This window comes from Abrus precatorius, unplaced genomic scaffold (assembly GCF_003935025.1).
Source record: "Abrus precatorius isolate BTA unplaced genomic scaffold, Abrus_2018 Scaffold2, whole genome shotgun sequence".
NCBI lineage: Eukaryota > Viridiplantae > Streptophyta > Magnoliopsida > Fabales > Fabaceae > Abrus > Abrus precatorius.
Window position 1 is genome coordinate 2,808,671 of NW_020874362.1, and position 72,089 is coordinate 2,880,759.

General features: G+C 28.8%; 6 protein-coding genes across 6 annotated transcripts; 5 read left to right on the forward strand and 1 right to left on the reverse strand.

Moving 5' to 3' along the window:
- The first annotated feature begins 226 nt into the window (after positions 1-226).
- Positions 227-697, forward strand: LOC113860167 (precursor of CEP9-like). Its single transcript, XM_027492834.1, has one exon. It carries the CDS (start codon positions 227-229, stop codon positions 695-697), a length of 471 nt encoding a protein of 156 aa, XP_027348635.1.
- Positions 698-10,444: 9,747 nt separating this feature from the next.
- Positions 10,445-10,909, forward strand: LOC113858191 (precursor of CEP9-like). The gene has a single exon (XM_027490706.1). It carries the CDS (start codon positions 10,445-10,447, stop codon positions 10,907-10,909), a length of 465 nt encoding a protein of 154 aa, XP_027346507.1.
- Positions 10,910-16,139: 5,230 nt separating this feature from the next.
- Positions 16,140-16,439, forward strand: LOC113858192 (precursor of CEP3-like). The gene has a single exon (XM_027490707.1). It carries the CDS (start codon positions 16,140-16,142, stop codon positions 16,437-16,439), a length of 300 nt encoding a protein of 99 aa, XP_027346508.1.
- Positions 16,440-20,839: 4,400 nt separating this feature from the next.
- Positions 20,840-22,339, forward strand: LOC113858193. Its single transcript, XM_027490708.1, has one exon. It carries the CDS (start codon positions 20,840-20,842, stop codon positions 22,337-22,339), a length of 1,500 nt encoding a protein of 499 aa, XP_027346509.1.
- An 8,593-nt stretch (positions 22,340-30,932) lies between these two features.
- On the reverse strand, positions 30,933-31,912 carry LOC113858200. Its single transcript, XM_027490717.1, has 2 exons — positions 31,319-31,912; positions 30,933-31,154 (listed from the first exon to the last, which is right to left on the reverse strand). The coding sequence occupies exons 1-2, from the start codon at positions 31,910-31,912 to the stop codon at positions 30,933-30,935; spliced, it is 816 nt and encodes a 271-aa protein (XP_027346518.1).
- Positions 31,913-65,099: 33,187 nt separating this feature from the next.
- On the forward strand, positions 65,100-65,375 carry LOC113859318 (precursor of CEP8-like). Its single transcript, XM_027492127.1, has one exon. It carries the CDS (start codon positions 65,100-65,102, stop codon positions 65,373-65,375), a length of 276 nt encoding a protein of 91 aa, XP_027347928.1.
- The last annotated feature ends 6,714 nt before the right edge of the window (positions 65,376-72,089 follow it).

Genomic DNA, 72,089 nt, shown 5'->3' on the forward strand with positions numbered 1-72,089 from the left:
TTCGTAGAGTATGAGAGTATCCACTCCACATACTTAGTCAAATTACATAATTAGCAATTGGAATCTATGAAGAGCACTAACACACTCAACATTATAAATACCGCGAGGATCCCCGAACTTCTCATATCATCTCCTCTCCTAATCTGAGCTAAATAGCTTAAAATTCTCACTACTCTCTCCTACGCAATAGTTCTTTCAGTTACACCTCGTCTTATTCCTAGTTATCATGGGTAAATTTCTAGTCATGCACAAATATTTCGCTGTTTTTCTTGCACTAGTTGCTTGCCACCATTCTCTTCTAACTCATGGTAGGCAAATAAAGCCGTTGAAGCAACATTCCTCACTAAACAAAGGCACTGTAGCATTAGTTTTAGAACCTACTTCCAAGTCTACCCTTCAACCACTTAAAGCTAGCGCTAATGTTCCTACTCCTTCATTAAAGAACGTGAACTCACCACCCATGATCCCAAAATATGCCACAGCAAGTTTTGAAGATTCAGATGATTCTGGCAACATAAATGCCTTTCGACCCACTACACCAGGAGGCAGTCCTGGAGTTGGCCACCGAATGATTACAAAACAAGATGTTGAAGTGTCTGTGACTGAGGGAACAACAAAAGATTTCAAACCTACAGACCCAGGTCACAGCCCCGGCGTTGGCCATTCTCACCAAAACAAAATTGGACAGCCTAATTAGTCATGTTAATAAACAATTTATTATATGTCTCAAAACTAGTCCAGCAGCATGTATATGTATATATAATAATTCATGTCTTCTGTTTCCTTCTGCATTAGACTGTATTCTTGCATGCCAAACCATACGTAGTATGAACATGGCTTTAATAGGTTATTGGTTGGGGACAATAGGTCTCCTCACTGTATTGTTTGTATTTTCAGCATTATTTGCTCTATTTATAATTGGTTGGTTATTGTTAACATTTCTCTTCTTTAAGTCATCAAGTGCAACAAATTATATATGTCGGTTAACTTCATTCTGTTAATGTATGTGAATTAATCTTACACCAATGAGTCAAAAGAAGATACGATTTGTAAATTTAAAAGAATTTATAGTTTGTGAGATTAAGGTTTGATGAAAATAAAATTTAATACTTTTTAAACGTTGAATGAGACATAATATTTTGATCAGTGAATTTTAAGTTGAAGAGCATATTTGTTTAAATGTTGTAAGACTCTTGACTCCATTTTACAAATTTTAAGGCTCCATTTCATGAGAAGCTAAAATTTTTGAATTCCTCAAAATTCCGTTTAAGCTCTAATACAAACAAGCACGAAAAGCTATTAAAGTGGCAGGTAAAAATTAATATAAGTACTTGATTGTAGTAATTGCAAAAATTAAGAGAATAAACTCAATTAAAAAAAATTTAAGAAATTAAAATTACACATTAGTTATAATAAAAAATCAAATTTGTAATCAAATATAATAAATATTTCTGGTTTTATATTTCAAACCAGAAATATAAAAATGAATATGAATGCTATTGCAGTAAAAAGAAATGGAAAAATATTCATCTTTTGCACTCTGAAGCAAAATTAACTTAATCGTTGAGATTTTATAATCAGAGCATTTTACAACACATTTTGTTTAGTAAACAGTATTAGTTGCACATCACTGCTATTATACAATTGTTACACTATTTATTTTCAAGACAACAAAATAAAATAAAATAAAATTAAAATTGGTTGGAAATCATAATTCGGGTGTCTGGTTTGAAGCTCTAGTTTCATCGTGGAGGTGTCTCTGTTGAAGCAGTTGTGGAGTGGCACGAGGTTTATTATTCTAAACGTTGATTTTAGAAATTTAACATGTTTAAATGTTCAAATTATGCTTTTAAAGTATCTTGTGTTTGTTGCCTTTGATTGATATCATGCAATGATGTTTCAGTCATGACATCTTATTCTAAACATTATTTTGATTTTTTTTAATTTTAAAGGATTATTTTCAAGTGAATTTGTTTTTTTTTTTTACTTTAATAAAATTATGTTTGTGTTGCATAAAAGAATTAGATTATTACAATAATCATGACGGGAGAATTAATGAGACAAATAAATAGTGAAATTAAGAGTGGAAATAAATAATATTGGTACTTAGCGATATGATATGACATAACAGTATAACAACAATGACTAATTATAGCATTGACATATCATAAATGATAAATATAGTAATAATGACCGCAATGACATTAAAAGTGATATTGATATTAATAATTATATTTTAATTATGATAAACTCACAGTAATAATTGTAACAATGATAATAAAAATTATTTATAAAAATCAAATAAATAATAATAAAAGTAACTATAGAGGTGACAATAAAAGAAAAAAGAAGGAATAATTGTAGAATTGCGATGGTGAAGGTAGAAACTATAATTAAAATAAGAAAGGTTAAGTGTTAAAAAGATGTTAATTTTTATTATGGTTAAATTTTATAAAATTAGACCAGAGTTGTGATTACATTCTAAAAAATTTTTAAACACCATAATTAATTGAAATTCTAAGATTGTTCAAATTTCAAAATCTAATTTCTTACTCTACAATCTATTATGTTCATCAAACATATACTATTATTTTCTCTCTCTTTTTCTAAAAATCAAATAGGAATGAGAACAGATACAAAAACTAATAATAAAAAGTAATTTATCATAAAAAAAAAGGTTATTCTTAAAATATTGACAACATAAGTTAGAAGTATTTCTTTTAAGAATTTATAGGTTTTTTTTAATAGACACTGTAACCCGTTTGTCTTTTTCATGAAAAGGAATCACATTAGACTTTTTTAATAAATAATACTTTAAAAATTGCAATATCTAATTATAGGTCTCAGCTGTGAATCCAGATATTTTAACTACAGAACCCACAGGGCGTACCGTTGAGATTTGATGAAAGGGACCCCAAAGATTCCTCGTCTTAGCGTCAAACCCGACACACAACAGATCACAGTCCGCAAACGCTTGGCTCTAATATAGTTTTAATTTGATTAACCATTTTAATAATAATGGTTATTATTAAAAACAATTAAACAAACACCCCTCGTGCAATAGAGCACTAAAAATCTAGGCAGTGGCCACCATAGAAATACCTTTGATTTTTCACTTTTTGAATAAAAACCCTAAAGTTGAGAATTTATAAACTATATCAATCCTTTAATTTACATTATATTAGTTTGTCATCTTGATTCTCCGTACTTCAACTAATTGATTAAGTGGACCGAGTAGAAATGAGGGCTCCCCAGTCCCAGGAAGCCAACCTTTTTGGAAGACTTTCCTTTTCCACCCCAATTTTGATGGGTTATTGTTTTCTAATTTGCTTCATTTATTTATTTATTTTGTTTGATATATTATTGATTACAAGAACGACTTGCAAAGTGACAATTTTAAGTGGTAGGGACTGTGCGTCCATGCTGCTTTTGACTTGACTTTTCATTTTGCCAGCTCTTCAACATGATTATTTAATTTGATTAATTGAGGCACACTCATAGTTGATCCCTGCACTAAATCGGTGCACTGTATGATTTATTAATTCGACTGATTCAGATTCTGAAGACTCATAAATATTATAAAACAAAAAGAGAAAATTTTGTTGTTGTTATTATTATTATTATATATGTACTTGCGTACGTGAGAATAAGTCATTAAGACTGTTGATGACGAAGATATTGAATAGTTTGCATAAAATCATAAATTTATATCAGTATCTTTTTTAGGGAATATAGGTATACCCTATAGAATGTTACTTTATTATTCCAATGTATATAAAATAAAATGCCTATATGCTAGGTGGATTACCTAGTTTCTTAAAAATTCAATTAACAAACGGGAAGTTATGAATGTGATTCTTTAACCTTTATCAAAAGGGAGTCTATTAGCTGGGCTGAAGAATGGTTACTGTCAAGAAGTAATTATTCCACCAAGAATGGAATGATTCTTCATTTTATATTCGTCAGTTCGATTCCAAATTTAGTAATGTTTCCTTCACACTTTTCTATGGGACGTGAGAGGGGTAAAAAGAAAAAACAGACGAAGATCGAGAGATGAATATATAAAATAAAATGAAATGTAAGAAATAATGAGTATGAAAAAAACTAAAAATAATTAGACCATCCTTGATTTCTATTTTTAAAACATTTTTTTGTTTTTAAAAATTAATTTTAATATAAATTTGTATTATAATTAATTTTGAAAAACAGAAATCAAACGTATTCCTAATTTTTATATCTCTCTAAAAGCATAAAATTATTAAAATATCAAAAATACCATATTATTATTATTATTATTATTATTATTATTTTAAACTCTTAATGTTATTGAAGTCTTTTTAATTGTTTTTAAGAAGTAAACAGTAGCAAGTCAGTGAAGGTGATAGGAAATTTGTAGCGTTGACCTATGATCTAATCAATTCGTGGTTGGTACATTGGAAGAGAAGAACGAAAGGTATGGCCATAAAATTTAATAGTGCCGACCGCAACAAGAAAAGTTTTAATTTTTTTAAATTTTTCTTATAAAAAACAAATAATTGATTTATCAAAACTACTAAAAATACTACTTTTAAAAATATTTTTTAGTCATCCATACATTAAAACAATATATATATATATATATATATATATATATATATATATATATATATATAACACGATAATATGAGTGTATTGTGAATATAAATATTACAATTAATAAGTTATAGAAAAACTTTAGAAATTAATGCATCTGAAAATGAGTTTATTTTTTATATCTTAGACCAAAAAATTGTTATAGATGTTTCTTACAAAGAGAAAAAAAAAAGAATTATAGTTAAATTATAGAGACCGATAAACTTAATTAAAGCTAGTTACATAGTTTGATATTTTTTAAAAAAAATTATAAATAACATTTTTATTCCTATTCAATACCATTGAACCTGATCACACTATCACTATTTTTTTTTTTTAATTTTACTTTAGGTACCACCAACTTCATTTATTTAAGATAAATAGAAAAAAATAAAAAATAAATGCTTCATATATAGAAACTATAAAATACCTTATAAAAATATCTAGAAACTGCATTATAAAAAGGATTAGAAAGAATATTAAATACAAAATCAAATTTTAAAAAAATAATTCACAACCTTTATTACATTCAAAATTTTATGTAAGTTACTGGATGCGCATTTATTCATACACATAGTAACACAAATTTTATATAATTTTTCTAACGTATATCCAATGGTATCCAAAAAAAATTTGTGTATAGCAAGTTTTTTTTAAAAATAATAAGATACAATTCTCGATCCTAATTTTAAAAAATAAATCAATTTATAAAGATTAATGAAAATAGTTGTATGTCATAAATTTATATTTTATTTCAGAAATATTTATAGTATTAAATGATCAAATTAGTGTATTATATATATATATATATACATTAAATAATTAAATATATCCACTTTCATGAATAAAAAAAGTGAATATCTACTTTTATAAATATTACAATAAATAAGTATATAAAAAGAATTTAACAATTATTTGTTTCTTATATTTAAGACTTAAAAGATGTTAGTAATTGTTAATTATAAATAAGATTTAAGGTAGTTTTATAGATTTCAATGCATTACCAACATTAAATGTTATAAATTTTAATAAAAAAATTACTATTTTTTATTTTGTTAACAAATACTCGAACACATTAGAAAAACTACTGAATTTTATAATTAATAATTAAATTATATAACTACAGTTGAGTTCATCTTTTTATTTTAATAATTTTCCACTTATATAAATAAAAATATATAAAAAAACAAATATTACAGGCAATTATAATTGTTTACATTGCATATATATATATATATATATATATATATATATATATATATTTTGGTTAACAAAGTATTGCATATTCCACTATCAGAAAAGTGAAAGCGTAATTGCGTATCAAGTCCCGCATCATCGGCACCTATGATGACTAACGAAACTCGGTCAAATCGTGGTTTTCATATGAACCATTCTTTTGTAATTGGTAATCACTTTTTCTTGGTTCACGTATCCAAGTTGTGCTATATCATTGATATATAGGTATTTTATTTTTACTTTCTAAGAAAGAAGCTTTGCGCCAATATTTTATTTATTGTATGATATATTTTTGGCTATTTTTGCTTAAAACGATACTAGAATTTGCTTGTGGAGACGACCGATATAACATCCTTAAACAAAACTAGCAAGTGTGTACTGATGTCGGTTGTTTGGAGCTGATAATGTGTAAGAAATTTTTGTAATGTTTTGGCGATCTCGCGCCAGAAGATCATGTATAGGCACTCTTTTATATGTATATAAATTTATTATTATTAATTATTTAAACTTAACTACATCGAAATTAAGATTTTTATACATTGAAAAGGACTATAAATAAGAGAAAGATTACTTATGCGAAAAGTTATGAGGAATATTATGATTGTATTCTTAAGTACTAGTAATGTGTAACGGTCACAGATACCAAGTTGTGATTCAATAATACCAGAAGGCGGCTATAAAATCAATGACAAATCTTGATCTATGGGATCTCCAATCAAATGGTGCGTAAATGCAGTGGTACCAATTCTTGATGCAGGTCAAACACAAACACGACTATAATTGAAGCCTACAAGAATCTTTCTCCTTTTTCAGCTTTGAGCCTGCGGCTGCGCAATCATGCAACCCATTTGAAAGTTAGCGTTCCATAAACAAATTAAGATATATTTGACACAACACAGGATCCAATATGTGTGTGTCACATGAAATGGGCGACCAAAGTAAAAAGATTTCTGAGATTGAACAGAGACCATTCACTTAAAGTGGAGGAGGGAAGGTAGGAGAATCCCCGTTTCTTGCTGCACGGTCCATTTTAATGGTGCGCAAGTCGACCACCTATTCATTTTATTTATTTAAATCAAACTCTTCAATTCCAACCATTTACACTTTAAATTTTAAAAATGCTATTAATTATAATATCTTTTTTAATTCTTTTAACTTTCTCTCTATCCCGATTACATATTGACTCTTATATAGTATCTCTAAAAGTAATTTATACATGTGATTAAATTACCTTAAATAATTTTTATTATTTTTTCATTATAGATCTCACGGTTATAATTATTTTTGGTCTAATTTTTTATATGTGATTACTTATTCACCTTAATATTTTCATAAATGTCTTTTAAATCTTGAATTGAAAGGATATTCTTATTCTTAGGGGTTGCACCTTGTTTGGTAACTTATGATAAGCAATTGCCAAACAAGAGTAGTAATTTTTCTTGGAGTTTCCCGTCTCCAAAGTTTGTGAGATAAGCTTAGGTCAAGTAAACAACTAGGAGAGGATTGGGAAAGCAAAATTTATAAGTTGAGCTAGCTAAATAGGTCTTAGAAAGATCAATATTCCAAACCCAACCATCACTTTTTCTGTTAGATAAAGATACAGAAATGATGAGAGATAACAAAAGTTCTCATTGTCTTTCTTCTTATACAAATACAAATAAGTTCCTTCTCCAGTTTAGTGGCTATAAATCTGCTACAATAGGGAACTTATCTTCTGATACACTATACATCTTAGGAAAACTGAGCTTTAAAGGATTGGAACCATCCCAAGGATCGATCGTGCCAAAATTTTAAATGTCACGTACTTTTCTAATAATATTGTGTTGAAACCATGAAGCGACAGGATCATGGCTAGAGTCAATATTACAATATCCCGCCACCAAGGACGATAAATTTTTATGTTCTGAAAACTAGATAAACTGATAAAATCAATGTTCCTATATCTAGCCTGATAAATTTTGTCTATATATTTCATATCCTTTTTCACAAGAAAAATCTTTTTTTTTTTTTTTGCCTAAGCGACTCATGTTAAAAAGCTTTAGGTCTAATGGAGGTTGCTTGTTGAAAAGGATTCAATGTAGGTAGATCTTATTAAGGCTAAATACGGGAACATTGATTTTATCAATTTATCTAGTTTTTAGAACAAAACAAAATATTCTCTTGGCAAGATAGTGTCTTAGTAGAAAAATTAGTGATGGTTCTAGTGTAAAATTCTGGCACAATTCTTGGGCTGGTCCTGTTCCTTAAAACTCAGTTTTCCCAAGTTGTATAGCATATTGAAAAACAAGTTCTCTGTTGTAGCAGATTTCAGTTAAAAAATATTGGCCAAGTTAGCATGACTTGACTAACTCAATTTGCAAATTATATTAATTCAACCTGTAATGAAGTTTCAACTCAATTCTTTAATTTTTTTTAAATAAAGAATCTTAATATTAAGTTTATTACCTTTAATTGGTTAGTAGTTCTAACTATTAAATCAAATATGAGACATGATTTATGTCACACTATATGAACTAAATAGTTTACGTATGCTTGAACTAAATATTAGTAAACAGAAAAAAAGAAATAAATTAATAATAAATTTTACTATTAATAGAAAGAAAAAAAAAGAAAGAATAAACAAAACTGTGAGAAAGATATTTATAATTGTGAAAAAAATTAACTTTGTTAGCACAAAAAAAATTGAAAAAAACTTACATATGTAAAAAAGATTAACTTTGTTAATACAAAGAAGAAAAAAATATTTATAAAGTGTGAGTTGAACATGTTTCATTTAAACAATAAAAATTGTTGGACATTTTAAAATTTTAATATATGAGAATATTGACGTATCCCTCTCCAAAAGTGACTTTATAAAATAATTAATATAATCAACGTAATTTTAAAGAGTGATTAATATATAATTGCTCTCTAAAATTATACTTTAGAAATCAGTTAATTCAAGTCTTTTTAAAAAACATTTAAGAAATAGTTGTTCTTAAAAAACTTTCTTAAAAAATAGTTTTAAAGTAACTGCTCTCAAAATAAATTTTAGAAAATAATTCTTTACTATCCATTCTCTTAGTTGACAAATTATAAAGTAAAATTGAGTATAATATTAATTCACCTAAAATTATTAAATTATAGGAGTTGAGCTTTATTTTTTAAATACAAATTAATTTTAAATTTTTATTGACCTATCTTGACTTTTCTTAATTGAATTTGGATTGATACATATTTAAATGTAAAATATGAGGTTAGCTAAAATTTAAGCTTCTATTTTAAGACCTAAATAAGGAACAATTTTTTTATTATTAATCTTAACTCTGATGATAAATAACTAGTAATAGTAAAATTTTATTAAAAAAAATATTTATTATATTTTTATAACTTCAATACAATAATTGTCTATTTTTTTTTTATAAATTTTTTTTTATGAATTAAACTCAGCTATAATATTGAGATTAACAAAATTAATTTTTTTATTATGAAAAAAATAATAATTTTGTAAAAGTTTTATGAATTGTTTAGGAAAAGAGGAAAAAACTTAACACAAAGAAGGACATGAAAAAAATGAAAATTCCTAGCATAGTAGGATAGACAAAAGTTGAAAGTGAGAGATTGACGCTCTAATTTTGCTCCTCTCGCTCCAACCTCTGAATCGATTTAAGGATTTCTATTAAAATTTCTCCATTCCTTCGCATACTTTCATTTCCCTCATGTAAATAGTATGCTAGTTGATGATAATTTTTATTTCGATCATCCCATTCCCCGGAAATTTTCGCTTTTGTGTCCATTACATATTTGTATTTTATTGAACGAATCTAAGTATTAAATTTTTCTGTTCTAATTAGGCCCCAATACTTGGGTATCAAATCATGCAAGATATATCCGGCAGAATAAGAGGTGAGGATCGAAAGAGAAGTATATCAAAGTATATTATAAATTATTTAAAAAAGGTTAAGTCTAATTCATTTCAAATAAAAATATTTTTGACGTCCTTTAAAATAATTAGTATACTTTTAATTCTCTAAAAATTTTGTTAACTTCAGTTGAAAACTTATTGTTCTTGTCACATAATAATAATTTTATGTCATAATAGATATACATGATATATTGTATCATATTTTAAAATAGTTATTCAGATAATTATATGATTAAATATATACCACATCATCATTAAATAATGACGTACAAGTATTTTAAAAAATATATATAATTTATTAAGATTAAAATTAATAAAAAATTAAAAACAAATACCAAATGGTTTATATAAACACCACCAAACATTTTTAAATTATTATTATTATTTCCTCAAAGGAACATGTTGGCCCACCGTACCCTAGAGATTTAGTTATTTAATATACAAACATCAAACACTCCCATTTAAAGAGTACACCCTAGGCCTCCACATAATTAGTCAAATCAAATGACATAATTAGCCGTCAGAATTTTGACACAAGAAGATTATAAATACCTGAGGATACGGAACCCGACATATCATGTGTCTTGGCATTTACTTATGCTAAGTAATTGAATATCCTATATACGTCATTCCCTATAATCTCTACTTAAACTAAAAGCCGTTTACTTATTACATACTTCTCTAGTCATAGTCATGGGTGCATTTCAGGCCACACGAAAACATTTAGCAGTTTTTCTATTACTAGTTGCCTGCAATGATTCGCTTCTAACTCATGGCAGGCAAATAAAGCCATTAAACCAGCATTCCTCGCTAAACAAAGGCACTTTAAAACCTCTTAAAGCCAGAGTTAGCAATGTTCCTACACCATCATCAGAGAACAAGAAAGTAGATTCATCTGCGATACCAAAACATGGTGTTGCAAGTTTTGATGATTCGGCTGACACAAATGCTTTCCGACCAACAACACCTGGAAGCAGCCCTGGCGTTGGTCACCGAAAATTTGAAGATAAAGATGTGAAAGCAATGGTGGCAGTTCAGAGTCCTGATGTTAAAGTTTATGCAGCTGGTGCCACAACAAATGGTTTCAAACCTACAGATCCAGGTCACAGCCCTGGAGTGGGCCATTCTCAGCAAAACAAAATTGGACAGCTAAATTAGTCATGTAATTAAGCAATTTAATTCCTTATAATAACGGTCACAAAACTATAGTAGTTCAACTGCATGTGTACGTATAATAATGTTCTCAGTTTCATTCTGCATTTCAGAGTCTGTATTCTTGCCTTGCATGCCAATCCCCGAATCATGCAGCCATAATTGCATTATCTTTGCTTTTATTATTGATCTGGGTCAGCATCTTGTTATGTGAAAGTCGATCACAAAATTAGGACATGTTTAGGTCTCCGTATTGTATCATTCATAATGTTATTAAGCATTTTATTGCATATTGGGTTAATTTGTGTCGCAAAATACAAATAAATGAAATATATTTATTATAGAAATGATCTCTCCTTCTCTTTTTTTCTTTTTTAAACAAAATATTCAATTATACAATTAAAAAAAAATGTGAGGATAACCTTCTCAAATAAGAGATACATTATCAAAAGATCTTTCTTTCTTTATTTTTTACGTTGCAGGAAAGGGTATAAATGATCTAGTTAATAATACAGTCACAAAAATTTATTTTATTGTTAGGAATGGAAATTTAGACATCTCTCCATTAAACATGCGGGTGATGCTGTAGTTATTGGGGAAGGAAGTTCATAAAATAATTGGTCAAGAAAAGAGCACGGAGAGCAATTGAATTGGTGTTTAGATTACAAATAGAGCAATTGTATGGAGAAAAATATGTACGTGGATGATTCTATAGTTCCTGGTGTTTAAAATAATAGATTATCAAAATTTAGAAAGTAAGGAGGTAATATAGCAAAAAGTGGAAGATGATATATGGGAATTTAATTTTAGACGGAGAAAATGTATCAAGCTAGTCGTATGTCTTGCACTCTTTCAACTAGTTTTTATGCTAAATGAATTTTAACAACGCATTTTTTATGGCACTATCAGCAAGATTGAAGTTATTAAAGCCGCCTCCATCTTGCATGAGTCTGTAACTGTGTGTGTTATCCTCAACATTATCTTAACAAAGTTTTGTTATCATTCTAGTACAGGATACCAACTATTCTATTCATGTTGTAATCTATGTATACTACTGATGTATAATGAATAAAGTTAAGCTTCAAACTCAATTCTCTATAGAAAACACTTGTTTTGAGAAAGAGAATGGAATTCAAGGAAAATATTTATGATTCGTGATCTTGGAAAGCTGAACTTTCTAAGTCCTTTTGAGTTATAAGCCAGCTTATACCTTAATGCAACAGCAAGACAATTATTAAGCATGCCACATTTTTCTTTAACCCAATGTGGTCGAAGTTGGCTTCAACAAAATTGAAGGCTTTTGCTTGGTAAACTAGCAAAACGAGATACAAAAACAAATCCATTCTAACGGAACATCCTTGATCAAAATGATTCAATGAAACGTGCTCTATATCAGAATGAATATGAGACATCATAGGATTGATTCTCTAAATGTAGAATTTTTCAGTTCATTTGCCACATTTCTTATATATACGTGTCTTGGACATCAGTAATCTGATGGTGCTTCCTTAAAAGGTCAATATGAAATGATAACAAGAATGTAAAAGAGAAATGGAAATTGTTATGAATCTATATATGTCTTACGGTCAATATGGTTCCATAGAAATCAAGTTATTTTTCTCTAATATTCCTTAGTTGATCCTCGTTTGGTTTGGATCTTTTTAAGGTTAAAACTTGGACTTGGTTCAAATAGGGAGACTTAATATACATTCATATATATCCTTTGATACATGGTGCTTAAACCCACAGGAGTCTTTGCATGTGTGCACATTAAAAATCTACGTACAACCATTGTTTAGTCAATATCAAGAGTCTCCAAGGATTGTATCAATACCCAATCCAAGATATATTGTTATCAAATCCCTCTTATCCATGTAACAGGATTGGGCACGGAGTAAAGTGCTATAGAAAATATTGCCCAGACAAATTGGTCGCCATGTTCAAATAAATGTACATGGAGAATTATTATTTTTGCTTGTAAAATGAAAAGGCCTCCAATAAGTAGTGCCCAAAATCCATTAGAGCATGAACAAACTAAATATGAGAAAATTGATAGACACTTCGTTGTAAAGGAGGTCGACGATGGAGTATAATGTTATGTCATTTGTTGCAATCATGAGTATTACGAATGAAGTGGAATTAAGTATTTAAAGTTTAAGCTTGAATTATTAAAAATAAATAAATCTTTAAATTTGGATCTTAACTTTTTATAATTTGTTATATAAGTTTTAAATAATTTTTTTGTTAATTTCGTATTAATAAAATTTTTTATGCTAAAAAGTAAGTAAAATAGTAATAAATATTATTTTATTTATATGAAAATGACTTAAGACTAAAGTAATAATTTAAAAAAAAATTATGATCAATTGTTTAAAATACAACTTTTAAAATTAATTTTAGATAAATAATATAAACATAATAATAATAATAATATAAATATAAATATAAATATAAATTTTAATCAAACTTACAAATTTTGAGCTGGTTTATTTAATTAAATAAATAAATTTAGTTAAACATTTAACAAGTCGAACTTAAATAGTTCGAGTATAGCTCATTTATGTTACTAGTTAAAATAACACAATAATTGACATGCATATCTTAACAAAAAGGTCATTTAAATTTAACTTTGAACCCTTTACAAGTAAGTTGAAATATCTATGCAGAGGGTATTAGGTTTGGTTAGGAATTGTTTCGTTGAAGATTGTTAGAAATTTTCTACCTAGAATAAAATTTGAATCGATTTAAAATTATTTTAGATAGAAATTTTTTATTATTTCATAATTTTATCCTATTTTGTATAGAAATATTTATTCTTTTACAATTAGTTAGCTTAAATATGATTTTAATTAGTTCTTATGATTTTGTGAATTTTTTGTTTTTAATTTTTTGAAAGTACTTTTCATGGCTAAGTGTTTTAATCCCTCTCACACTAACGTAACTACACAAATAATTAACATTAATAAAGTAATCTCTTAATTAGTCATGTTATTATTTAATGGTTATTAAGGATTAAGAGTATTGATTCTAAAATAGTTCAACACTAAAATAAAAGAAAAGAAAAGAAAAGAAGTCAAACAAATGAGACTTCAAAAATATAAGAATAAAAAATATATTTTTAAAAAAATATACTTTATTTATAAATTCTTTTGTGCAATAAAAAATTATACCAGTAAGATTAAAAAAAATCATAAACTGACATTAATTTTTCTTTTTATATTGACATAAATTGTTTTCGAATCCTATCATTTGTTATTACACATACACAAATATATATATATATATATATATATATATATATATAATTCATATTTTATTTAGATTAAACTCTAGTTATATACACGAAATACTACCAAATTAATATCAAAGGTGTATGAATCCAGATATTTTAAAGTCTTGAATGTTCTACCAAACTCATACGGCGTGCCATTCAGATTCCATGAAAGAAACCCCAAAGATTCCTTGACTTTCCGTATAAGACGACACTAGCTACATATTAGATGTGGCAAAATAAGTCGGTCCAAACGAGTTTGAGGAAATATAAAATTTAGATTTTAAATTTTAGATTCATATTAAATTTAATTTTTATAAATTTAATTTTTGCGAATTTAGTTAAGAAAAAAAAGACAATTGAATCATTTTTAAGTTTAATATTCTAAATAACCTATTTTGACAGTTTTGCTAAATATACGATAGACAATTTATAAACATCTATAAAAGAATGAAAAATAAAAATTATTAATTATAAATAAAACATATTATTAAAAAAAGTTTCTAAAATGAATCTAAACGTACACATATTAATTACATATCACGTTTTATCACCCAATTTAATGTATCAAGAACATTAATTAGTACAACTTTTTATATAAAAATCTATTATTTATTGATTTCTTATCATATTTCTATTTGTATTTTTAATAAATTTTATTTAATAATTTAGAGTATATTAAAAAAATATGCTAAAGAATATATTCTTAGCCCTTTTATTTTAAGAAAAATCTTAAATGTTTTATTAAAAATGTCATAATAGTTAGTTAATTTTTAAAAATAATTTTATAATAATTATATTAGTTAATTCATTAAAATTATCTCTAATAAAGAAAATTTTTTTTTAATATTCTAAAATAATAAATATTAAAAAAGTATTAAGCCACTAATATATAAAACAGAAAAATAAGTAATAAGAATATCAAGTTGGATTCCATACTTAGAAATGGTCTTACGATTAGCCATTTTATTATTGAATGGAAAGCTGACATCACGCATGCACTCTCCATGATGGAATGCTTAAGGTACACTTTTCCAGCTGTGGTCCCATAGTGGTAATGATGTCCAACCTGAACAACTTGGAGGCGATAAAATCAGTTCAGTGCCCGAGACCAAGAATTGCTTTCTATTAATGTGATTTTCTATATACTACAAACTATGAAGTGCAAAGACAGCATTGGTGCAAAACCACTTTCCAATTTGCATGCAAATTGACTGTTGATGACAGACTTTATGGTCGGGTATATATTGGGAATGCAAAAATGTTTTTGTCATTAGGGGAAGTCTTTTTCTTGCACGACGTGATCTCGGTAACTCACGTTGCCATACATACACACATAAATTATAAACTTTTAATACATAATCTAACCTGAGTTGTCGAAATTATGAGTGTAGATGATTCAATAATTTTTCTTGTCACCAATGCTATCAAACTTAGCTAGTAATTATTGAAAGAAACAATTTTAAAACGATACTTTTTATTATAAATAAATAAAAATAAAAAATCATATCTATGTTTTTCCGCCCATTGAACTTACCCTATGCGAGACGCTAAAAACACTTTACACTCTCTTATTTCACATTTCCTATACCTCTTTTAGGTATATACAGATGTATGTCTTTCCTTTATTCCGCGGTAACAGGAAAGCTATATGGGAAGTATATTAAAAAATGCACTCAATCGAAAGGTATAATGGTATATGCCGGAGCATTTTTTCGAAGATAGAGAATTAAAAGGTAAAAGATTTTCATTATTTCTGAACCTAGGACTAGGAGTATAGGGACATAAAGGGTCCACAAGCCCATGCTCCTTCAGCTCTATAAAAGGCCGGCGTGGAATTCTTGCTACACAACTCAATTCTATATTCTTGGTTCGTAGTTGAAATCTAGGCACACTTCATTTCTTCATTAGAAAATCATTGGTTATTGTTTGTTAGCGTAACTACTCTCCTTTTAATTTTTCATCATGGCACAAAACAAGTTCATTTTCTCTATGATTTTCCTAGCACTGATCATTTTCTCTCAGCAATTCCAGTCCATTGAAGGACGGTATCTAAAGTATGACAAAGGGTATAAGGACCATGATGAGATGCATGGTGGCAATTCAGCTACAAATGCGGCCACATCGGGAAACGTGTCTTCACCAGCGCCATCAACAATGGTTGGTGCAACTGGGGCGGCACCGCCTCATGGTCATGATGTCGATGATTTTAGACCCACAACCCCGGGGCATAGCCCTGGTGTAGGTCACTCCATTAACAACTAGGGCATGCATGTGCTAAAATTCAACGGTGTCATCAACCATATGGTTTGATTGTTCACTGTATATGTATCTTATTCGGAAAAAATGGGAGGACAAAAAGACAATGGCAGTAATAATCAATGGTCTCTATTTTTGTAATGTGGTTCAATTTCCCTTGAGGTTTGAAATATCTGTAGTCACTAATTTGTTCATCTAATAAACACTCTTTTCATTGAAATCTTTGTAGTTGTTTTATGCGTTAGATAATTTATATATTGTAGCAATTTAACAAGTGCTGTGTCTAATTTATAGTTTAGTTCTAATTAAAATATTTAATGTGATAATTGTTAATTATAAAAAATAAATTTAATAGAAGTATAACTATCAATACAATTAAAAAAAAACTCTCTCCACTTGTTTCAAGTAAATATAAGAGCAATTATTAAAATAAAGGTTAATTATTTTATGTTTTTTATGATTTTACAATAATCTCCTACCTTCTTCCAATCATTAGAAGAAATTAAAGAATGAAAGAAGAATTGTGAAAGATCTTAAGATATCAAAACTATTAAAAGAGAAATCGCATGAAGGCTAATAAATCCAGAATTTTTTAAATCTTCCTGTAAGAACCATAATGTGCTTGGTTGGTTAAAATTTGCCTCATTATAATGCCAGAGTATATAAATTTCATGTCCTGATGAATGGGTATGAGTTAAAAATAAATTTGTTTTCTTGTTAATATAAAATGGTATCGATGAAGCAGGGCTCGAGTTCGATTTTACCAGCCTGCCCTTCTTACACCTTAAGTTGTTAACAACTTTTAAAAAAATAATTTTTTTTAACAAGCTGGTTTATTTTTGGCATATGCAGTCATTTGGCCTACTACATTACATCATAATCAGGCTTGTTTTTACTATAAAAAATTTAATGGCAAAATTTTTAGAAGAGAAATTATTCATGTACAACAAAAATCATTTAAGAATGTAAGAGAACATAAATAAAATAAAAATTAATTAATATAATGAAGATAAATAAAGATGAAAACTAATATAATAAAATAGCTAAAAAAGTTATTTGATTTTTAAATTATTTTTTTTAAAATTCAATTTAGTCGTTTAACTTTAGAATCTATCTTAAATTAGGCTTTTTGTTGTATAACAATATTAAATTTCATTAGAATCTCAACGGAAATTATATAAATGATTGTTAAAATTGATCAAGGAGTTTATTACAATATTATATTATATTATACTAATATATAAAAAAATTATTTTTTTATTTAAATGAAATATTTAAGCATAGAGATTGGTTATCTTTTCAACAAACCATGATATTGAACAATCATTTTACTTATTTACGTTTCAATGGTTATTGAAATTGATGGAGGGTTATTTTAAAAGATGAAGTTACTGGTAACATATTAACTGTTTACATGATTTTTATTAACTAAAATAAGTGATTGAATCAGTTTGTTCTAAACTCATTTTACTTCAATTATCAAATCTTTTACATTTTGACATTGATTCATCAATTTTCTTTAAAGAGTTTTCTCATTATTAACATATAATCTTTATTCTAAAATCATATTGCATTTTGTGGCATATATACAGAGAGTTAGACAAGCCAAGATGACTCAATTCAAAAATATAATTCAATAAGATTTAACATTAATATTAAAAAATAATTAAATTAAAGTTAAATAGAAGATTAATTTGGATTAAAAATAAAAAAAAGTTAGAGGACAAAATTAAACTAAAAAATGTTAGAGAAAAATTTAAAACTAAAAATAAAGTTACAAGGCCAAATTCCTAATTTTGTTTAAAAGGATATTATAAAATTATATGTTATATGAATAATTAAATTTTTTTAAAAATTTGATAATATCATTGGTCTTCTAAACTTAGTTATTTTTTACGTGGTGGACACGATTTCATCTCATTTGAGTAATAATCTTCCCTTGATAGGTGCATTCATCGTCCGGAATGTAATAAAGCTCCGTTGTTAATTGTCCAACTATAATCTTCAAGTTTTTCGTGTAAGAGTCTCTTTAAGTTGATTTGGCTTTAAAAAGAATTTTTTTTTCCTGGAAATGTAAATCTAGTTGTTTATGGCCTATACTTGTATTTTGCCTAAATGGAATTGCTATCCTTTAATTTCACGGTAATTGACTGATAATTTAAGAAGTTAATAAACAAAACGCTCATTTTGAAAATTAAAATAGGAACAAGTTCGAAACAATAAAGGATAGCAATATTTTTCCACTGAAAATAAACATGCTATATATATAAACTTCTTCTTCTGGGAGGGGGCAGGAAAGGGAGCAGCAAGGTGATTTTATCTTCAATTCCACTTGTTTAATTTATATTCAACCATTATAATTTTTTATTAAAGTAAATTATTAAATTAATTCCTAAAATTATAATTAATTAGAAGTTATTTTAAGTTCTAAAATTATACCATAAAAAAGATATTTGAATTCTCAAAATTAGAAATTATTGGTCATTTTAATTCCCAATACTTAACATTTATAATTAATTTGATCTCTGACTTTAATAATTTTAAATTATTTTTTGCATTAACATTGTCATGTGTCAATCATTTGAATCTCTAATTTTATTATTGTTTACGGTGAAAAATGACAGTTGTAAACAAATAATCCAAAGATCATTCTAGGGACTGGATTTAGGTCCTCTTTGGGTTCTTTTAAGTGTGTCGTTAACGTGATGCTCAAATTAACGGCGTAAAAGAGTATTAAGGAAGAATAGTGAATAATAAATGTGCAGAATTAAATCAAACGTAGATGCTTTTACAAAAATGTAGTAAATAGGAAACAAACAGTGTACAAAGATACAAGTAACAAGCGCTGAAATTAATATGCAGAAAGGTAAATGCGGGAATGTAAAGGTGCTGGAATGTAAACGTACAACTCCTCACAACGGCGAACAACAGCCACCGTGTGTCTCCTTGTAGCTGGTGTCTGGCGCGGTGCAGGGTTTCAGCGTCTCAGAGTGTTTAGGTGCGGTGTCTGGGTGCAAAAAGTCGTCCTTTGTAAAATGGTGCTTTGGAGTATTTATAGACATGAAGACTACCATCAATCTTCTCCTTTTGCGGGCACTTCTTAGTAACTGCCTTCAACTGTTGATGCCCACTATCCACGATTGCTTGTGGTCGTGTTGTTGGTTGAGGTTTCTTTCGTAACCGCTATCGCCCATGATCTCCTTTGTGTAGTGGTGAATATTGATAACTACTGGTAACCGCTTCTGAATTTTTCAAAGACTTAACCTATCAAGACTCTTGTTTTTCTATCTTTCGAGTATTTCTGGGAGAAACTTGAGAGACTCCTTTAATGTTACGGCCTTGACATAATTTCTTCTTGACTTCTCTTTTCGAGCCATTCTGGAGTTTTGAGAACTTTGTCTTGGTCTTGTGGACTTAGAATCTTTTCTTTGTCCATTTCTATTTTTCGAGCAATTCTGGAGGAAATCTGGCGCTTAGTCAGGTTTGTGAACTTAGAATATTTTTTGATCACTTCCTGTTTTTCTTCGAGCATTTTTGGGTGTCAGGAACTTGGAAACTCCTTAAAACTCCTCGAAAAGTCATCAGTTTTTTGTGGACTTAGAATATTTTTCTGTTAATTCTGTTTTTCAAGTAGTTTTGAGTGTTAGGGACTTGAAAACTCTTCAAAACTTCTCGAAAAGCCATCAGTTTTGTGGAGTATTTTTTCTTGCCAGTTCTATTTTTCGAGTAGTTTTGAGTGTCAGTGATTTGAAAAATCTTGCAAAAATCGCTAAAAATAGCTTGAAATGTGTCCCTTAAAACTAAGTCCTAGATAATCTTCCAGGCTTCTTTTTGGCTCCTTTTTGACCCTCAAAATTTTGTCGAAAATGAAATTTCCTACAAAATGATCTTTAACTTGGAAAATTTTCTTTATCCCAAACAGATGCCCCCCAAAATGTTAATATCTCAGGTTTTTGAGATTTTAATATTTTTATTTTGATATTTAATTGGAAAATTTTTCATTTTCTAATTTTCCCGCCATTTTTTATGGCGTCTCTGCCACTTCCCTGCTTTATCTCAGGCACGTTTGCCAAAGTCGGCGCATTAAATGCAAGTACTGCTTAGCAGTTACCCAAAATGTCCCATTACTGAGACGTGCTCCGTTCGGTTGGGAAATTAAGACTATTTTTTATCGAAAAGACGTCCCACTATCTTTTCAACTTCCCACTAAGTGCCAAAATACTCTGGACTTGGGCTCTCGTATGGGCCTTGTACGAGGTTGGGGACCAGTTTAAAGGATGAAGTTACCTTATCATTTTTTCACGCTTTCATTTTTTACTCTCCTGCTTAGAGCTCTGTTCTCTCTCTTCTGCTTCCTTTGTGTCGAAATTTCCTCTGGATCTTTCCCATCTCCTTTTCTTGTCGAAATGGCGTCCAAGTCTAAGGTTCCCTCTGCCTTCTCCAATGCTGAGCTCGTGCCTTTGGGTCATTCGAGCTATCTTCCTGAGCCACCTCTCGAGGAGGAGAAGTTGGCTATTTGGAAATCCCAGGTACTCATTCCCTTTTCATTGGGCTCGAAACCTCATGCATTTTTAGGTCCTTTTGTTCCCCAGTCATCTGTCGAGTCTTCTTTTTCTGCTGATGGAGTCTTGGCATTCTCTTCCAAATATAACTTGGACTCTCTCGAGAATGCCCAAAAAGTATTTAGAACTATGCCTCCTGTAACCAAAGACTTATATTTGCCTTGGTTAGATAGAGTTGAAGGTGAAAAACAAGATAGTTGGAGGGCCATAGGAATCTATGATGTCATTCAGTTATCTAGGTACAATGTGTCTTACAACTTCCCTATGATCATGAGTTCTCTTTTCTTCTGGGATCGAGCAACTAGCTCTTTCCACGTGCCTTGTGGTATGATTACCCCAACTCTTTTCGATGTTGCTGCCATTCTTGGGCTTAGGCCAGCTGGTCCTTCATTTCGACCAGATTCTCATCCCAAAAATCCTGATGTAACCCCCAACTTCCAAAAGCTTTCTTACCAACTCTTCATAACCTTGAATATGAATCGAGATGGTCCGGTTACTGATGAGGAGCATGTTGTTTTTATGATGTTTTGGCTTTCCGCCTATGTTTTTTGCTCAAGATCGCTTCAAGTACCAAAGACACTGCTTACTTTGGCCCAATTACTGCACGAAGAGTCTTCAATATGCCTTGGGAAGCTTATCCTAGGGAATTTGTATGAGAATTTAAATGAGGCCGTAGCTTCATTTAGGTCTAATGACTTTCCTTCAGTCATTAGTGGCCCCTTTTGGCTGCTTCAGCTCTGGCTGAATGCTATTTTTGAAGAAAAATTACAAAGCTCTGAACCACCCAATACTTCTCGAGAAATTGAAGGTTTTCGTCTGACTTTCTTGACTACTAACATAGCCAAAAAACACTATTATAATGCTTTTCGACAATATTTCAATTTTTTCTTATCTCTTCAATCTTTCACTCCTCAACTTGCTCCTTTTTCTGCTCGAAAGGTAGGGCAAGTATGGTTTAAACGCCCTTTTCCTTCGAGAACTCCAAGTGCCCAGTCTGAAGTTTTAATGACATGGAGACAATTTCTTTCATGTCAACTTCTTTTTTGTAGTTTCACCCATAGGCCTTATCAAGTGGTTGCTTACCAACCAAATCTGGTAGCTCGACAATTTGGGTTGGGCCAGTTAAAACCTTCTTTTATGCTAGAGGGGTCAAATCTCGATATTCTTGAAAACGCTCGAAAGAGTATTGATGATTTGAATAAGGCTATTAGTTTCTTTCGAAAACGTAGGTCAGAAATTTCCCCTCTTAAGTTCGAGCCTATTTTCTACTGTACCAGCACTTTTCAAAGTTGGTGGTCTACTTATTATCATCACCCTGAGATATCTATCGAAGCGTGCAACTAGAAGATGACTTCTGCTTTTTCTCTATTTCAGAAGGGAGATCCAAAGGCCAAGACAAGAGGTACGCATATTCGAGAAATCCAATCTTTTGAACGATTTTTTAAAGTACTTTACTTACCACAAAGAATATCCCAAACTATTTTTGAAGCTGCCCTTTCCTTAAGAGAAAAAACAAAAGAAAGAGTAAATAGGTATAGGGATTTTCATCCTTTTGAGAAGTTTATAGAAGAAATCCTTTTTAAAAAATTTCGACCAACTTTTCCACCTTTGCCAAACTATAACTTTGCTCTGGCTTTACCCATAATTTCACCTAAATGGGTCGATCTACCTTCGACTCTTTTGAACGAATTATCCCCTCCTCGAAGTAAAATAACAGCTTCGAGATTTTCTTTTAAAACTTATCCTTACCCTCTTCACCTTGATATTCAAGATGTGAGAATCCTTACAAAGTTTAAAGATGGTAAGATTTGCCCTGCTTTTTCTCGAAATCCCTCTTTTCTTTTTTTTTTATTATTAGATTTTAACATCTCGAGAAATTTTGCAGCTCTTCCAACAGAACCTTTTGTTGGTCGATATGACCAAGAGGATTGGGAAGAGGATGAGCCTCCTAAGAAAAAACAAAAATCTACTCGAAAAGGTTCTTCTTCGACAACCCTTAAAAAAGGGTCTTCGTCTACATCCCAAGCTGCCTCTAGGGTATCTAAGGTAACTATTTTGACTTGGGTTTCATTAATTCTCGACATAGATTTAAATTGTAAGCCTGCTTCTTTTCTTTTTCCTAGGCTAAGGCCATTCCCAAGACGAAGATTCCTGCCCAGCCCCAAATTTCTATCGAAATGACTGCTTTAACTCCTGTGCAGCAGACACCTGATCAACCTTCAGCTCCATCAATGGAGGTAAATTTTATCTTTTTGAGTACTATTCTGTCTTTTTGAGCAATTTTTAATCCTTTTCTTTGTGGCAGGTTTTGACTGATGACACTCCAAGTGTCAATTCACCCCCTAGGGTCCGAAAAGACCCTAAAAAGCGTTTGACTCCAATCCCTGAGGAGTCTCAAAAAATCTCGAGAAAAGAACCTACAGCTACTGTCCAACAAGGGAATGAGGCAGCTTCTTCCTCGAGTTCTGGATCTTCGAGCTCTTCTTCGGATATTTCTTCAAGTTCTTCTAGCTCGAGTTCTGAAGACCAAGCTCAAACAGAGCAAGCTTCTGAGGTAAGGCGTGATTTTGCTCGAATTTGATCTTTTTAATCTGTTTCACAATTGATCTTCATACTTGAGACTTTTCTTACTTCTTTTTCTCTAGGTGCCCCCTATATCTCGACAAACACCGCCTCTGGGTTCTCCTGAGGTTGATGTTGTTACATATCACTCAGAAGAGGAAGGGCCCTTGCATGAAGGTGAGGAGAATGTAGCTGCAGAGGGAAATCAAGTTCCTGAAAACCTCCCAATTTCTGTCGAAGGTCCTCCCATCCTTGAAGTTGTGCCACCAGCATCATCCATTAACTCAGAAATGAACTTGGATGATTTTAATGCCATGGTGGAGGAAGATCCAGAGGGGGCCATCAACAAAATCTTGGCTGGTACTTTTACCTTTTCTTCTTCGTCTCATACTCCCTCAGGGTCACATTAAGAAATCTCCAAGTCCACTGAATCAACTGAAAAAATGCTCGAAGAGCTTAGGTCCTTGGTCTTTGATGCACCGATGATGAAGAACCTTCCCACTGACAAGGACTTGGTTGCCAAGGTCAAAGGCCTACTTTCTTCGTTGAAGGCTCAACTCTCGACCTTTCCTGAAGGACTCCAACGTTTTGAGTCTCTTTTCATCGATTCTTTAGCAATTATAGACCAAACCACTGTGGTGGGTTCTAAACAAGATCAAGCTCGAGTAAAGCAAGACTCTGCTTCTAATAAATTGAAAGAGGCTCGAACTGGGTTAGTCAAGCTAAAGGAATCAGCTACCAATGCCGATATGAAGCAGAAAGAAGTTGATGCTAGAATCGTTGATTTAGAGAAACAACTCGAAAGGAGTCAGAGATGCTGAAGAAAGCTAGTGCGGCTTGTGAGAAGAACAGAAAAAACTTTATAGAGAATGTGAAGACCCTGACTATTGAGAGAGCTCAAGCTATGGAGGATATTTCGAGTCTGGATGCACAATGTACAGCTCTTGAAACCAGATATCAAAATTTGAGAGCTGTTTATACTGAAATGCGCTCGAAGCCTCCTTTTTGATTTTTCCTTGTATTTTCCTTTGAATTCTTGTAGTTATGCCTTTTTGTAAATATTCAAATTTTACTTTGAATGAAATTTACTTATTTGTCCTCTTATTGTTCGAATTACCTGTTTATTTGCCTTAATTCAAGTTATTCTTACTTCATATGTTTCTGGTTTGTATGGTTTTAAGTACTTACCGTTAATCGACATGATTCGACTATTAGTTCCAATTTCTCGAATTGAATACGCGTTATTTGAAAACACATTTTCAATCTCGAATGGGCCTTCCCAATTGGGTGACCATTTTCCAAGTTTTCTTGATTTTTTGTCGAACGGTAAAATTACTTTCCACACTAATTCACCAGAATTAAAATGCTTGTTTCGTACCTTTTTGTTATATGACCTCGAAATTCTTTCTTTTTGTCGAATCATCTTTTCTAAGGCACTTAAACGAATTTCATCCAAAGCATTTAATTCATCAAACATTAAGGCCCAATAATCTTCACTTGGTAATTCAAATTGCCGTAGTAATCTAACTGATTGTAGATTCACCTCCACAGGTAGAACGGCTTTATGGCCATAAACGAGTCGAAATGGAGTTGTCCCTGTAGCTTCTTTTGGGGAATTCCTATATGCCCACAATACTTGATTTAAGGTTTCATGCCAATTTCTTGGTTTTGATCCAATGTGTTTTTTAATCAATTTGATCAAAATTTTGTTTACTGCCTCCACTTGTCCATTGGCCTGGGCATAGTATGGGGTTGAAGTTATCATTTTTATATTCAAGGACTCTGCATATTGAGTTACCTTTCGACCTACAAAAATAGTTTCTTGGTCTGTTGTTAAAGTTTCTGGTATGCTGAATCGATGAATTATGTATTTGTCGATAAAATTAACAACATCACTTTGAGTAACTTCTTTCAACGGAACTGCCTCAGCCCACTTTGAAAAATAGTCGACAGCTACAATGATATACTTATGGCCTTTTGTTGAAGGAGGATGAATTTGGCCAATTAAATCCAGAGCCCAGCCTCGAAAAGGCCATGGCTTAATTATTGAATGTAATTCAGAGGCTGGAACGTGTTGAATATTACCATGCTTTTGACATTCTTCACAGGATTTTGCATATTCAAAGCAATCTTTAATCATCGAGGGCCAGTACAATCCTTCTCGAAGTAACATCCATTTCATTCTTTCTCCAGCTTGATGAGCTCCGCAGATCCCTTCATGGATTTCTGCCAGGGCAATATAAGCCTCATGTTCGCTGAGACATCGAAGTAAAGTGCCATCAACACCCCTTTTATACAATTCATCAACCACAATTATATAGTTAACTGCTCAAAATTTTGTTTTTCGATCAGTTGGAATGTTGGGGTCCTTGAGATAATTGACTAAAGGTTTCCTCCAATCTTGGTCAGTTAAGTCATTTATGTTTAAGATCTCAAGGTTTGTTGACCCTAACTTCTCCCTTATCTCTGTTAATTTTGCCAGGTTTTCACTCGAAATTCTATATTTTGAGGCAATTTGGGCTAATTCATTGGCCTCTTGATTTTTGTCTCGAGGAATATGTTCTAGAATGACTTCGTCAAATTTTTGTAATAATTTATTCACTTTTACCCAATATTCGACGAGGTTTCTACTTAAACATTTATATTCTTTAGTTAGCTGCTTTATTACTAACTCAGAGTCTCCTCGAATGATTACATTTCTTGCCCCGAAATTTAACAGTATTTCAAGTCCAGCTAATAATGCTTCGTACTCAGCTTCATTGTTTGAACAAGCTGTTTTTATCTCGAAGAGTAATTTCGTTGGGATTTCGTCTAGTGAAATTATCAGTATTCCGATTCCAATTCCATTTCTATGACTAGATCCATCGAAGTACAATTTCCATGACTTTAGACTTAAAAAATCTATTTCTTTGATTGGAATTGAGTGATCAACAACGAAATCAGCAACAACTTGGCCTTTTACAGATTTTAGTGGTTTATAAATTAAAGAATACTCTGTTAAAGCCAACGCCCATTTTCCAACTCTACCGTGAAGGATATGTTTCGACAAGAAATATTTTATTATATCATGATGTGAATAAACATGTACATCAAAAGGCCTAATATAATATTTCAATTTCTCACAAGAAAAATATAGACACAAACATAATTTCTCGATTGGACTATATCGAGATTCTACACCTATCAACATTCGACTAAGATAATAAACAGCTCTTTCGACACCATTTTCATCTTCTTGAGCTAGCATGCTCCCAATAGTATGTTCTGATGTCGAGATATATAACTTCAAGGGAAAACCTTTCTTTGGCGGAACCATTACTGGTGGTTTTGTCAGATATTGCTTTATCTCCTCGAAAACAGCTTGATGTTCTACCTCCCATCGAAACTCCTCTTCTTTCTTTAACTTCAATAGGGGTGAGAAGATTTTAACCTTGTCAGAAAGGTTGGAAATAAATCTTCGTAGAAAATTTATTTTCCCTAGCAACGATTGCAGTTGTTTTTTAGTCGAAGGGGCTTGTGTCTCAGATATTCCTTTGGCCTTATTCTTGTCGATTTCAATTCCTTTTTGGTGAACAATAAAGCCAAGGAACTGTCCTGCAATAGCACCAAAAGCACACTTTAGAGGATTCATCTTCAAGCCATATTTTCGCATTCTTTCAAATGTTTGTCGAAGATGACCAACATGATCACTTTTATACTTAGATTTCACAACAATATCATCGATGTAAACTTGCAAAAATTCACCTATTATGTCATGAAAAATAGTGTTCATTGCCCTTTGGTATGTAGCTCCAGCATTTTTTAATCCGAATGACATTATTACCCATTCATAAGTTCCTAGAGCCCCAGGGCATCGAAAAGCTATTTTCGATATATCCTCTTCAGCGATAAAAATTTGGTTATACCCTGAATATCCATCTAACAAACTTAAAATTTCATTCCCTGCTGCTGAATCTACTAACATATCGGCTATTGGCATAGGGTATTCATCTTCTGGTGTAGCAGTATTTAGATTTCAAAAATTAATGCAAACTCTAAGAGATCCATTTTTCTTAATCACAGGTACTATGTTCGAGATCCAGTCAACATACCTGGCAGTACGAATAAACTTTGCTCTAAGAAGCCTTTCGATCTCTTCCTTGATTTTTGGCAAAATCTCTGACGCAAATCTCCTAGGTGGTTGCTTTACTGGCCTCTTTTCTGGTCGAATTGGGAGTCGATGTTCGACTAATTCCCTCGAAAGGCCTGGCATTTGATCATAATCCCAGGCGAAGCAATCCTTAAATTCCCTTAGTAGCTTGATTAATTGGTCTTTCACTTCTTCTTCGACCAATTTACTGATGAAAGTTAACCTCGGCTCCTTTTCATCTCCATGGTTCACTTCTTCTAAGGGATCTTGTGCCTCCATTTTTGGCCCTTTTCGAGCTGAATCTTCCTCGAAGCTAATTGGTGCATCATCGTAGATGCAATCAAGCCGGACATCGTTGCCTTCGGTCTCTAGAACCAATTCTTCTTGAATCGCACATGTTTCGAGTTCTGTGTGCCTTTGTTCGGCTAGATAAGCCGAATTTGTCGTAATGGCCGAATATGGTGAATCGGCCTCCAATCCTTCAGCCACTTTCAGGGCCGCTTCTCTTCTTTCGGCTCGATGAACTGAACTTTCGACCATGTTGATATCTGCATGGCCTTGGATTAGGTCTACGGCTTTATGGGCCGAGATTTCTTCTATTTTTTGTGATTTTATGGTCGAACTAACTTTATCGGCCTCTGAAGTATCCCCGGCTTCGAGAGCCGTTTTTATTTTATTTTCGGCTACGTAAGCCGAAATTTGAGCCAAAAGGCTCTTTTCAAGGCTCTTCATTTTCATTCTTTTCGGCCTCCGCTATTTCTTGGAAGCCGTAAAAACCCACCGAAGGGTCTAGGCGAATCTGGTGTCGAATTTCGCGAGTATTTGGCAGGAGAGGATTCCGGCCAAAATGAGGGCCGCCTATATCTTCTATACGGAGTGGTGCAATGTTGGCAAAAGATTTGTCGAATGTCTTGCTATCGAGACTGCTTACATGAACTTCAGCCTTAAAATAGCTCTGATCTCCATCGACGTATTCCAACACTCCGTTGTTATTCCAAAGACATAGTTTCTGATGCAGTGACGAAGGTACTGCCCCAACCCCATGAATCCATTCTCTCCCGAGCAATAGATTATAACTTGCCTTAGAAGCTACCACTACAAAGATGGTTGCTCGAGAAACAGATCCAACCCTCAAGTTGACGATTAGGGCCCCTTTGGAACTTGAAGATTTCCCTTCATAGTCCGTTAGTACCAAGTTGTGTGGGAGTAAATCCTCTTCAGATTTCCCAATCTTTTTCAGTAAAAAACTGGGCATAATATTGATAGCTGCCCCAGAATCCACGAGGACTTTGTTCACTCGAAATTTTTCGTCAATTCGAGCCGCAATGTATAGCGGCTTCATATGACTCTTCATTTCACGTGTCGGCTTCTCGAAAACAGCAGACGATTTAGCAAGTGAACCGTCCTCTGCCAAATAACAATAACCCCATGGGTTATTATCGGGTTCGTCATCGGCATAGAAATCTTCTTCATCTCCTTCGCCGATTCCTTCGGCATATTCAGCAGGCAGCATGGATACAACCCCAAGTATGTCCTCGAGGTCATTTTCAAAGCCTGATTCGAATACATCGGTGATCAATTCATCATCCGCATCGTACTCGATTTCTGGACTCTTCATCTTCAGGTCTTTTTTCATTGTTGGTGCCCTCTCTTTAGTCGTTTTGACTTCGACACTAACCGGAGTACACCGCATCTTTCTGGCGGCATTTCCCTGGGCTTGCAGTACTTGATTTTGGGCTCGAATTTGGGCTTGGATTCGAGCTTGAGCTTACGCCTGGATTTGAGCTTGAGCTTGAGCGAAGGCTTGTGCTTCATGCTCAGCTTTCCTGATTCTCTGAGCCCTTCGCCACTGAGTTTTAGTCATAGGAGCCTTAAAATAGGGTTTTTTCGACTGAAAATGGCTCCCGGATGGATTCTGAAACCCAGTTTGAGTGAAAAACTTGGGTTGTGAAAAAACTTGTGGCATGACCGTCGAATGTGACGGTCCGCCCTTTTCGACCATCTGCAGTTTTGGTCGAGTTAATGATGGGTGCAACACATTTCGAACCCATGTGTTGCTCGGAACATTTTGAGCAGGTACGAAGGTCCTGCTTTGAACAGTCTGGGGATCACGTATGGTGATAGAAGCATTCTGAGTCTGGATCCCTTTGTTCTTGGTGATCACCTGGTTGGTGGTCACCTGATAGTGTTTCTTCATCTCTGATTGCTCGAAGGCTTTAGCCGCCGCTTTATCGAAAACGGCGCTGCACCTCGGGCACAGCATAACCTCACTGTCTGCTTCCTTCTTTCGAGTTAGAAAGTCCAACAGCGAGTCACCAGCCTTTGGGAAGATTTCAGCTTCTTCCTTCTCGAAGGCTTTGAGGGTGTCATTGAAAGAGCCTTTTCCTTCTAACTTTTCTACAGCTCGATCAAATGACCCCTGTTGTTCAGCAACATCGACCATCAGTATGTCGATAGGTTCCACGAAGTTAGCTTCTATTTGCATGGGATCAGAATCGATTTTCATCGGCATTTTGGTTTTTTGCTCGAATTTTAATCTTCCTTGCTTAATGGCGTCCTGAATAAGATCCCTGAAACGAACACAGTTATTAGTCCAATGTCCATAAACATGATGAAACTTACAATATTTTTGACCCTTTCTTTGTTCTAAAGTAGGGATTTTATGATCATCAGATAATATAATTTGCCCATCTTTCAATAAAATGTCGAAAATATGATCAGCTTTAGATACATCAAAGGCATAACTCTTATTAGGTCGAGTTTTGTCCTTAATTTCGAGTGGTTTTAAAGATTGGCAAACATAAGGGGGTCCTGGTTTTAATTCAGCTACATTTACCTCATTTACCCCCAAATCGACATCTTCTTCGTCGAGATCATTCTCGCTTCCTATTTCTCCTTCAGAGAGACCTATGTAAGCCACTTTGTCTTTTCGAGGAAATTTCTCTATTTTCTTAGGGACAAATTTTTCAGCCTTAAGTTGCTCGATTTGCCTCACTCTCGTCGCTAACTGCGACATGTCTCTTAACTACTGATTAATCAATTTCTTTCTAATCGAGTACTCTAATCTGCCTATAGCCATTTGGACTAGTTCATATTCTGGAATTTGAGTAAAACATCTCGACCTCATTTGTCAAAATCTACTTAGATAATCGTCAATGGATTCATTATGTAGTCTTTTTATATTAACCAAATCCATTAAGCTAACTTTCGCTTCACCACGAAAGAATTGTTCATGAAACCTTCTTTCTAATTGATTCCAATTATGAATTGAATTCGGGGGTAAGGTTGTGAACCAGGTAAAGGCCCCTTAGTCAAAGAACTAGGAAAGTACTTTAACTTTAAATCTTCATTTCGAGCTAAATCTCCACATTCTATGGCGTATCTAGCTATATGTTCTACTGTAGATTCACCGGAATCTCTAGCAAATTTAGTGAATTTTGGGACCTTCCAGCCCCGAGGCAGTTCAGCCTGCAAAATTGCCTCAGAGAATGCTGAGACAAAGTAGGGTCTATTAGCATACCCTACGTCGAACCCATGTTGATTCAGGACTTGTTCGACTACATTGGCAATGTTTTGAGGATTCGGGTTGTTTGGATATTGAATTTGATGCCCCCTACATTATTTTGCCTAACTTGCTCAAGTATTTCATCAGCATTCTGATTTCGAGCAATAATAAAGGGTTGATTTCCCTGGAAATCACCCTCATTTTGTCTCAGAAGGTTTTGGTCAAGATTTCGACCAATTTGCTCAAACGGAGCATTTGGATTTCGAGCAAAAACTAGGGGTTGGTCTACCTGAAAATTTCCCTCATTTTGTCTCGGAAGATTTGGACCAAAATTTGGTCTATTTTGCTCGAAAATTTGACCATTTCGACCAAGATTTGTAGCATCTTGATGAGGTGTTTGGGCAACATTTTGCCCTTGCCTTATAGGGACTCGAGGTGCCCCAAAAACGTCAGCAATTCGACGCATTTGTTCAGCCAAAATTTGATAGCTGGTATTAGTCGTTTCCACTATGGGATTCAACACAGTGGTCATTTGATGAGTCAGCATATTGACCATCTCGTGATTGCTTTCATCCATTTGTTGCCTCATGGAATGTAAGGCAACATTCGAAAACGAGCTAGTAGGAAGTGAATCCCCACTCGAAGCTCCAAACGCAAATTGCGTTTCAGGTACTCCACCAATCGTACCCATTCCCGGTGGAATAGTATGGAGGACACCCATTCCCGGTGGAATGGTGTGACTCTGGGGTGACACGGTTGTCACCACAGGGTTAGAGTAGGTTGATACTCCGGAGGCATACACACGGGAGGTAAGCCAAATGGGTGATCACCCAGCCTTGGCCTTGGGCCAGGATTTATGCTGGGATTAGTTGGCGGCATAGTAGCCATAAATTGGCTAACTACGAGAGATGACGGCATAGGTAACGCCGTCGTTGGTGTGGGTTGTGCGGCAGTAGTAATACTGCCGCTTTCTGGGTTGGTATCACTACCATCACTTCTGGAATTGCCATTCCCAGAACTAGAATCACTATTTCTTCCTCTATTAGCCATAATACAACGTCTGTTACGTAATATCATGCAACAAAGCAATCAATCATTCAAAACACACAATATGGTCCCACCAGGCGTGCCAATTTGTTTACGGTGAAAAATGACAGTTGTAAACAAATAATCCAAAGATCATTCAAGGGACTGGATTTAGGTCCTCTTTGGGTTCTTTTAAGTGTGTTGTTAACGTGATGCTCAAATTAACGGCGTAAAAGAGTATTAAGCAAGAATAGTGAATAATAAATATGCAGAATTAAATCAAACGTAGATGCTTTTACAAAAATGTAGTAAACAGGAAACAAACAGTGTACAAAGATACAAGTAACAAGCGCAGAAAGGTAAATGCGGGAATGTAAAGGTGCTGGAATGTAAACGTACGACTCCTCACAACGGCGAACAACGGCCACCGTGTGTCTCCTTGTAGCTGGTGTCTGGCGCGGTGCAGGGTTTCAGCGTCTCAGAGTGTTTAGGTGCGGTGTCTGGGTGCAAAAAGTCGTCCTTTGTAAAATGGTGCTTTGGAGTATTTATAGACATGAAGACTATCATCGTTCTTCTCCTTTTGCGGGCACTTCTTAGTAACTGCCTTCAACTGTTGATGCCCACTATCCACGATTGCTTGTGGTCATGTTGTTGGTTGAGGTTTTTTTCGTAACCGCTATCGCCCATGATCTCCTTTGTGTAGTGGTGAATATTGATAACTGCTGGTAACTGCTTCTGAATTTTTCAATGACTTAACCTATCAAGACTCTTGTTTTTCTATCTTTCGAGTATTTCTGGGAGAAACTTGAGAGACTCCTTTAATGTTACGGCCTTGGCATAATTTCTTCTTGACTTCTCTTTTCGAGCCATTCTGGAGTTTTGAGAACTTTGTCTTGGTCTTGTGGACTTAGAATCTTTTCTTTGTCCATTTCTATTTTTCGAGCAATTCTGGAGGAAATCTGGCGCTTAGTCAGGTTTGTGAACTTAGAATATTTTCTGATCACTTCCTGTTTTTCTTCGAGCATTTTTGGGTGTCAGGAATTTGGAAACTCCTTAAAACTCCTCAAAAAGCCATCAATTTTTTGTGGACTTAGAATATTTTTCTGTTAGTTCTGTTTTTCGAGTAGTTTTGAGTGTTAGGGACTTGAAAACTCTTCAAAACTTCTCGAAAAGCCATCAGTTTTGTGGAGTATTTTTTCTTGCCAGTTCTATTTTTCGAGTAGTTTTGAGTGTCAGTGATTTAAAAAATGTTGCAAAAATCGCTAAAAATAGCTTGAAATGTGTCCCTTAAAACTAAGTCCTAGATAATCTTCCAGGCTTCTTTTTGGCTCCTTTTTGACCCTCAAAATTTTGTCGAAAATGAAATTTCCTACAAAATGATCTTTAACTTGGAAAATTTTCTTTATCCCAAACAATTATACAAGAGTTAATTTGGATACTGAGTAAATTGACTTATACTTGTCAAATTTATAAATTAAATTAATAATGATTGTCAAATCAAATATTAGATTAACTTGTTTTATTAGTGCTATTAATCATTTTAGTCTTATAATAGGATAAAATAAATTAAAGGCTTAGGTTCAAACTTCAAAGAAGGTTACTTCTAAAGAATCTTCAAGACTGTACTGTTATAACCAATTTGACTGATGATTTCAATTTTAGAGATATTATGTTGATTGATAGTTATAAAATAAAGGACTAAATATATTCTCATAATATTTAGAACTAAATTAACTAATATTATAAAACAATTTGATGCTTTACTCTTTCCTGCATCTTATATACATGTATGGCCCAATACACATCACATTTCACAAACACAACTGTAAATTATTCTTATTTGATTAACCATATTAGTAAATAAAATAACTAAACAAAGACTGATCGTGCATTACAGTGAATGTTATTAAATTTGGATTCATTCGATAAAATACTAGATTATTAAATTACTCGTTGAATCGATGAATTATTAATTGAATTAATTAAATTTAATATAGATAGATATTATTTCATGAATATCGTTACATTATTCGTAAGTAATGGTTTAGCAGTTAATACTTAGTCTCTTTTCTGTGTGGAGGCAAATAGAGTTCAAGTAGAAGTTTTTACCAATTAAAATCATTATGAAGTGGCTTGGTTCGACTGGGTCACCAATTTTAAGTTGATTGGTGATAAACCAGTCTTGTTAACATTGATTTAAAAATAGATTCCTAAGTCTAACTAATTAGTCCAAATTTAATAACACTGATTATAGTTTTGAAGGCTTTAAAGCCTGGTAGCCGCCACAAACAAATACCCTAATGCGGCTATTGCACTTTGCTTCTTCTGATTATTTTTTTTTTCAAATAAAGACAAGTAGAGAACTAGTAAATGAGTTGTACTATATTTTTCTATACGATTTGTTTGTGTTTTTAAAAAATATATGATTAAAATTTTTATTAACAATTAGAGAATATTATAAATGAAATATATTAATAACGTTAAATATTATATTTTTAATAGAAATTATTATTTTAAAATTTTTAATTATGTACCATTAACATATATTAAACAAGTATTTTTATGTACCTTTTTAAAAGAATAGTTAAAATTAAGCAGATTATTAAATAAAAAGTTAAGAATATTTTTTTATAAATTACACCAGTCACTTTAACTTATATTATATGAATATCTGTCACGTACTTTAACTAATTGTTTAGGTAAAGGCCCAGAAGTGAGGGTTCCTCAATCTCTGGAGCCAACCATTTGGAAGATTCTCCACTTCCTTTGAAACATTATTTATTTGGTGTATTCATTCTTGGCTTGTTTGAGGGATTATTGATTAAAAGAATGAGTGGCAGCTTCACCTGACAAGTTCAAGTGGTAGGGACTGTGAGGCCATGCTGCTTTTGACTTGACTTGTTTCTTCCCTCTCTTCAACATAATTTCTTTATTTCTTTAATTACGGCACACTCGCAGTTGATATGTGCACACATTTGCTGCAAAAACATATTTATGTTAAAAAAAAGAAATTTGTTCTCATCAATAATGCCTATAATATGATTGTTACTTTCACTCCATAAATCTTTCACCACAAAAAAGCTTAGAAGACTCATGCGATTCCTGTAAATCACACTTCAATATAATATTTTAAATATTGTTAATGAAGTTTTATGATTAAAATTAGCATTTTTAATAAGTCACTTGTATTCGGTAAATAAAATTTGCATTAATTATTGAGACAAAATAAATAATGTTTTGGTAACATGAATAATGTTATTTTTTTTTTCCAATTTAGTAGTATAAAATAAGATAAATATAGACTAATACTTTAGAGCATTAATTAAGGAATTAAAAATAAAAAATAAGTTTAATTGCATTTTTTCATATATTTTAATATATGTAAAATTTTAGTTTTTTTTTAGTTTTAATTGTTTATATTTAGTCTTCCTAATTTTTTTAAATGTTGAAATTAAGTCTTTCACCTTAAAATTAAGATTTTTATTATGCTTTGTATGCTTTATTTTATATTTTTATTAATTATTAGATAAAATTTTACGGTGAAGGATTTAATTTGAGTATTGTAGAAAAATAAAAGACTAAATGTGAGTAATTAAAAATTAAAGAGATTAAAATTACATATACATTAAAATACACAGACTCAAAATATAATTAATCATAGAAAATATAATTAATAAATATCTTTTCAGAATTTTAAATAAAATCTAAAATATGTATTTTTAAAAAATATTTTCAATTCTTTAACCAGCCAGATCCATAAAATAAATATGCCTATATGTTAGGTGAAGTACCTGGTTCAAACATAATCTGCTTAAAATTTGTAAGGAAGTTTATTAGCTGAGTTGAGTAGTTATTATTCACAATCGTACAATTACTAATTTACCCAGAATGGAATGATTCGTTTTAAGGTTTATATATGTTTTGTAGAATCCCAAATAATTACCACCCCCCCCCCCCTCGCTATATCCCTCAAAATGCAATGCTATTAAAACATACTCCTTCAATCTCTATTTTATTTAAGGTTATATAAAAAATTAAGAAATATTCAAATAAAATTTATATTTTAAGAGGTGTTTGAATATACAATTTATTTAATATTTTTAAAATAATATCTTGTCTCATAAAAATTAACAATAAAATTTATTTATATGTTAGAATAACTTATTTTAATACTCTATATTGTAAGCTGTTGATAAATTTGTTTGAACATATTTACAAATTAATATTTGTATTTACAAGACTAATGTTATATTCCTTGTACAAATCATTATAGTTTAAGTTTTTATAACATTATTAATTTTTTTAAATAATAAACGATAACTTTTACTAGTAGTATTATGATAATAGTAAAAAAGTTAACAAAAAATTAACTTTTATAATGTAATTAAAAGTACTTTATTTGAGAACTGAGATATTAATTAAAATTATTCTTATTCACAGTTAATTATGTATATTTTTTAAAATTAAAATTAATTGACAATGTTGTGTAAAGTATAATCACTCTTGTTACAATTAGTTTAGCTTTTAACTATTTTTAATTATATTCTAAATTTTATAGATAAAAACTATTATTTATTTATTCTTATTACCTTATATATATTTTTAATTTTTTCTAAAATACTAATAGTTAAATTTATATGAAATCTTTATTACCTTGTATTTTATGGTTATAAAGCTAAATTAAAGTAGTTTTTGAACAAAGTTGTTGTTAAAATAATTTTATTATGCATATAATTATTATAAAAATTATATAATTTTATTTTTCTTATTAAAATATATATTTATTTTAAAATAAAATACATGTATGCATAAGCTACTAACTAGTGTAGTTAAAATAGTTGGTTAAAATTTATTGTCTATATATTAATAGGGATATGTTAAAAAATTAAATTTATTTTAAATTTATAAATAAAAATGTTTAAAAATATAAATAAACTTAGAAACAGAAAAATAAAAGAATGGAGGGAGATATTAAGTACTAACTAGAAAAAAAGTGTCTGAAATAGTGATGAAAACGTGCTTAGTACCAACCTAGTGCAAGATATTTCATTAGAATCTCTAAAGTCTTAAAACGAATTATGTCGTTGATCATAATTAAAAAGTTTTAGATTTTAATACGAAAATGGCCTTTATATTTCAGTTTGCTTAAAATTTTAATTTTTTAATTTTTTAGTTCTTTTATTCTTTTTGTTTTAATTATTATATTTTATGAGCTTTTATTTTAATTATTTTTACTAATTTATTTCACTAAAAGAGGGTTATATGTCACCTTTTGATCACATCAAGTTAGTTAAAGATAAAAATAAAATCACAAAAGTATAAGAAACAGAGCTAAATATATAATTTGGAAAAATCAAAAGACGAAAATACTCGAACGCAGAGATTAATTTTATATTGAAGTCTAAATTTTATTAATACTATTGTTGTATCTTAAAAATTTTCTTCACAAATTTAAAATTTCAAAGAATGAATACTGAGATTACTTTTCTTCACAAACACTTTTCTGCAAATTTAAACCATCGACATGAGAAACTAGTTTACCGTAATGAAAAAGTTAAACAGTTTTATAATTTTGAAAAATGATAATAGGGAAAACAAGGATCAAATTCAAGAAAATTGGTTTGTAAATATATCAAATAGGGAAAACAAGGATCAAATTCAAGAAAATCGGTTTGGGCATGTAACACGTTCAAAATCTTGAAACTCGTTGTCTGTCATGATGATCGAAAGTTACGAATACATACACTTCATCTCCTTATTAAAATCTTACCGTTTGAGGATTCAGAAAGTGACCCTACAAAATAATTCAAAACTTGAAGGCATGTCTCCTCCGGCATCATTAGTACGCGTAATGACAAAATGAAAGTCGCCCAAATCGTGGTTCTCATGTGAACCATCCATTTTGTAATTGGTGATTGTGTTTTCATGATTCACGTAAGGACATCGTGCTATGATTTTGATCATTTATCTTTGCTTGTACGATACTATATTACTTGTCGGCTCGTTCTAGTTCCGAAAGCAACCAAAATTTTCTTGACGAAATGATAGATATATACATTGCATCATTACAAAACTAGCAACTAGAAAGTGAAGTGCCCATATTAATTCCTTATAGATGATATAATATATAAGAGTATACATAGTTTTTTTGCATTGTTTGACGATGTTGAAAACAGGTACATTAAAGGGCATTCTCAAGTCACAAATACCAAATTGTGATTCGATCAAACCATGAAGTGGCTTCAAGTTCAATTGTAAATCCTTCTCCCCGATACCCAATCAAATGAACCATAAATGCGATGGTACCAGTTCTTAATGCAGGTCAAACATAAATACGACTATACGGGAAGCCTAGAAGAATCTTTCTCATGCTTTAGCTTTGAACCTACGGCTGTGCAATCACGCAACCCATTTGAAAGTTAGTGTCCCATAAACAAAGATACAAGTTTTACACAACAGAGGATCCAGTACATAAGATTTGTTTCACTTGAAATTGTCGACCATTTCTAAGATTGAACAGAGGCCATTCACTTATATATAGTATAATTATTATAAATACTACACGATCTCTAAGTGGAGGGAAGCATGGAGAATCCCCGTATCTTTTTGCAGGGTCCATTTTGATTGTGCTCAACTCGATCAACCATTCTTTATTGGTTTGCCATAATTTTTTACTTTTGAAAATATCTTAATTCTTCAATTCGAATTTGTTTGAGGGAAAAAGAAAAAAAAATTAATCAAGGACTTCATTATTAGTTGCCGCCGTCGGAACCTTCAAATTATAAGACTTAACTTATTGATTGTAGCGCTTGGACACCATGAAAGGTCACGATAATATGATATCTGTTCTTCAAATTATTGGTAATGGTTAAGGAACGAAGGCAAGTTTGCAACATATATCGATTTCATGAGCGTATTTTAGTTTCACATACATCTCAACTGTTAACTAAAACTTTTCATCGTTTATTTGTTAATTATTATTTTAATAATAATAATTACTGAAATTGATGTTATGTGGATCTGATGAATAATAATAATAGATCTGATGAATTAGTTGAAAATTTATAGATGTACATACACGAGAGGAGCCTCTCTTTTATTTCATAGATTATAGTTATTGCAACTTTTTTTAATTGATTTAGTGCAAAATCATAACTAACAATGTTTTAACAGAATAATTATAAATTATTGTATAACATTTCTTTTACTAATCCACTCGCTTAGCAAGTAAATAAGGAAAGTATGAAATGCTTTCTTATTTTAAGATTAAGCTGAAATAAATTATTAGAACCTAGAAATATCACTCAATAATGTTGTTTAGAATAATACATTTTGTATAATTTACTGTAACCAAAATTTTTATTATAATAAATAACATGTATTAAATATAATAAAAAAATATTTTGTTATTTTTTTAATTCTTTTTCTTTGTGAATTTATAAAAATTAAAATGTATCGCATCTTAGTTAAAACTAAAAAAATATAATATCATACGTAAGCCAAAATATTGGGGGGAGGGGAGGAGGGGGAAAGTTTCATTATTTTGAAATAAAAAAATTCAAATATTTTTAAAATTAAGACAATTACGTGTTGCATGATTTAAAGTAGTAAAAATAAATGTTTAAAACTTTTAATATTATCTTACAAAGACTATCTCAACAAACACTAAATTTATTATAAAACATTGATGTACTTCCAATTTATAATAAAGAAAATTAAAACATAAAGGAAATGAATCATATATACGTGTCAAAGACTTAAAAAAATTAATAGGAAATCCTTAATAAAAACTCATCAACAAAATAAAATAAAATAAAACTCACCAACTAGCAAAATTTGATGTCATACATGGATTGAAAATAATTTATTTTCCGACACAAATCATTTTAACTTGTTTGTAAAGACAAATAGGCAACTAAATATAACTAAAGCTATCAATAAGCCCATTTGATCCAACATTACCCTTAATAAAAATGAACAATTTAGATTTACATTAGATAAAAAAAATATTTAATTAAAGAAGAAACACTTCCTATTTTGTTTCATGCAGAATGTACAGTTGATGCAATCTTAATTTATTATTGTTTTGGAATTTAAAAAGTTAATAAATGTAATGGCCTCATAGAAAAACATACTATCATAAAGTTCTTTTTTTTTGTTATCTATTATAAGAAATTATCTATAAATTTAAAATAACTTGTTCTTACTAAATTTATCAACAATACATATTCTTTTGAATAGTTCTCCTTCACCGGTATATTCCATGACTATTGGAAGAAGAATTTGATTAAATATAAATAGCCATTTCACATATTACAAGTTGGCATGAAAGCAAGATACAATAAGCAATTACATACATCATTTTAACATCTTTAACAACTACTGTAAGAATAAATGAACTCAATAAAATCCAATCAATTGATTTGAAAAATATAATTATACGAGATATAGCATACAACATACAACATTAAAATTAACTCCAATAAAGTCTCCAACATTTTCTAACATCCATATTCATAAAAAGACACAAATTGGAAAACACTAAAATCTACAACGTTAGATAATGTTATAAATTAAAATTACTTACAAAACAAAATATAAACAATAAAGCCATTGTACATAACACACTAGATAAAATAAGATTTCAATTCTTATAATTATTCTTCAATGGCATGAAGCACAAATTAATTTCTTATTGTTTCCTTATAACAAAATGTGGCACATTTTTCTTCATCTAAAACTTAATCAACTGGAATTTAATTACAAACTAATATTAAGATATTTAGAAATATAGCACATAACTCTAAAAGTTCATTATATAAATTATTATCACTACAATTTTGAGCAAAATTAAGCAACCAATTTTATGTGCAAATCAACATTTGGATATATTTTAAAAGAATAGAACTTTTATATTAGGTGAAAACTCGTTCTCTAGTACTAAATGTTGATTCTGATGCCACTATGGTAATATGATCACTAAACACATCTCATGCCATTATAGAAAGTGTAGAAAATATTTTTCATTATTCCTCTAATAATAAAATATATAAAAGTCTTCAATATTATCAATTTCTAACTTACTCAAATACACATCCAAGTCACTTTTATCAATACTAGACTTTATTTCATTCTTATACATTTAAAAGGCTAACAATATATATTATATTAGCTGTCTAAACACAGTAAATAAAATAATGGCTAATTTAGCATAAGAAACTTACACTTACAAATTTTTTTTATCTCTTAGGCTTATTCCCCTCTTCACTTGCTTTAGGCAATGGATTAAATTCAATGGATGATTAAGAAAAAGAATCACTCGGACTAGTGAAATTTCTTGCATGTTCTAAAAAAAAATATCCCTAAACTTTTTCTCTATCTTCTTAACCTTATTTCTAGAAATTGAAAGATCAAGTTTACTATAGCAATACTTAAAAAGTCAGTGTTAAAGCATGCACAACTAAGAATTTTAGGTTTTTTTTTGCAAAATTTTCTGCAAATAGTTATGAAAAATTTGCCCAAAAACATATTTCATACAAATTTTGCTGCAAATTCGTTGTCACAGCCAAAATCTTTGTGGGTAATTATTTTTGTAAAAATAAAATCTAAAAATAATTCTTCTAGAAATTTTAATAGGAATAAATTTGCAGATAATTTTCTGCAAAAATGATTTGTAATAAAATCTCTAAAAAAATATATTCAAATAAATCTGTAGATAAATCCTAAGAAGAATTTGTAGAAAAATATGCATGTAAATTTATTTATAAAAAAATTGTAAAAAAAACATCAAGAAATTTTGCAAGTATTTTTAATTTTCTAAAAGAATTTGCAACAAAATTCACAAGTAAATTTCTTACAAATTTATCAATGAAAAATTTCTTAAGAAAAAAGAAAAATTTACAAAAAGAAAATAATTTTTATACAACTAATTTTATAAATAAATTTGTAGAAAAATTTTGTAACTTTATTTTGTTGTCATCAAATTAATATAAATCTAAATTAATTCACAAAAAATAGATAAAATATTTAAAACAAATTTTTAATAATTTTTATAAAAATCTTATAAACTATTAAACTGCTAAAATTTAAAACAAATTTCTATAATGTTTACTTTTGTATATGTTCATATATAGTATAGAAAAACGTAAATAAAAAATTAATCACATGTTATATCAAATGCAATTCTTAAAATTACCATGATCATTATAATCAAATATTATCATAATTATTATTGCTATCTTCATTACTATGTTGGGGCAATGGCTGTAGATAAGAGATAGTTGCAAAAAAATCTTAAATATTGCATTAAAGTCGTTAATTATTTTTTAGTATTACTTAACTCTTTCTTTATTTATCTAGTTTTGCTCAATTCTTTTCTCGTCTCTAATTTCTCTTGCTCTTGACTTTGTAGTGACTCATTTAGAGTTTAAACTTAACTTCTAATTTCATTTAGAGCTTGAACTTGACTTCTAATTACATCAACATCCTTTAAGTTTGTTGATTGACTTGAAAATACAACTAAAGTCTTGCTTATAGATCCAAGGCCAAATTTTTTTCCTTTCTTCTTTCTACCAACCGAGTCTACCCACATGTAATATGTGCAAACCTACAATCTTACTTCAATTATCATTAATTATAGTTCATTAAAAATCATTCAAATAAAGCAACTCAAATATGATTCTCAATCATAATATAGAATGTAGAATTAAATATGTTATTATTACAAATTCTTGTTAATTATATATTAAGAGTAATAATTAAAATTTTTATAAAACATATATATAAGAAATCATACAAAATCTAAGAACTGAATCAATCTTGAAGTGTTCAACCTTCTATGTTCAAATCCACAAACCTAGAAAGATAAAATAGAGAAAGAAAAAACTACAAGAAGAAAAAAAATGGAAAGTAAGCTAAAAATTCAAATCTTAAATCCAAAAATAACAAAGAAAAATGCTAAAAGAGAGAAAAAAAAAACTAAGGTATTTATAGTAATTCTAATAAGATTTAATCTTATTAATACAAATTCTAAATGTAATGATCTCCTAATAGAATAAATTAGACTCAATAAAATTGTATTTTAAAAATTTATGTGTGAAATGCAGTGGTTTACACAAGTTACTCTCAAGAAAAGTGAACATGTAACAATAAGGGAAATATCATTCGAGTTAGTAAAGTCAATAAAGTCCTTTCCACAAGTTACTCTCAAAAAAAGTGAACATGTAACAATAAGAAAAATATCATTCGAGTTAGTAAAGTCAATAAAGTTCTTTCTACCTTGATAAAAAAAATTTACTTGTTAATGGTCGTAAATATAAATATAGTCTATTATGTGATGAAAGATATTAGGTATTATTTGATTGACTTTATAAAATAGACAAGTAAAGTTTATATGATATAGAATAATATATATATATATATATATATATATATATATATATATATATATTGAGCCTAATCTAAACATGTTATTTTAACTGACTTTTATAACTTTTGCACATGAATCTTTGTTATCCATCTTAGTACTATTAGTTTTGGAGGTTATTATGCTTTAATAGTTGTGGATGATTATTTTAGATATACATAGACCTTATTTCTACTTCATAAGAGTGATGCATTTCATGCATTTAGAAAAATTGAAAAAAAAATTAATGAGAAAAATCTTAACATTATATCTATAAGGTTTTGTTTAAAAGTTCCGAAGGAAAAGAAAGAAAAAATTTGATAGGTATATGAGAAGAGGGGAAGGAAGAAAAGAGAGTTAAACATCTCTCTTGTTTAGATATTTAAATTGAGAGGGAAGGGTAATGATGAGTTTAACATGTAAATGTCATTATTATCTTTTTATATTTTTTTGTCTTTTTTATTTTTTCAAAAAATACATAAATTAAATATTTATCTTTCTCTAAAATTAATATTTTAAAAAAAATTTACTCTAAAAACTAATGTTTTTTGGATTTTTTTTTTATTTTCTTGTTATTATAACTCGAAACTATGATAAATATTTAATTTAACAAATATTTAATCCTTCCTCTCATATTTAATTAATTTCAAAATAAGGGTTAGTGATCACAAACTCATCCCTTTCCCTCCCCTTCTCTCCTCAATATGAAATCCAAACATAGCCTAAGAAGTGATCATAGTGAAAAATTTAAAAATGTATCTTTTGAAAATTTTTGTGATGAACATGAAATTTAGTATAACTTTTCTATTTAAGAACTCCACAACAAAATAGAGTTGTTGAAAAAAAAAATTAAAACATGTTTCATTTCCATTTTAAAAACAATTTTTAGTTTTTAAACATAAAAATAAAACATACTCTTAGTTTTTAGAAGAAATAGTAAGAACTATGCTCAATTACTCAAATCTCCCATAATATTTCTAGGCAAATGCAATAGTTGTTGCTTGTTACATTGTAAATAGAGCCTTAATAAGGCCAAAATTAAAGGAAAACTCCTATAAAATATATAAAGGGAGAAATCTAACATTTCTCACTTTTATATCTTTGGATGTAAATATTTTGTTTTGAACAATAGAAAGGATAACTTTGGCATATTTTATACTAAATTCAATGAAGGAATAATTTTTGGTTATTCATTGTATAATAAAGCATTTAGAATTTATAATAACAGAAATATGATTATAGAAAAGTTTATTCATATTACTTTTTTAGAAAAGAAATTATTGATGATTTTATAGATGCTTTAAAAAACTTTACATTTAGGAACTCAATATAATTTTGACCAAATAAAATACAAACTTAATCATTTATAATTTTTAAAAAGACAATATTACAAACACTCACTTTTAAAACTTTTGGATGAACAAAATTATAAACTCTAATCTAAAACATAATTACCCAAACTCTAACACACTTAAAACAAAAAGAACTATATATTATCATAGTAAATAAATACAAAATAAATTTTCATATTTATAATATATTTTTAACTATTTTTTATTAAATTTTTTGATATGACTCAACAATTTTTTACTTCTATCTACCATGATTTAAACAATAATATATTTTAAGAAAATTAAAGTTCATTTTATTATCTCACCTTCTCATTCTGATAATGTTCTCTTATCCTATTTAACTAGTAAAAATAGATAAATTCAAATATATTTTGTTAATATATATTATATTATATTATATTATATTTTATATATATATATATATATATATATATAAAAATTAAGCATGTTTTAAAGAAAAATGCTTTCTAAGAAAAATTTTGTTTTTACAACATTTTGTCTTTAAAAATTTTGTACTAAATTTTAAAGAATAATTATTTTGAAAATAAATTCATGAAAAATTAAGCCTAAAGTTTTAACATTTAGGGTGGGCTAACAAAAAAGTACAAGAAAAATGCTAGTAACGTATTATCTAACATACTCTTTTTAATACACTTATTTATTAGTTAAAATTTATTTAAGTCTGACATTTTTCATCTAGTTTAATGTTTTATTTTTATATTTTTTAGTTTTTAATAAACTTTAATCAATAATTAAGAGTATGTTAAAAAAAATGTATTAATTGTTAGTGTTTCTCAAAAGTACAATATATGTTAAATATTCAATAAATTTTAAAATTATTATATAACCTTTAAATAATTTTTATTTAAAGAAAAAACTAGTCAGAAACCAAATAAGCTTCAAGCTTTCCCCTTCAGTTGGGAAAGAGTAATGGATAACATAACTCAAGAATCACCATTAAAGTTCTTCATTTCAGCACCACCATTATATAAAAGTTCTTCGTTATATATATTCGGTAAATCTGAGCATGTATATATATATAATGTAACTTTCATATTTTATATCATAATAAATATCAAATTATGAAATACAGACACATATATACAGGAAGATTCATTTACACTTCAAATTGTATAAAATGTTATAAATTTGATTTATTAATATACAGTCTTAGTTATAGAAAATATAATTTAACAGTTGAATTAGTAGGCACATACCGATGAAGGTGAAGATTATTAAAAGATCGAGACGTTTGGCAAATTAAAGGTGAAGTGCAAATAATTTAGAAAACATACGAGCCCAATTGTTTTTCATTAGTTATGCAACTTTTTTGCACCACATTTTGTATAAAGGAAAAACAAATAGGAAATAAGATAGATGTTGTGATAGAGAAAGGAAAAAAAATAATTATAAAAATAATATATAAATTATTATTTAAATAATCTTTGTTTTCTTTATCCACATATAAACACTATAAGTGTTTTTTGGTTTTTTAATATTTTCATTTAAACAAAAGGGCATGTTGGCCCACGCAGCTGAGAAAGTGAGAGGCGTCCCCAATCAAAGACCATGCAGTACACTCCACATGTTTAATCAAATCAAACTAAATGACATAATTAACGGTTAGCATCTCAGAACATCACACACCATCTCCCATCGCATTGCGCTCTTATCATCTTAGCTAGCTAAAACATCATCTACTTTGTACCAAAAACTATTCTCCATACACCCTTTTGCTTCTCTAGTGATTAAGGGTAAATTTCAGGCCTTGCACAAATATTTCGTCGGTTTTCTGGCGCTAGTTGCATGCCATGATTCCCTCCTAACTCATGGCTGGCAAATAAAGTCACTGAACCAATTAGATTCTTCACTAAACAAAGGCAACGTTAATAATGTTCCTACTCTATCATCAGAGAAGAAAGATGACTCAAACGTGATACCAAAATATGGTGTTGCAAGTTTTGGAGCTTCAGTTGCAGCTACAAATGCTTTCCGACCCACAACACCAGGGAACAGTCCTAGTGTTGGTCACAGCAAATTTGCATTTGAGGTACAAGATAAAGTTATGAAAGCAATGATGAAAGTTCAAAGTCCTGATGTTAAAGTTTCTGTGACTGAGGGATCGAAAAATAATTTTAGACCTACTGACCCAGGTCACAGTCCTGGTGTTTTCATGCTAAGCATAACAAAATTGGACAGATGAATTAGTTACATAAACATGCAATTCCTTATGGATCCCAAAACTGCATTATTTATCTCTCTATTTATCAGTTTCATTCAGCTGCATAGCAGAGACTCTCTATTCTTGCCTGCCAAACCATATGCATCTGGCATGGAAAGGGCTTGGTTTTTATTATTGATTAGGATCATTAGGGTTTTATTTGAAAGCCAAAATTTAAGTCGTCTTAAAGTCTCTTCAGTATACCAAACAAAAGGTTAATATTTGCTGTGTTAATGTAAAGCAAATTGAAAATAAATAAAGGATATTATTTATGCACATCTCCTTTTTTTTTAAATTATGTTATTTTCATACTTATCAGCACCTTCTAATAATCCCTTTCTCTCTCTTCTCTTGTCTTTTTTAAATTTATCAAAAGTATATAATAAATTTATTTTATAAATAGATTTTTTCTTAAAGAATCTTGCTCTACGAGAAAAGAAAATGAAAAAGTTATATATATATGTCACTTTCCTTTTGTTTTATCTTATATATTCAGTGTACGCATCACTCTCTGCGCAAGCAATATATACTATTTCACAAGTTCAAACTAAGAAATTACACATAATCATCACCATCACCAAGATTAAACATGTATAATTATCTTTACGTTATCTCTAGCATACGCTCTTTTTAGACAATATGAACCGTATGATAGCTATAAATTACCAAAAAAAAAAAATTAAGAAATCTATGATAGATAGTGTGTGCACGCATTTTTTTCAAAATATAAAACATTTTATTATAAAACAATATAAATAACTTTTAATCAATATAAATTCATAATACAGTTTACTCTTTAAATGAAAGACATCACTTATATATATATATATATATATATATATATAACCTTAATCTTAATATATGTAGTTGGTTACAGTTGGCCAAACATAAAAACATGACACCAGAAAGAGCCAATTAAGCACTTTCCAACATAAATAAAGGGTTAGGCGTACAGAATTTGGTAAATTCCAGCAACTATCTATGTGACGTGAATGCCAATAACCTTTAATTGGTGTTTGTATTTTCAAAGCAAATACTCTTAATTATTACTCAGTAGGATAAAGAAGAATTTTGAATCTTTAAGAGTTGAAGATAAGTAGTTAATAATAGTAAAATTTTATTAAAAAAATAAGTATTTATTATATTTTTATAATTTTAATATAATAATTATGTATTTTTTTATAAAAAATTTTTATTTATGGATATTTCAACCTAACCTTAAAAATTGAGATTAACAAAACTCTTAAAAAAATAAAAAATTTTAAAAAAATGTATGGAACTGAAATATCTGTTTCTATATTATAAGTTAAAGTAATGTCTCTTAATTATGTGAATTTTTTTATATACTATTTTCATGCTTGAGATATGCCTTTTCCCTACTATTTATTTTTAAAAATAACTCACATATTTTTATATATTTTTTTGTGCATTAAAATTTTATCTATATTCAAAAATTTTAAATATATATATATTTTTTTGGTTAGTTTTTAAAAACGTTATTTTTAATTGATATTTTCAAGCAAGACATGTTATTTTTAACTTTATCTCTTCTTTCCAAATTTAAGTTTCATTATTTTGAAAAAATTTACATGGCAACTTCATAACTTTAAATATTTTAATTTATATTTTTAAACTTTTATCTAAATTTTAAAAATATATAAAATATATAGGATACTTGTTCGTTATTAGAGTAAGCCCTTTGTAACAATTATATTATTGAGAATATACATGCGAGATTTATTTATTTGTATTAAATTATTTAAACTAAATGGTCAGTAAGATTGTGAAAATTAAATGCATAGCTCGGCTCTTCATAAATTGAGCTATTAAGGTTAGTCCCTTTCTTTTTAACATATAAAGTAGGTTGGGAATTGATGTAAGAAAAGAAGGACAAGGTAGGCTAAAGTGATGGAAAAAGAACAAGAATCGGAAGGAGCTATTTTAATTTGGGTCTTAGGTTATTGCTTCTTCTTACTGTAAACGTGTGGCTTCAATGTTGTAAGGCTCGTATTTGTAACGATTTGTGGGATGTGGGATTTGGAGCACATCATGTGATATAAATATTTGAAGCTTCAAAAAATGAAGAGCTCGTGATAAAATTATTGGACCCGATTCAATAATGGGTCCAACGAGGATTTATCCAATACAGAATAATCCTTGCTAAGTCATGATGTTTTCTTGAATGTAAAAAATAAATGAATTAATAATTTTATATTATTATAAAATTATTTATTATATAAATTTAATCATGTTTAATTGCTCATTATGATTTAAATCAGAATGGTGTCAATGTAGAATATGATCACACTCCAATTCGCGTTATTAATATTAAAATATTTATAAAAGCTATTAATGACATAAAAATTTCATATCTACAATGTTTTTAACCGTTAACATCTTTATCTTTAAAAATTTCTCCCTTTTAGAGTAGTGAAGTCATTTCTTTGAAAAATAAGCGTTTACTTCATCAACTTCATCTTTGCAATATATATATAGTCATATAGTCATCAACTTCATCAACTTCATATAGTCATTTCTTTTGTGTTGTTATGTGTAACTAAACATTTTTAGTTAAAAAAGAGGAATCTAAACTCTAACTTATATGTAATCTATTTTTTTAATTTAATTATATTTATTTTAAATTAATTGCTTATCTCTGTATTTTTAATGCCTATATGAATTAACCATTCACAATGGATTATAAATTTCTATTTACAGTTGGAAAATTGAAATAAAAATTAGAATGGAGATAAAATAATATGATTAGGAAACTCTAAGAATAGAGGTTAATAATTATAAAGTTTTAGGAATTATACAGATTAATATTTGTTTAAATTAAAAAATTTAAGAAATTAAAGTTTTTAATTTAGAAAAAAAAAGTTATTGAATCAAGGAATTAACCTTCAATTATATTAAAGAATTTAACTTTTAATTTAGGGATTGAATTAGATTAAAGATTCAGGTTACTTAGGTACAGGTTTAGTGAACTCATTCATTAACACTTTTGATATATTAATATTTCATTATAAGTGTTGTGTTTAATAATTATAATCATAAAAAAAAACTTGTTAATTATTTCATTCTGAATTTTAGAATATAATTTACAGTTTCATACTAGAAAAATTGATCATTTTATTCAAAATTTTAGCCAAATAATAAAAAATAAAAAAATTAATAATTAAGTTATAATTTTTGTAAAATTGATATTCAACTTATCTATACTATAAAATCGATCGGTACAATTGCCGTGATTTACACTCAACAAAACTCAGAAAGAAAAAGAAAGTTCAAATTGAACGAATTGTAATCTTATAACTTTAGGTCATGTTTAAATGGATAGAACAATTTTGAGGAAAGAAAAATAAATATGGGAATGCCAATAAAAATGAAATAATTGTATATTTAGTCCAATTTTAGCTTATACGTAGTTTTAGTCTTATTAATTTTAATTATTTATTTTTTAAATTATTTAAATTAAGTTTTTTCCTTTTAAAATATTGTCTATTAGTTATAAAAAAATATAACAAAATTATAACATATTATTGATTTATAAGGACTACAAAGATAAAATTATATAAAATAATTAAATAAAAATAAAAAACTTATTATGTTTTGTATATTTTATTTAGTATTTTTATTTAAATATTTTATTATCATTTTACTAATTTATACAAATAAATTATATGCCACATTTTCATTATATTATTGTTAATTATTAAAATAAAATATTGGAATTAAAACTTAATTTAATTGATTGAAAAATTAAAAAGAGTAAATAAAGTGATTAAAATTAAAAGAATTAAAATTGCACATAAATTAAAGTATTAAAAAAATCCAACCAAGTCTTTTAATTTAATTTAATTTTTGGTTTTATTCAATATAAATATTAATGTAATGTGTATTGAGTTTAATATAAATGACTATTATGGTATTGAGTTTGTGAAGGAAATGTTTTAATGGATAAGCTCGTGGGATTTTTCGTTTGGTAACAAATTCGAAAGATTCATTTACAAAATCATGCATGGAACTCAAAGTTATTTGCATACCTTGCAAATTTGTTTGGGTGTTTCATTTAGGTGAATACAGCTACCCCTTTGATTTTTGGAGGAAATTAATATCTGTGTAAAAGGTCATTTTATTATTTTTATATTAATTTTTTTTTAAAATAATGTAAATTAAGCCTTTTGTGTGAAAATGATAAGCGTGAAATGTTTTCAACTTGTATTGTACTAGGTTTTTTGGTTAAATTGGCCAAACTTGTTTTGCGTGCATCATGTGTTATTCTTTTCTTTTGTCTAATTTTTTCCTTAAAGCATATTTCGTTCATTGAATGAGCAGAATTCTCAGCATATGCTTTACTCGTCAACATGAGAAAGTTTTGCCTATTTTAAATACAAAACTAATTTTTATTTACTTTTTTAAATATATTTTATTGTTTTGCTTCATATATGAGTAAAATTTAGTGGATAGTTAAAAATCATCCTAAATTAATAATTTATTTTATATTTTTAATAAATAATTTTTAAATAAATTTGTTCAAAAAGCTCATGTAAAAAAAAGTGTGATGGGTGCGGCAGCATGGAGGCCAACGCCCGACAATGATAGGACACGTTTGGCACACTAATAAAGCGGCGATTGTATGTATAAGGAGGAACTTGGAAGGTTCAAATTCAGTGAATTATTTGCAAAGTGATATCAATAATTTCTTGATTATTTTGTTGAATCGAATTCTCAATCAAAAGACATTCAGTCCTGCAACATTCATGATTAAATTTATAAGATATCCTTTAAATATTATTTATATTATTTATTAATTAAATTTAAAAGTATTATATTAAAATATTTATATTTAATATTATCGTATATTATCCAGATAAATTTTTAATTAATAACTAGTAACACTTAAATTTTGTTTTTACATAAAATATATGAAGATTTCAAATTCGACTTAAATTTAAAATTCATATCAATGAATCCGTGAAAACCGTTGATACCGTGAATGTGTGGTTATTTTCACGATCAAAAGATTTTATTGTAGACGACGTATGCAATGACTTTAATGGCGCATATTCAAGCTCAAACTTATCATTTAGTTATTTAGTAGGCTTCATATTAGTAATTTATGAATAATTATATACATATATTATTTTAAAATAATTTCATTTTATTTATTATATTTATTTTAAAAATATTATTTTATCATCATATTATAAAATACTATCGATTTAAGTTTTGTGTGATGTGATTTTCAGTTCGAATTTTTAAAAAATTGAAATAAATATTTAATTTTAAATATTTAAATTTTTAAATTTTTAAATGTTAATATCAAATCTTAAATTTAAATTACATAAATTATTTTTTAAAAACTTAATTTTATTTGATAAATAGGTGACCATGAAAGTATAAAACAAGAGAAAAAAGAAAAAAAAAATAGATAAAGCTAATAATAATAATATATAACAAGAAATAATAACAGCGATTATAACAATAGTGATAATAATAATAAATAAATTGGTAATAAAAATAATTTAATAATAATAATTAATGATAATAATATAATAATTACACAAGCTATAATAATAGAGAAATTAATAATAATTACTATTATTATTATAATAATATTTTAGCGGTGATTAAGAGTTTAAATAAGTTAATCTAACCATAAACTATTTGAATTTAACTCATTAAATACATGACTAATACTGTCTATTTACATACATAAGTTCAAATTCATTTATATGTAATTATAATTTTATTTATTATATTTGCTTAAAATTTATGTACTTTTGTTATTATTATTATTGTGTGTTTATCATTTATTTAATTTTAATTTTTAAGAGTTCTATTTTAAACAAGTGTTCATTTTTTTTACAGAAATATAGCATAAAAATATTTATAAAATAAATAATTAATAAAAAAATTCAAAACTTGTAAAAATAAAAACAAGCCATAAACAAATTAATAAGTCAAGTATAAAATTTAAATATTCAGTAAAGTTCAAATTTTAAATCTGACTCAATTAAATAAATAAGTTAATTGTTTTTCATAATTCAAATTTAAATTTTAAATACTCAACAGGACTTATTTACATCCTTAACAGTGGCAACAGTCATGATAAAAATATGATAACAATTGTAAATGCTAATGTCATTTGATAAGCGATAATAATAATAATAATAATAATGATAATATTTTATTTTTAAATTAAAAATAATTTTATTTTTAAAATTGAGTTAAAATCAATTCAACAAAATTTCAGTAAAATATGACGTGTTTTGAAATTAAATTTGAAGATGAAAACTAAATCTTGTGAGTAATCTAAATAGATTTTAGTGTTTTAATTTTAAATAAATTATATTTTAAATATACTATTATAATTTTTTAAAAACTATCTTTCATCTTAAAAAAGATTTTATCTTCAATTATAAGTTGTATATTTAATTATATAATTATATTTTACTATAATATTATTTTACCTTTTATCATAAACATATACGTTAAATATTAAATTAATAAAAAAATATTTTAAAAAACCTTGATAAGGAAAAATTAAAAAATTCATAAGCATACAAACAAATCAAACTCAAAATTTAGTGAAATTAAATTTTAATTTTAATTTGACTCATTTAAATAAAAGTGTTAAAATTAAGAAACTCTGTTTTTAGAAGTCGAACTTAAACATTAAATAATTTATTTAATTAAGCTTGAACTCATTACCACTTTTAACTATCAATCTCTACATTATAAATGAATATCTATATTTGTAGGAATGACTACTTTATTTTGTAATTTTTTATGTAATTAAAATTAATTAAAAATAATGTATAAATTAAAGTACTTACAATTAATTTATTTTCTGTACTCATAGGCTAGATAGATAGGAATTTTACTTAATTAAATTATTAATTGAATTTTATAAAGAAATAATAATTAAATTTAAATATATTGATAGTAATTTTTTTAATTTTTTTTTTAATAGAAAAGATTTAAAAGCTCAAAAACAAACAAAATAAATTTGCCAATAGGCATAGACAGTCACATGCAGCTAGAATCCAAACTTAGAAAAGATAAAAGAAAGGAAGAGAAATTCTCAAATTAAGATAGAGGAGAAAGGAGCTTAAGACCTAATTTGACGAGGGAGTCAGCATATTGGTTAGCTTCCTAGCATATATGGATAAATCTAACAAAATCAATGGCTATAAGAGCATTTCTAATAGTACAAAGAAGATGAAATAGAGAGTGAAAGGAGAGTTAGAGTTTTAGGACTAAAGCAATTACATCTTTAGAGTCGCTCTCAATCCAAATGAAAAGGATCCTTTTCTGAACAACCAATTAAATTGAATGTCTATGTAGATACCTCTAAAGTTCAGCTAAGAGAGGAGGGTAGGGATCAAGGCTGTTGCATGCAGAATCTTATAATAAACTTGCCATGGTTGTCACGAATTATACCTTCACAAATAGCAACTCCAATGATCTTTGAAATAGCTCCATCCATATTTAATTTTAACTAGCCAACAGGAGGGGGAGACCATCTAGTCATACCATGGTTAGATACCAGTTGAGAGTTGGATCTAGAATCAAACTTGCCACAATAGAAGAACATATCAACATCATCTAGAGCTTTCCTAGCTAAAATAAGAGGCTGGACAGATGAATTTTGAAATATAAACTGGTTTCTATCTTGCCAAATGAACCACATAACAATATCAAATAATATAGGCCAATGATGAAAATTCTTAAGGCAAGATTTGGAAAGATTAGACAACAACTAGTGAAAAATATTAGAGTTGAAAAATTGCATCCAATGATTAGAAAAAATAAACTGATCCCAAACCTTTCTAGTAAAAAGAATAGTCTCTTAGAGCATGTATAATAGTTTTAGGACCATCTTCACACCTAGAGCAAATAGGAGAACTGGTCATTCCACTATTGAATCTTTCCTCATTTGTAAATAATCTTTATTAGCAATTTTCCACCAAAGAAAAACAGTCATAAAAGGATCTTTCCAGTTCCAAATTATTTTGAACATGTCAGAATTAGGATTATAGTTACTTATGGACTTATCCAACAATTGGTAAGCAGATTTTATGGTGAACATCTATTTACTTGAAGGATCCTAGAAAGCCACATCAGGCCCTCTAGACCTAGCAGGGGCAAGAAGCAACATAATAGAATTTCCTACATGCTCGGGTAGAAAGGTAGATATTTTACTCCAATCCTAACTATTTTGGTCAACAAATAAAGCAACAGGGGAATCAAGACCTAGGTCAAAAATAGGAACAATAACATGACAAATCAGGTTATCAGTATAAGAAATCTATTTATCAGTCCAAAATTTTATAGACATATCATCACTAACAAACCAACCTAGACCCTAGAAGAATTGAGGCCAAACATTCATAAGATTTTTTCTAAAGGTAGGACTGCTTGATGATTCTCTTGCCACCCAAGGTTAGCACAAGACTAAAGTTATATTTGTGACTAAAGACCTAAGTCCATAAATCAAAAAGGGCTGAAGTCACCCTCCAACAGAGTTTCATTATATAGGCTTAATTCAACATGTGGAAATCTTTAAAGCCTAATCTTCCCTAATTTTTTGGTTTATAAATATGTTGTCATCCAATAAGGTGACATTTAATTTTACCCACAGATCCCCAAATAAATTTACTGCATAAGCTCTCAATTTCATTGCAAATATAGAGGAAAGAAGGATAAAGAACTACATCACATAAGAAGGAATAACTATAAGACAAGCTTGAACCAAAGTAACCCTACCAGATAGAGAAAGAGAGTTCATCTTCCAAATAGCTAATTTCTTCCTAATTTTGTCCAGAATATGAGTAAAATACATTCTAGAGGACTTTTAATGGTGTATGGGGATACCAAGATACTGTCTAAGTTGACTAATAGGTCTAATCTCAAAACAATAACTTATGGAATTGGATAGAGAGGGATCAATGTTCTTAGAGAACAATAGAAAAGACTTCTTATGATTTACATGTAAACCTGAGGCAAAATAGAAGTCTGATAGAACATTTTTAACAATTTTAGCTTGTTAAATAGTTGCTTTAGTGACCAGAATTAAGTCATCAGCAAAGAAGATATGTGAGATTTTAGGTCTTTGGGAACTAAAAGGAAAGGGGTCTTATTCTTCATTAGAAACCTTATCCTTAATTAGATGGGCTAACCTTTCTATGCAGAGGACAAAAATATAAGGAGAAATGAGGTCACCTTGAGGATGCCCCTAGAAGGAGTAAAAGAAACCTTATCCCTAATTGGATTAGGCTAACCAAACAAGCATTAAGGCCTATTTTATGGAGAGTGTCAAAAACAAAATTTCACCTAAGCTTATAATAGGCTTTTTCCAAATCAAGGTTAATAATCATAAAATTAGTCTTCCTTTTAAGATTTTGGAAAGAATGGACAAATTTTTACAAAATTATGACATCATCTATACACTGTCTCTTAGGGATAAAATTGAAATAATTAGCAGAAATTAAGTAAGGCAAAAAATCCCTAATCCTATTAGTAAGAAGTTTAGTAACAATCTTATAACTAACATTATAAAGAGACACTACTAGAAAAGTGCTTAATACAGACGGCATTACAGACGGATTTGTGGAATATTTTATTTTATTTTTCTGAAAAATCCGTCTGTAAAATCTGTTTGTATTTAGCCCGCCTTTTGGCGCCAAACGTTATAGACAGCAATTACAGACAAATTTTTCCGTCTATAATTTGAAAATAGGAGGAAATATTATAGCAAAAAATTACAGACAAATTTTTCTGTCTGTAAATATGGCAGTTTTAACCGACCTTTCAGGTGACATATGGCAGGTAAAGGTAAGAAGGGTGTTACTCAGCAAACTGATCGTGGCAACACTTCTTAACCTACCGCTCCGACTTCGACGTCCACACCAGCAATAGTGCAGACCTCCCAGGTTAGGGGACAAGAGCAATTTATCATGGTGCCCAATCCTGGGTATATTGCTCCTCCCCCTCCAGTACAGCGAGTTTCACACTTTGCACCCCCTACTACATAGGCCACACAGTCACCTGCTACACAGGGCACAGGAGATAGATCCACTGTTGTCCCATCTGTAAGCGGGCAGCAATCATCACAGACCCAGGCAACATCGAGATCGTTAGAAATTTTGAGATGGGATGGGTCCACTTGGTAAGTAATTCAATCAAACATGCCTAACATTGCGTATTTTATGTGAATGTTAGTAGTTATGTTTTATTTTATTGTGTTATCAGTTGGATACCACCACAGAAAGGTCTCCATCAGGTCACAGATACGATTAAGAAGATGTTTGATGCGCCTTACAGAAGTTTTGCAAAGGTGCCAAATGATACAAAGATGGAATGGTTCAAAGATTGGAAGGTAATAATAGTGTATTAATTTTAACTAAGTGTAATTACATATGACTGTTTGTACCTCTTCTAATGAAATTGTGTTTCTGTAGAGCAACTTCTCCATTCTCCCCCAGGACGAAAAGATGATTTTCAAGGCCTGGAAGAGTCGCACTGCAAAGCGACTAAGACAGATGTACACTGAGGCTCGCCAGGACCCTTCTACTACTGATTGGATCGCACCCAACTTTCTTCATGCCTTGCAGGAGTATTGGGGTACGGATGAGTTTAAAAATCTCTCTGTAAAGAACAAGACAAACAGGGTATCTAATAAAGGGGGGTCACTGCATACTGGTGGATCTACGACTTTGGCTAGCACTAAGGCAAACTTGGTATGTGATTTTAAAATTCAGTTTACTCTATCTATAATTTCATATTTGAGATTGTGATTTATTTCCAATTGCAGGAGAAGTCGTTGAAGAGGCCACCTACTACTAGAGAGTTGTTTAAGGAGACACACACTCGCAGGCAGGACAAAAACTTGTGGGTTGATACACGATCTCAGGCCACATATGTAAGTCATAGTTATTGATAATATATGTTATTATTAGCGATTTATTAAATAGTTCTCCAAACTAATATCTAATTATCTGAACTAAACTGTAGGATGACTATATTCAAAGGCTTGAGGAAGCATCTTCTCAGAATCCAGAGTCAGTAGATGAGGATGCTATGTGGTCACAGACAGTGGGTGGCCTTTATAAAGGTCGCATTTATGGCATGGGGGGCCGCTTTGCAGACTCCATATCCCCTGCATCTGTCACTGGAGATGCCCCTTCTCTTGCACCTGAGGATGTGGAGGACATGGTCCGCACTCAGGTCCATGCCCTCAATGAAGAACTCCAGAAGCAGAATGAGGAGATGTGGAAGAGCAAAGAAAGTGCATGGCAGAAGAAGTGGGCAAAGAAAATGGAGAAGAAGATAGAGAAGAAGGTGGCGTCGAGAATGCAAAGGGAGGTCCAACAGCAGATGACGCAACAACATATGCAAATGCAGCAGATGCATGCTTATTTTGAGCTCATGAGAGTAAGCAGCTCCACACCTCTTCCTCCTCCTCCTCCACCAGCTCCAGCACCACCGATTTTCACCTCCATGCATCATTCTTCTACTGACTCCTCTTCTATTGATGATGATGCTCCTTCGGATTATGACCATACAGATTATTCCTAATGAAGACTTGTATTTTATTTTTAAATGTATTTATTTAGATGCTTTTTTGTCTTCCTTTGTAATAACATTTAAATTTTATATTTTATAAATCATTTTGGAATGTTTAGATGCCGAATCTATAGTTTCTATTTTGTTTATAAATTGTGATAATCAAGAACAGCAGGAAATAACTATCTATATAAACAAAAAAATATCAATAATAGTAAAATATATCACCGACGGATTACAGACGGATTTTCCCGTCTGTAAGTTACAGACAGATTTTCCCGTCTGTAACTTACAGACGGATTTGAAAATCTGTCTGTATTTCTTTATCGACGAGGATATTACAGACGGACATAAACCGTCTGTAATGGAAAAAATTGTCTGTAATGCTCTAAAAATTCGTCTGTAAATCTGTCTGTATAAACAGACTTTTTAGTAGTGAGATATGGACCTAAATTTTTTTATTCCTTTTGAATTTTCAACTTTGGGAATAAGAGTAATTATTGTGTCATTAATAATAGAGATTTTTCTAGGATCTTGAAAAACTTCCATAACAAAGCAATATATAATGGGTGCATGAAAATGCCATTGATTTATTAGTTAACAAAATCTTAAGCCTTATTTTTTGAGTTTTTTTTTTCTTATATACAACCTTATAAGGAATTTTAATGCTTTTATTATTTTTTCTAAAAGAATTTTAATAATTTTAAATATGAAAATTTTTACAAAGTCTTAAAGTTTTTTTTATTGTCCCATGATAATCATAAATATTAAATATTTTAAAATTTTTAATAATTAATATTACAATAAAGTTGGAACTTCAATAAATAATTATATGAATTTTATAACTAATTTTAAAAAATTTAAGATATAAGTAAATTTTAATAATTTTTTTAATGGAAAAAGCTAAGTTGTATAAGAATATTAGTTAAAAAATTTTAAATTAAACATTATAAAAAATAGATAAAATTAATGTTTTCATCCTCTAACTTAAGAGTTAAATTTGATTTTATCTTCCAACTTTATTTTGATTCATTTTAGTTTACTAACTTTTAAAAATATTTTAAAATAATTTATATTTTATTGAAAACCTTAACTCTTATTCCGTTAATATCTTCTGTCTTCCTCTGTTATTCATACACTATTTATTTTCTTCTTCTTCAAGCCTTTTGTGCACTATTTATTATCTTTTTCTTTAGAGTTCTGATTTTAACTTTCTAATTTTATGTAAAGTGCAATTGCAAATTGAGTTGAAAAATTTTATGATTCAATTAAAGGAAAGATTGTGCTAAATGAGGTTTCTTTTGGTAGAAATATCACACAATCACTTATACAAAATGATGAATATCAGTGCATTTGGTTGTACAATCTATACACAATCATAGTAAAATGAGGAAAAAATAAGAGTCAATCAAAATGGCCAATTATTGTACTAACAAGAAAATAGGTAAAATATATCAAGTCATTAAAAACATAAAATGACCAATTATTCCCGCCCTCTCATTGTACTTCATCTTATGCCTTCTCTCAATTTGTTCTCATTGTACTTCATCTTATGGCTTCTCTCAATTTGTTTAGTCCCAAAAACCTCATCTTTATAAAATGATTTATAAGGATCCTCTTACGGTGGTATTGGTCTTAATGGTCGAAATCTTTTATGATTGTTCAGAAACACATGGCCAGGGATTTGTCTTTGACAAACATGAAAAACATAATGACCCATGTATATTAAATTGCTGACCTTCCTAAATAACATTTCCTTGCTTTCTTGCAAGCCCATAAAGAAACAATGCATGAAGGAAGCAATGCACGAAGGGCTTGAAAATGAAGACGATAAATAATGTATGAAAAGTGTTCATGGCAAAAGAAGATACAAAATATCAACAAGGTTAATATTTTTAATGAAAAATAACTTATTTAAAATATTTTTAAAAGTTAAAGGACTAAAATAAATCAAAATAAAATTAAAGAACAAAATTAAATTTAACTTTTAAATTGGAAGACAAAACCACTAGTTCTTTTAAAAAAAATATATGCATATTTTTATGATTTTCAACGTAAGATGCAATTTTTTTATAAGAACTTATTACTTTTATTTTACTTATTTTTAAAAGAGGAAAATTAATTTGTTACTGTTTATCTTTCTATATAGAATTTTAAGACAAAATTAATTAATTTTTTATATATTTATGTTGATATAAAGTTCTAATTACAATAAATAAAATATTTGTTAGTATAATTTTTAAAAAATAAAAAATAAAATATTATTTTTTATTAAGAGGAACATCAGGTTATTGTAAGAATGATTTTAACAAGAGTTACACTAAAAACTACTCTATTAACATTATCTTGTTTAAATCAAACCATGAAATAAAATTATATATTTATATTGATTACACGTATTAAATTTTAACATAATTAATTGTTCATACTCAATATATATTAAATTTTAAAATATTTATATTGTTTAAGAGTTACACGTATTTATATTGATTACACGTATTATATTTTAAATTTTAAAAATATATATTGAATTCAAAATAAAATTATCAGTAAAATTTAATTTATATTTTTAAAAGTTTTTAATTTAATATTTATACAAACTTATTAAGTAAAATATTTATAAATTATTTTCATTTCCTTTTATTCTTGTCTTCAATCAATTTTTTTAAACATTGATTAACAGGTTTTTTAGTTTATATAATTTAATTACAAAAATTTTATAAATAGAAAGAAAAAAGAAGTGTGATTTTTGTTTTTATTTATTTATCTAAAAAGAGAAAAAATATTTTTATTTATCTATTTGCATAAAATTTAATACAACAATAATAACAATTTTTAATGAAATTATTTTATTTGCATAAAATATTTATATTGTTTAAATAATTAAAAAATTTTAAAATATCTTTATAAAAATAAGTTAATAAATTTAATAATTATTTTTATTAAAATAATTATATTTTTCGCTTTATGTATTTTTTTCCAATCGAATTAGATACGGTATTTTGTAAGCAATTATACTGTTTGTCAAATCAAGGTATGATCACGCGTTACAAAAAAAGTGAAAGTATGATTTTTTAAAATTTTAATTTTCAATTTTGATTATAAAATTAAAATTTATTTTGAATAGTTTATTTTTTATATTTTTATTTATTAAATTTATTTTAATAAAATATTCGTTGGTGGATATATTGTTTTATTTAAAATATAAGTTAATATATTTCTTAGTTGTTTGTATAGAAATCTTTTATATATTTTTTTAATATAAAATATTTTATAAAATTTATAAAATTATTATTTTTTACACAGTTAATTTTTATCATTAAAATTTTTAACATAAATAATTGATATAATAATAAGATTTGACTTTAATCAGAATAAACTTGAATACATTTAATAAAAAAATTTAATATGTATTTCAGTTGAAATATTTTTATGAAAAAGAAATTACTTATTTAATACTATAGATATTTTGGGAACATAATAAAAATTTAATACATAGTTATCTTTATTAATTTGAATAAATTATTTATTTATTTGATTGAATAAGATTGAAGTAATGCTCTCATGTCCGCAGGCTAATGAAATGGTTGAGATGGTTAATGTGGTAATATCGAGCAGCCGCAAATCTGAGAGGGAATCCTTGAGGATCCTATGTTGTAGCCTGCGGTATAAGCTAGATTCCTCATTAATTAATTGATTGAGTTAAATATTGTACTGTGATGATTACTTAATTTATTAATTGTCAAGCTTTAACAGTTGCATCTACCTTTAAAAAGCGTCATGTTCAAAGACAAAAGGAATCAAAAGAACGACAATGTGTGGATGATCAAAAGTGTCAAATCCACCACCATGTGCTTCACTGCTCTCTTCTCTGTGATCTGTCTTTGCATAGTAGCGGTTGAGACACTGCAACTTGCACCACTGACTCATCAGAGCTTCTTCTGTGTTCGTATTTAAATGCGAATATTCTAAGACCGATGCTCTCTCCATTGTAATTTTTTTATAACTCAGCATACGACAGAACACCCTCTTCTCTGTGCAGCCAGAGAGGGTATTTAGTATCAGTATATAAAATTGGTAACCTCATGCACGTGCAAAATTTTCTTTTTCAGATTTGTAATTATGGACCAAACTCAAGTTTAAGATGTAGAATACTCGTCATACGACTACTCGACTCCCTCATGCAAAAGCTTTGCCTTTTAGGCTTCAAGTGTCGAATAACACATTAAAGTCCATTTACTAACACACACACCCAGAGGTAATGAACTAGCTTGTCTCTCTTCAAATTAGGCAAACACAAGAAATGCATATAGTTAGGCTAACGTTAGATAATGCAGATCATGTATTTATTTTCATAATGATTGTTCTTAATAAAGCCGAGTTATTATTATTCACAAATATGACCACTCTACTGTTTTAGGACAACTCATGGTTTTAGTTATGCTTTTTGTGCGTAAATGTCCGCTTTCAGTTGTGAAATTATTGGCAGCAGAGAATGAGCAAAAATGAAGTTGTTCAACATAGTTATAAAATAATAGCCTATAATTTTTATATTTATTTTAATAAATTTTATTATTAAATTTATAATATAAATTTTCATCTAAAAATAAGTTATTGTATGAGTGCTTAATTAAGTTATTTTTTTTATCCAAATTTTAATTCTAATAGATCGAATGTTTACAGTTAAATACGTCAAAAGTTAAAATTAATAATGATGTTTTTAGTGAGGCTTTCTTTTTTTGTTAAGCCTTTTAGTATCAATAAATAGAAATTTTTATGAAAATTAAAAATACGTATTTATTATAATAAAGTTATAAAAATATAATAAATATTTTTTAAATAAAATTTTAATATTATTAGTTATTTATCTTCAACTCTTAACATAATCTTTTTATTAAACATTATCACTAAAACAATAATTAAAATGTTAATAAATATTTTTTAGTTTAAAATCACAAAAAAATGTGAAGATGTGTTGATATTTTTAGTTACATGCAATTTTCAATAAAAAGCTCTCTAAAACAATGATTAAAAAGCCGTGAATTTTTAATTAATTAAAACATTCTTTTATTAAAAAGAGTATTAGAAGTATTCACATAAATACAAAACTCTTAAATAGTGAAACTACTTAACCACAGCTACCTACTTATTACTCATTGTATGTTTCCCAATTCCTTAGAACACATTTGTGACCGAAATTCACCACTATGACATGCCTTGGAATACAGTCAAAGTTCTCCACCTTTGCTTTTGTTTCTATGCTCCAAAGAATCACATCTAGGAACATGTCATGCACGCCAGAGGATTGGTGTACCAGCTACCGAAAGGATATACTTGAGCTTTGGTTAACATCTTTTACCTGAATTTTGAATTTCTTACACTCTTTTTATACATTCATTATATGTATATATTTACTTTTTTATCTTATGCAGGTGAGACAAGTTTTTTTCTTTTACTTTGTTCAATAGAAAAGTGTTACAGTTTGATTAAAGAAAATGTTTGGTAGATACATGTTGAACTATATACACTATGAGATGGTTAAAAATAAAAGAAAGAAAAATAATAGGTACAAAAATGAGGTGATAAGGGAAGAAAAATAGTAAAGAAAAAAATATATTAAACGGATATTAACCCTGTTTAGGTATATAATAATCAGAATTGTTTGATATATCTAACTTCAATCCCACTTAAATTTTGTCAAAATAAGATGGCCCCTAGGTCCATATAACCTGCATATTCTTTCTGATTTCTCCCGTATAACGTCCATGGGATAATAAAGTTGCATGTGTGGACAAATTAATTGTGTCCCATGAAACACTTTCGCTTCACCCGAACAATGAATCAAGACCTTTTACTTTTTCAGTTTAGTTTTTAACTTTTGAATAATATTACATTTACAATAATTTTTACAATTTTTGTTATTTTTATATTTTTCTCTATTAAATAATAACTTATTTTATCTCATGTTGTATGAGAGTATCGGCTTTTTACCTTCCTTATTTTATCTCATATTATATGAGAGTATTAGCTTTTTACCTTCCTTTTTCCATAAGCATACTCGCATATATATTTGCAGTTGAAACTTCAGTCATTATATGGAATCTACCTTGATGCTTTAGTAGCTTTTAGTTATTTATTTATTTCGACCGTGAGTTTGGAGACTCCTTTTGGGGTCTATAAATACTCTTTGGGAGGTGGCCTTTCAAACATCAATCTTCCATCAATTCATTGCTCAAACACCCATCTTTTCCACCCGTGACACATTTACCCCCTTTAACTCATATTCTTTTTCCTTAGTTCTCTACTCTCTCATCCTCCTCTCATTATATCCATGGCTCATTCCACTCGCATTTGCTTCCTCTTTGTACTAATGTTTTTGTCTCATGAACTACTCAGTTGTGAGGGTAGAAATTTGAGACAAAACATTCAGTCACCGGGCGTTGCCCCTGCCAATGCAATGAACATTGCCACTAGCACAACGAAAAGTGCTATTGTCAGCCCAAGCCAGATGGACCGTAGCATTAGAAATCTTGAGGGAGATGCTGAAGCTTTTAGGCCCACAACTCCTGGTCACAGTCCTGGTGTTGGCCATTCCATTAACAATTAATCAATTGGTAATATGCAATGCAACAAATTACATGAGTTTGTGTCATCCAAAAATATCATGTAACCGTCATAGTTATATTATTTGTTGTGTGTGTTCCGTTAATTGCAATTAGTAGGTTTTCTATCAGCTAGCCCTATCCAATATCCATATATTCTAAGTTTAGGTTATTGTTATGCATGCATGCATTAGCGAAGTTTGTGATAAGCTTTCTATGTTGTACTATAATTGATCGATTAGTATGTTATATTCTCTACAAAAATTGTCATCTCTCTAGCTCATTATCTCTTGCCCAGTCTATTGTTGCGTGCTAAAGTTTAACCTGTCGGTGTAAATAAACTTTGTGAAATATGAAGTTACCACACAGAAAAATTCATGAATTGGTAGTAGGTATTCTAAAAATAACCATGCATTGGTAATAGGTATATATATGTACTTCGCACTCATCTGCTGTGTGTTTATATATACCTATTGTAGCATAGTTTCTGCGCAAAGTATATACCTTGTAATCACTGAAAGTACGTTATGTGCATCCATTCTCTTTTACCAATATATGGTTAAAAATAAAATAAAAAAATAATTATTGAAAATGAGAATATTTATTACCTTAAAATAATAATAAAAATTCAATATATAATTTTCACAGTAACACTAAGCATTTAATGGGGTATATTTGATGTCTTTTAATATGTGGCCCTGAACACACGTTAAAAGAACCAATTAATTAATTTCAAACTACGCACTATATAGCTTTATGTTAAAAATTATCAAAATCAGGCTTCTGATACAGATTATTATTTAGAAAGAAAATCAATGATCAACAAACAAAAAGAAATAGTTGGAACGTTGCAAGTCTCCGGTCCGCTTCTTCAACCCAGACTATCCCAAAACCTTTTCAAGGATGAAAGAGAACAACTAATTTTAGGATGTTTTTGGAAATGAATAATGCATGAAATTTTGTTGAAAGTAAAAATTAATATTCTCACATGATCCATATACATATACATGGTTCTCATCAACCGTCGATATCGTACCGCCTTTTCATCCATTATAACTACCAAGCTAATTAAATTAGCTTCTGAAATAGCTGATCAAGTTTAGCTACATGTTCCTACATATATCAGCTGCTAAGGTTCACCGTGCTGCAGAGTATAACAGTAACTGTACAATTAATATAATTTACTTTATATATGTGTGTCTGTGTGTGTGTTGCTTATCAAAGAAAGAGTTCTGTTTTCCAAATACCATATCTTTATATCGTAAAAAGAGGCAAAATAAACCTCAAAGAAAAATGCAAAGTCTAACTATCAGACGTCAATGTCATTGCGTGGCAAGGCTGCATTTCTAAATCTTTTTCTTTTTTCGCAACGTCCGAAAATAACTGGCTAGCTACGTATAAATACAAAGAACTAAATGTATAAGAACAAAATTTTTAATGTATGTGTGATAAGAAAATTGAATAGAAGTATCCGTTGCATGCTCATTCTGATGGTTTGATACAGGAAGAATGAAAACCTACAATGCAGCGACGAAAAAGGGAAACCCTAAGAACTAATTGCAAAGAGTTTTATTATATTCCTTTACATAATTTTTAATAATCATCCTCTTACTTTATAAGCAAAATATTAAATAAAAGTATATATATTTTTATTATTTTAAAATATAAAAGTTATTTAATATTTTATGCATTCAGTAAAGGGTTTGGAACTATTCAATTGGAAAATAACATGGCAGCGAATAGAACGCACACCATATAATTAACTATTAAGTACGAGCTCATATATGATATTTTTTTTATGAGAATAGTAAATTAAAATTTAAATAAATAAATAAAAAATAACGATTAAGTTAGTGTTTCAATGCACGGCAAATTTCTATGGAATATAATGCTTGATAAGAACATATTTGATATTTGCAAGGTAGGGTGGTTTTGAAAAGTGAAGAGTAATTAACTGATCCAATTTGAAAGAAGTCATATCACCACTGTATGTAGGGAGCTTATGAAGAAGCATCAATACAGATGCGAAAAAAGAGTAAACAAACCTTAAGCATGATTAGTGAAGAGTCAATTTTGAAGTCATTAATTATAATTCTTGAACGGAGATACTCAATTTGTAGGTTGAAACATATTTGGGAAGAATTTTTAAATTTCTACAAAAATTTTAATTTTGTTGAGATAAAAATAATGTTGGAGCATTTCTATAAACATAAACAAGAGAGTCAATTAACCAAACCCTAGGAATATTCAAACTACGTGGGAAGAAGAGAGTCAGCAATTAGCCAGGTTTTGAAGGTTATATCATGAGGACATAGACTAATTCAGTGTCTTACTTCACTAATTTTCCCAGAAGACTTCGGACAAAAGAAACGGAAAATGCATAAAAAATGGCAAATGGTTTCGGATATCTTTTGTGCCGTCAAAATGGGGAAAAACATGTTGTGATTTGTGAAAAGGTATCTGTATCGAAAATATATTTGTGTTACAAACTACGTACCTCAACCATATCCCACATTTTTAGGCTAACTAAAATGCATAAATCAACGGTGGAATTAATATATGCCATATGATTTGGATCGAACTTTTAAACCATAGTCATAAAGATTATGAGATATTACAATCTAATTATTGTAAAACTTTTCAGGTGAATACACAATATTATGTATGAGAGTAATACTATTTTTATAATAATTTTTGTATTTTTACAATAATTTTTTATACTATTTTTTTTCCTGAATTATACTCTTTATCATATTTTATACTTTTTTTAAAAAGAAATGTTAACCACACACTTCAATATAATTTTTTTAACACGTTTAGTTATTGTATAAAATTTATTAAAGCGTAAAAAATTATGATAAAGAAACAATGAATTGTAAGCTAAAAAAGAAACGTTGAATTAAAAATAAGAAAAAAATATATAATTTTTACAACTTTTATAATTTTAATAAATTTTGATTATTAAATAAATATATGTGGCTAGATTTATTTATTTTTATTCCAAACAGCTCAAATCCATATCAATTATCTTCATGAATCACGAACATATATAGTAGATGGCTATTGAGATTTCAAATATAGAAACTCACTCAAATCATATTACGGAGAGATTTCTTTTTCCGATCGACTTTAAAAGTTTCATCGCAAATGTGATTAATACTAAATACATTTCCATGGCTGAAATAGTGTAGTATCTGTTTGGCATGTATTATTACTCACAAGAATCCAGAAAATCAAGAAGCAACGTAATGAAACATTGGGAAACACTTCGACAAGGAAATGGAAATGCGTGCGTAAAACAGCGATACATCTCACCAACCTGGCATATTCTTTCTAGTACTTGTTGCAGGTAGCTGTTGTATAACAACAATATCATGGCTATCTGATTTATTATTCCAAAGCACTTTCATTCAACTATGCATGCGAGTAGTTGAGACCCAATGATCATCCAAAGTGTGAGGAGCCACTTCTTCGTTTTTTTATTGAACATATGGGAATCTTTGAGTTTTCTTTTGTTTCTTCTTGTTTATATTCTTTTTATGTACTTCATTTGGATCCTCTGGTTGCAATTTTAGGTTATGTATGTTTGCCAGCGCAGTAGTGAGGGCACGGTTGTCACAAGTCAACCAAAATAAAAGGTAGGTCACAAATAATACTTAGTTATGAGTGCATTAATTTCCAAAAGAAAATTATAAAATTAACATATCGGGAGGAGTATACAGCGAATCACACATGAAACGGCCTAGTAAATGGCTTTGCAAGTGGAATCCTTAGTGGTGGGAAGGTGCATGTGGACGGAAAAGTGACAACAGTACCCATAATCTTTCAAAATTTAGAGTTCATAAGCAACCCTTGAGTTGTATGAAGGGCAAAAGACACTTTTGAAGCCCATAACTAATACCTCTACTTAAAGTATAATTAATAGATTAATTTTAAACTTAGTTATAAGCATGTATATAAGGATAGAAATAAGTTAAGTCAGGTCAGATTTTACTCTAAATAGACTTGACCTGTAATATAATTATTAGGCCTAAGTTTGGCCTGTTATCTGTTAAAAATCTAAAACTTGTTAAAAAAGTTTGTTACAAAAAATTTGTTTAATATTAATAAAACTATAATTATTTTATTATCAAATTAGTTTATATATTTTTAAATTTTTATGTGTTATTGATAATTATTAAAATAAATTTTTTTATATAATTTTATAAATAATTTAAAAAATATTATTTGAACATTAACTATAAATATTTTCATATTATAAAATTTTTATATTTTTATATTTTTTAATTTAATTTTATAAAATTATTAAAGTATTAAATATTTTAATTATTTTTTATGATGATTATATTTTATTTATGTAAAGACATTTTATATTCAATAAATAAAATCATAGTAAACAGATAAAATTAATAACAAAAAATAACACTCACAAAATTTGATTAATTATTATATTTAAAAAATTAAATAAATATCGTCATTATAAAAATTATAGATAAAAAATATTTATATTATAAAATTTATGGATACAAAAAAATAACATATGAGTATAATAAAAATTAATAAAATTAATATTTAAATTAAAATAACTTATATTTCTAAACTTTTATCTTAATAAAAAATATGTGATAAAACTTAATATAAAAATTTAAACGCAATACACTATATTAAAAAAAATAATTATAAAATATTTAATTTTATTTATTTTATTAATTTTTTATTTTCAATTAACAAATATACGTAAAATTAACTATACTATCATTAATATAATATAGAAAATATTACTGATACAATACATTAAAACATATATTTATATATTATATATAAATTGATAAATTAATTAATAATATAATTTTTTATTTATATTTTTTGTTTATGTAAATATTTATTAATTATTGAATTTCAAATATATATTAACAACTATATTTTTTAAGAAAAATTTATCTACATCTATGTTAAATTCTTTAAAAATAATTATTTAAAATTTGACATATTTATATTTAGGTGTGTGGCTGTGTGCTGTAGATTTAGTTTCTAAAAATTTTTTATATGTACCTTACTCAAAAAATTTATACCAATAAAAATAAAATATGTAGTAAGTTACAAAAAGTATATATTATTATATATAATTTATTTAAATTATATTATTTACTATATGGTCCTATTATATATATATATATATATATATATATATATATTGTATATTAAATTTTTTATTTTATTTTTTTATTTTTTTATAAAATTGTAGTTTTGAATAAAATATAATTTATATTTAAATAATTTTTATTTATTATAAAAAATAATTAAAAATAATATATTAATATAGTAATTAAATAATTATATATTAATAATAATAAAATTAAGAATATAAAAATATATTAATATAATATTATTATTTCATTTTTAAATTTTATTTCGTTTAGTTTTTAGTACATCTTATTCTTATTCATAGACTTAACCACTTTTTAACTTGTTTTAATATAAAAAATATAATAATTTATTATTAAATAAAATTATTATTTAAAAAGTATAATCATGTATAAATATTTTTAATTTTTAATAGAATATAATTTTTATTTATTATAATTATAAATAAAAGAATTATAATTTAATATATTAATTTAATAATAACATAATTAAGAATATAAAAAATATATTATTAAATAAATTATTTATTTAAACTGTTTTGACAATTCTATTTTTAAATTATATATATATATATATATATGTAGGCTGGCCTATCAAGCTTAACAGACTTTGTAAATAGTTCAAACTTAACTTGTTTACTTAATAAAGCCTTAAATAAAGTTTAAGACTTTTTTATTTATTAAAAAAGTTAAACCTAAACCAAGTCAGACTGCATACTCTTATCAAACTTATTTTTATTCTTATATATATACGTCACTCCTCAACTTAACATTAAAATATGAACTTTTGTCTTTGCCTATGTGTGAGAAAGAGAAAAAAAAAAGTGGCGTGTTGTTATTAATCTAAGAAAAATGTTTTATAGACATTGTTATTAATCTAAGAAAAATGTTTTATATTTAGATAATAAAAAATTGATAAATATAATGAGTAATATGATATAATAAAAAAAATATAAAAAATTTCAATAAAAATTAACAATATTTAAAGTTTATGAATCTTAATTGTTAATTTAATAATGATTTCTAATTCATTTTATTTATTTATTTATCCTTTCCTGTCAGTCACATGATATTCCGTATTATATTTTTTTTCCCTCCTATTTCCCCCCTTCTTTTCAACCCCTGCACTCCAAAAATAGGGTGAGTACCATTATGCTTGTTTATTTGCATGATTTGGAGAGAGAGACAAGAAGAACAATACAACTAGACAAAGCAAACAAGATACGAGTCCTTTTACTCGAGAGGTTAGGCTTACACAGTTAATATAGTTCACAGGATGTCTCTGTGGAATCTTTTTCCCAACCATGAGGAGCGAAAGACTTCACATGCGCTGGTCGTCCAAACCTTAAAAGTTTATTTAAATTCCAATTTCGGTTTTCAACCCTCGTATATAAATACCAACCTTCATGGAGCAACTTTTTCAGTATCAACCATCTATCTCCCCTCCTTAATTTTCTCTCGTAGCACATATATCATTCTCTTTCACCAACCCACATTAACATGGAAAACACTGTGCTCCCAAATATTATTACCTTGGTTCTCCTCCTTTTTATGTTGTTGCACCACCAAGCTCCC

Coding starts and splice junctions, on each gene's coding strand:
- LOC113860167 (XM_027492834.1), top strand. CDS start 227: ATGGGTAAATTTCTAGTCATGCACAAATATTTCGCTGTTTTTCTTGCA.
- LOC113858200 (XM_027490717.1), bottom strand. CDS start 31,912: ATGGGTGTCCTCCATACTATTCCACCGGGAATGGGTACGATTGGTGGA. Junction 31,155..31,318: donor CTGATGAAATACTTGAGCAA/GTTAGGCAAAAT, acceptor GCAATTTTGCAG/GCTGAACTGCCTCGGGGCTG.
- LOC113858193 (XM_027490708.1), top strand. CDS start 20,840: ATGGCGTCCAAGTCTAAGGTTCCCTCTGCCTTCTCCAATGCTGAGCTC.
- LOC113858191 (XM_027490706.1), top strand. CDS start 10,445: ATGGGTGCATTTCAGGCCACACGAAAACATTTAGCAGTTTTTCTATTA.
- LOC113858192 (XM_027490707.1), top strand. CDS start 16,140: ATGGCACAAAACAAGTTCATTTTCTCTATGATTTTCCTAGCACTGATC.
- LOC113859318 (XM_027492127.1), top strand. CDS start 65,100: ATGGCTCATTCCACTCGCATTTGCTTCCTCTTTGTACTAATGTTTTTG.